General features: G+C 28.9%; 11 protein-coding genes across 12 annotated transcripts; 5 read left to right on the top strand and 6 right to left on the bottom strand.

The window, feature by feature from the left end:
- Positions 1–10,599: 10,599 nt before the first annotated feature.
- OCT59_015866 (uncharacterized protein) lies at positions 10,600–10,995 on the top strand (the record flags this gene model as incomplete). Its single annotated transcript, XM_066132097.1, has 2 exons — positions 10,600–10,660; positions 10,763–10,995. 2 exons carry the CDS (start codon positions 10,600–10,602, stop codon positions 10,993–10,995), a joined length of 294 nt encoding a protein of 97 aa, XP_066003122.1.
- A 4,170-nt stretch (positions 10,996–15,165) lies between these two features.
- OCT59_015865 (uncharacterized protein) lies at positions 15,166–15,718 on the bottom strand (the record flags this gene model as incomplete). Its single annotated transcript, XM_066132096.1, has 4 exons — positions 15,166–15,198; positions 15,264–15,292; positions 15,363–15,436; positions 15,591–15,718. The coding sequence occupies 4 exons, from the start codon at positions 15,716–15,718 to the stop codon at positions 15,166–15,168; spliced, it is 264 nt and encodes an 87-aa protein (XP_066003121.1).
- A 355-nt stretch (positions 15,719–16,073) lies between these two features.
- Positions 16,074–16,612, bottom strand: OCT59_015864 (uncharacterized protein; the record flags this gene model as incomplete). The annotated part of the gene is made up of 4 exons (XM_066132095.1): positions 16,074–16,209; positions 16,273–16,370; positions 16,462–16,468; positions 16,593–16,612. 4 exons carry the CDS (start codon positions 16,610–16,612, stop codon positions 16,074–16,076), a joined length of 261 nt encoding a protein of 86 aa, XP_066003120.1.
- Positions 16,613–18,823: 2,211 nt separating this feature from the next.
- Positions 18,824–19,624, top strand: OCT59_015863 (uncharacterized protein). Its single transcript, XM_066132094.1, has one exon. It carries the CDS (start codon positions 18,938–18,940, stop codon positions 19,238–19,240), a length of 303 nt encoding a protein of 100 aa, XP_066003119.1. The 5' UTR covers positions 18,824–18,937; the 3' UTR covers positions 19,241–19,624.
- Positions 19,625–29,584: 9,960 nt separating this feature from the next.
- OCT59_015862 (uncharacterized protein) lies at positions 29,585–32,578 on the top strand (the record flags this gene model as incomplete). The annotated part of the gene is made up of 14 exons (XM_066132093.1): positions 29,585–29,636; positions 29,875–29,908; positions 29,997–30,151; positions 30,225–30,322; positions 30,394–30,516; positions 30,603–30,935; positions 31,004–31,132; positions 31,202–31,465; positions 31,537–31,604; positions 31,681–31,723; positions 31,812–32,089; positions 32,160–32,186; positions 32,278–32,488; positions 32,561–32,578. The coding sequence occupies 14 exons, from the start codon at positions 29,585–29,587 to the stop codon at positions 32,576–32,578; spliced, it is 1,833 nt and encodes a 610-aa protein (XP_066003118.1).
- On the bottom strand, positions 32,180–34,215 carry OCT59_015861 (uncharacterized protein; the record flags this gene model as incomplete). 2 transcript variants are annotated; one of them, XM_066132092.1, is made up of 7 exons in its annotated part: positions 32,180–32,594; positions 32,796–32,894; positions 32,977–33,374; positions 33,445–33,620; positions 33,697–33,837; positions 33,914–33,995; positions 34,064–34,215. In XM_066132092.1, the coding sequence occupies 5 exons, from the start codon at positions 34,213–34,215 to the stop codon at positions 33,083–33,085; spliced, it is 843 nt and encodes a 280-aa protein (XP_066003117.1). In that variant the 3' UTR covers positions 32,180–32,594; positions 32,796–32,894; positions 32,977–33,082. The 2 variants fall into 2 exon arrangements, with proteins under 2 accessions (XP_066003117.1, XP_025181757.2); XM_025323448.2 differs by lacking the exon at positions 32,180–32,594 and having other exon boundaries at positions 32,677–32,894; positions 32,977–33,158; positions 33,238–33,374.
- Positions 34,216–34,634: 419 nt separating this feature from the next.
- OCT59_015860 (uncharacterized protein) lies at positions 34,635–38,219 on the bottom strand (the record flags this gene model as incomplete). The annotated part of the gene is made up of 13 exons (XM_025315955.2): positions 34,635–35,231; positions 35,308–35,513; positions 35,579–35,793; positions 35,878–36,043; positions 36,117–36,466; positions 36,541–36,748; positions 36,880–36,907; positions 36,989–37,046; positions 37,122–37,190; positions 37,268–37,323; positions 37,412–37,638; positions 37,715–37,791; positions 37,862–38,219. The coding sequence occupies 13 exons, from the start codon at positions 38,217–38,219 to the stop codon at positions 34,790–34,792; spliced, it is 2,460 nt and encodes an 819-aa protein (XP_025181756.2). The 3' UTR covers positions 34,635–34,789.
- A 982-nt stretch (positions 38,220–39,201) lies between these two features.
- OCT59_015859 (uncharacterized protein) lies at positions 39,202–40,821 on the bottom strand (the record flags this gene model as incomplete). The annotated part of the gene is made up of 8 exons (XM_025315954.2): positions 39,202–39,413; positions 39,480–39,536; positions 39,601–39,703; positions 39,783–39,834; positions 39,912–39,985; positions 40,058–40,345; positions 40,418–40,600; positions 40,672–40,821. The coding sequence occupies 8 exons, from the start codon at positions 40,819–40,821 to the stop codon at positions 39,202–39,204; spliced, it is 1,119 nt and encodes a 372-aa protein (XP_025181755.1).
- Positions 40,822–43,726: 2,905 nt separating this feature from the next.
- Positions 43,727–45,630, top strand: OCT59_015858 (uncharacterized protein; the record flags this gene model as incomplete). The annotated part of the gene is made up of 7 exons (XM_025308295.2): positions 43,727–43,844; positions 43,940–44,011; positions 44,093–44,230; positions 44,342–44,406; positions 44,493–44,525; positions 44,616–44,841; positions 44,912–45,630. The coding sequence occupies 7 exons, from the start codon at positions 43,727–43,729 to the stop codon at positions 45,628–45,630; spliced, it is 1,371 nt and encodes a 456-aa protein (XP_025181753.1).
- A 739-nt stretch (positions 45,631–46,369) lies between these two features.
- On the top strand, positions 46,370–47,669 carry OCT59_015857 (uncharacterized protein). The gene is made up of 5 exons (XM_025315952.2): positions 46,370–46,489; positions 46,549–46,638; positions 46,712–46,875; positions 46,966–46,981; positions 47,069–47,669. Exons 1-5 carry the CDS (start codon positions 46,451–46,453, stop codon positions 47,267–47,269), a joined length of 510 nt encoding a protein of 169 aa, XP_025181752.1. The 5' UTR covers positions 46,370–46,450; the 3' UTR covers positions 47,270–47,669.
- Positions 47,670–49,858: 2,189 nt separating this feature from the next.
- On the bottom strand, positions 49,859–50,495 carry OCT59_015856 (uncharacterized protein; the record flags this gene model as incomplete). Its single annotated transcript, XM_025315951.2, has 4 exons — positions 49,859–49,950; positions 50,041–50,076; positions 50,153–50,389; positions 50,477–50,495. 4 exons carry the CDS (start codon positions 50,493–50,495, stop codon positions 49,859–49,861), a joined length of 384 nt encoding a protein of 127 aa, XP_025181751.2.
- Positions 50,496–54,341: the final 3,846 nt, after the last annotated feature.

The raw sequence follows: 54,341 nt of genomic DNA, 5'->3' as shown, positions 1-54,341 counted from the left end.
TTATTTTTATTTATATAATAATTAAATGATGAAAAATTTACAAATATTTTTTGTCATTTGAAAATTCATTAGCTAATCAACAAAATCCCAAAACAATTACTAATAAATTTATTATATATTTGTCTAATTTAACTTTTAAACAATTAAACAAAATTTTATTATACATAAACATTTCACATATTAAAAAAATTCCCAAAAAAATTTCTCATAAAATTTAAATATTTTTACGTACAATAAAATAAAATTTCCCAACTGTTTCAATAAAAAAAAACTTATATAAAGGCTATAAAAAAAAACGTTTGTGTTAATTTTTTTTTATCTATAACAAAAATGCCAGCTCAACTTTCCACAATCTTATATATTTCAAATTATAAAGAATCTACTGCACCAAATTTCTTTATTGGTTCTGCAACTGGCATAACAAGATTAAATGAAAATGATTCAATACAAACGTTTAACATAACTATTTTTTATCCAATTGATCCTTCAATACCATGTTATATTCCAAAACTAACAAATGGCCAAGTTCTATCAGTAAATAATTGTAAATTTTCGTTGGGAAATAATAATGAAATTGATGTAAATATTTTTTCTTTTTTTTTTAATCCACTTTTTATTTATTAAAAAACTAAATATTTAAAATATTTGTTATACATAAAAATAAATAGCTCATTATAACTGCAGCAAGAATTCTTGATATAAAACCAACTGATTTACCTGTTCATCCTATCTATATTACAGCAGTTGGGTTAGCAGCTGATGTTCCTATAATTTCTAACCATGGAGTAAAAATTGATTGTCTTATTAGTGATTATTTATCTAAGGATAAAATTGTTGAAATACCTATTACAATTTTTCATCCCCTTGAATCCCGTCTTAAAAATCAAACCACAAACATAAGACGTGGATCTAGTCTATTTTTTTCAGGGGAAATAACTTTAGTTGACAATAAATTATATCTTGAATTACATAATTTTTCTTTTTTAAAAGGTCAATCTCAAGTACCTTCTAATAAATCAACGTCTTTACCATGGTTAAATACTACAACATCTGAATCCTCAACAACACAAACAAACAATGCACACCTTATTCATCAAGAACAGAGAATACCAGAATCAACTAAACGTAATATTCAAAAGCCATTTGAACCAAATAAAGTAATGAAATTAGCAGATATTGCTACTAATATACTTGATGATCAAAATGAAAATATTGAAAAAACTAATGATCATGATGATGACAGATCATCTGAAAATGATAGTGATGTTACTAATGTTACACATGATGACAAAACGGTAATAAAAAATTTTAACTTTATTTAACATATATTTCAAAATTAATTACTAATGATTATACCATTTTCAGCCAACTCGAGGAAAAAAAGAGGCAGAAAACCTTCCCATTCAAAACGTAAATCCAAATAAAAATAATTTAATAATATATTATAACATTTTAAAAAACATTATATTACTTTATATTCTATTATTTTTTATTCATCTATTCATAAAGAAATTTACTATTTTTCTATTAACTATAATACTTTTTTTTAATATTTTGTATATCTCTTATTATTGTTTTACGTTCAAATAAATAAAATTTCTATTTTATATAATAATTGTTAAATCATCTATTATTTACTATGTGTACGACAATCATTAAATCATTTATTTTTTATGTGTGACAATCATTAAATCATTTATTATGTAACACTGATTAACAATATACATCTGTTACTTTATACAAATTATAACACTAACCTATTTTAGTTAATATATTTGATAAACCAAAATTTGAAAAATATTATCGCGAGATTATTAAAAAAATGTAGTCATAATAAAAGTGATAAATTATAAAACAATCAATTATTATTAAATTGTATAAAGAATTATCAAAAATACGTAGCAGTATGGAAAAAAATTAGTCAAAATAAAGTAAATAAATAAAATGTTATAAATATTTAAATAAATCACTTTTTCATAAATTTTCTTTTACGAACAATTTATCATTATTTTACAATAAAAAAATAAAAAAACCAACTTTTAATTATGTCTTATCATATTTTTCAACATTATATTTTTGATATTAATCTATCATCTCAACCACAATTAAATTATCAAGATAATTCTGAGAATATGCTAAGACAATTACAAAATCAATTACAAGCTCTTCAAAATGGTAATATATTAAATACTTCATACACTTCAAGATTTTCTACCATTGATAACCAAAGGTACATACCAACCAATCCTTGGATACCAAGTCAAAAGTTTAATAAACTATTAAATACATTTGAAACAAATATATTAAATCAATTTATTTGTGCTCCTTGTGCATTTTGTGGACGCCTCATGTATCCTGAAAAATGTGAATGGCTCCCTTATAATGAAAATTTTCCTTATCCCCTTTTACAAGCATATCCTGAAAAACCATTTGATTCACTATTAACATTTCATACTAGACCTCCAAATCGTATTGCTGTATGTTTATCTTGTAAAAAACCTTCAACTAGATATGCATTTCCTTTCCTTTACCCTGTTCCTAATGAAATAAAAGCTGTACCTTTAGGCAGAAGAATGTATTTATCTCCAGTATTTATGCATTGTTCTTTAGGTAGAAATTCTGCAAACAGTGCTATATATTCAGAATATAGAACCTTAACTGGTACAATGAATTTTTCAAAAAATACACGTTCTTTAATATTATATTCTGGAATGGTTGGCGCATATCTTGAAGATAACATGGATTTAAATTCAAATAATACTTGGTTAGATAACACATTGGTTACAGCAGCAAACTGGTTAAAATTGCATAACCCCTTTTTAAGACCTTATTCACGTCTCTTAGATTTACCTGGCACAGATATGGCAAATCCTTTCCCTAAAGCATTTCACATACCAAATGATGATTCAGCTCCACCATTTTTACATAATGATATTATAGTCCCAAATACTAATTTTAATAATGAAGTTCATAATGAGGACTTTCATTATACACATTTAATGGCAGGTTTTGTAAGAACACCTGAAAATACATTACTTCCTCTATCTGTGAAGGATTCAAATTTAGAACCATTGTTATTTCCTGACCTTTTTCCTGATGGCAAAGGACATTATCATGATATTATATCTAATAACAATACAGTACGTGAAGAAACATATTCTAAATACATTAAACAAAGAGTACTTAATATTGATTCCCGATTCAGACTTCATCATAAATGGTTAGCTTGGTCATACTTACAACTTGAAAAGATTCGAAATCACCAAAATAACCAAAGACTATGGAAACAAAAACAAACTGATAGAATACATCGCCCACCAACTGCTGCTGAACTTATTCAAAGATCCTCCTATACAAATGGACATATCATTAATGAATCTATAACTACAACATTACCTACTTTCATTCGTACTGGTGACACATACTTTCATGAAAAAGAATTACATGTAAATACAATGATATCAGAATATGGATTACCATCGCTATTTGTTACTCTTACCATGGCAGAAAGCCATTGGACGCACTTACATAAAATCCTAAGAGTAACAGACAATCATGATACAATCCCAACCAACAGACCATTGCACACTACATTACATTTTATTCATCGTTTACAACAATTAAAAAAACATGTTTGGAAAAGTCCTGAACATTCAAGATGGGCTGAATTGATTCACTTTTTTGAAAGAATTGAATTCCAAAATCGGGGTGCTGCACATATGCATGGCATATATTGGGTTTCAAAAACTATACAACAAATGATTTCTGAAAATCTCATAAGATCTGATTTGCCAGATCCAAATACTGAATTTGATTTATATACAAAAGTAAAAAAACATCAAATCCATGTCTGTAGTGCAAAATGTGGAGGTCAAGCTGCGCCTGGACATACTTGTAAAAAGGGATTTTCCCGCCCTTTCTCTTTGACTACATATTATGATGAAAATACTCACAGGTATATATATAAATGTATTAAGCCTGAAGATCAATGGGTTGTTCCATATCATCCTGAAACTTTAATGATATGGGATGCCCATATGAACATTCAGTATGTAAGTTCACGTGGATTAGCTAGATATTTATCAAAATATATATCTAAATCTGAGCCAACTCACGTTTTTAATATAAAAGAAGGTGATAAATTCAGGGAACATATAATAGCTAGAAGGCTAGGTTCAATGGAATTAATGTTTCTGATATTAGGTGAAGTGATATGTAATTCTTCATGTGCTGTTGAATATCTCACAACTGATCCACCTACAAGTAGGCAAAAAGCAATTCGTTCAATTTATTTAATTGATAATAATGATGATCCTTATTGGAAGGATCATATAGAAAAATATTTTAATCGACCATTGGGAGATGAATTTAATAATTTAACATATCCAAATTATTTTAAACATTATGAAATAACAAAATCCCGACCAAAGACAACAATACGTCAAATTCACTCAGATTTATTAAATAATTTTGTTGTTAAAAGAACTACTCCCAGATTAGTTAGATTTCGTTATTTAAAATTACAAGATGGTGAATACTATTTTTATCAAAAATTATTGCTTGAACTTTCTTGTAGAAGTGAGGAAGAATTACTTAGCACATTTCAAACATATAGAGAACATTGGTTATTTCTCCATCCTGAATTACATGAAACAATTCAAGAAATCACACAAGAGTATTTACGAACACAACAATTAAAATTAGATGCTCAATTCAGTCAAACATTAGACACATTATTAAATAATTTACAAGATATCATTCCACCTTCAACTTCAGAACTAATTAATATACAACTTACTTCTTTACGAATCAATCCACCAATTCTTCCACAATGCTCTACTCTTAATCTTCCTAATGATCAACTACATGTACTTTCTACTATTAAAAACATTCTAGGTCCTAAAACACAAAGAAATAAATACCCATACTTTTTTATTACAGGACCTGGTGGAACAGGAAAGTCTTTTATTATTAATTTAATTGTTAATGATCTTAAAAATAAAAGATCAAAATACTTATTATTAGCCCCAACTGGTGTGGCGTCACAGAATATTGGAGGTCAGACAATCCATTCAGCATTGAGAATTCGTGAAATGCAAAATGGATTTCAAACCTTAGCATTTCATGATTATGAATTTTTCAAAAATTTGCAACAGATTGACACTTTAATCATAGATGAAATTTCAATGGTATCTGCCGCACTTCTTAGTTTTATTTCAGAAATGTTTTCTGTTATACAACAAACAACAATTGCATTTGGAGGATTAAATGTAATTATAGTTGGAGATTTGGCACAATTACCTCCAGTAACTGGATTGCCTGTATACAAGTCATCAGAATGGAAATTGTTCTATCCATTATTCTTGAAAGAGCCACAACGTCAAGGTCAAGATCCACGATATTTCAATGCATTACAAGAGATTAGAATGGGCAAAATGACTCTAAACACTTGGAATTTCTTATATCAAAAAGCTGCAGAGTTTGACCAGAAATCACTTCACACAACACTTGATATAACAAATATTGTAGGATACAAAGAAACAGCAAACCGAATTAATAATATGATTTGCAACATGCTTCCAATTAACCAAAATAAGTTTTTAATTAATTCCGCAGTTGACTTTATTAATGGTGAATCATATAATCCTGATGAATCAAAAAAATTATTTAAAAGCAAAACCAATTATCCTAATTATGTACGTTTACAACAAGGAATTCGAGTAATGTACCTCAAAAATGATTTAGCAGAGCATAAAATTTGTAATGGTACAATAGGTATAATAACTGATGTTGACTTGGAAAAATTAGAAGTTAGAGTAGCATTTAGTGTAGTAGGTGGTATTGTGGATATAATCATTAAAAGAGATACTGCAACATTTTTTGTTGATGGTAAACCTTCAAGTAGATGCCAATTTCCCCTACAAAATTCATATGCTCTTACCGTTCACAAAACACAGGGTTTAACCTTATATAAAGTATCCTTATTCTTAGATAATCAAATATTCTCAGCAGGTCAAGCATATGTCGCATTAAGTAGGTGTCCAAACTGGTCAAATGTTTATATTGCAGCTTTAAATCCTTCTGCATTTATTACAGATCAATCAATGATTGAAGAATATGAGCGACTAGAACAAATAGCATCAACTCCATTACCTTTGTAAATGAATTCAATCATTGTTTTAATAAAAATTGATAGCACCAAATTAAAACTAATATATAATTAATGCCCCATGTTATTTTTGTACCAAAATATATACAAATCCTATCTCTCAAAAATTCCTCTTTTATAAAGGTTAAAATCGCTAAAAATACATAAAAAATTTTTTTTTGGGGTGACCGAGTCACCCCCAGACCCCCTTCTTAGCCTTTTTTTTTTTTTTTTTATCATTTTTTATTTTTCACTTTTTATTTTATTTATTTCATTTTTATTTAATTTTCTTTCACTTCACTTTTGATTTTATTATCATTATATCATATTTCAATTAAACAAATGATAATTGCACATTAAATTATCAGTAGATTATCAGCATTACTGGCAAGGTTGTCCAGGGACGGAGTCCCTGGTGTTAGACGCATTTCTAGTTACAATATAAATTATAAATACCTGTGTCATCACCACCTTATGTGATCGGAAACAATAACAAAACGGCAATATTTACAATAATTAAAAATAGTCACTATTTCCATTATAAAAACGTGTTAATGTAGAGCCATTATACTCACAAATACACAAACAGTTTTGAAAGTAAAAATCTTTTATATATTTTCTGAATACCATATACTTAAAAAACTCATTTATTACGTGTTAAATATACTGTATAGTTAAAATTATAAATTTTAAACGTTATAATAAACCAATAATAATAAAAAATATTTAATAACAAACTTTTCGTCAATTTGAAACTTCTTAATTGCACAGTTTTTTTCATCCATATGGGACGCGCCGAAATCGTCTTACCGATAATCTTTTCACCATTTGATTTTACTGAAGATCATTTCACCGGATCATTTCACTCGATATATGGTATATATTATTCAATTCTTTCCATATACTCTTGACAAAACAATGCATCTCTAATCACACCCTTACGGATTACATGAAAAGTAATAGCTGGTGTATCTATATACTCTGTGGAGAGATTTCTTCTGTAAATGTTCCCCGTACAATATAAATGATCTGAATCTCTCCGATCACTTGTAATTTCATGCCAGAGTGTTATTCACCATGATATACAGTTTTTTGACATTATAGTGTGGAAATTCGATACCAAAGAAAATATCTCGCACGTTCAGATCTTTTAGAATAGATTGTAGGGCATTCTTAATGGACATTGCAGATTCTATAAATATTACCTTTTCACAAAAATCTTTCCAAGATACATGATTAATTTTCAATTTCGAATATTGGTTTCATCCGGTACCGGTAAGGATGGGTCCGCAAATGATTTTCAAATTCCGCAATATTGCGGAATTTAGTGTTGAATTGCGGTTAGTAATCCGTAATTCCGCAATTCTGATTGGCTGCCCGGAACTGTGTTTTTTTGCAATCTTATATAATATATAAAAACGCCGGAACTATTAGTTTCAGTGGTTTTATTTTTATTTTTTATATAAGATATGCCGGAACTATTAGTTCCGGCGTTTTTTTTTAATTTTTATATAAAATATGCCGGAACTATTAGTTCCGGCGTTTTTTTTTTGATTTTTTATATAAAGTATGCCGGAACTATTAGTTCCGGCGTTTTTTTTTGATTTTTTATATAAAATATGCCGGAACTATTAGTTCCGGCGTTTTTTTTTTAATTTTTTATATAAAATATGCCGGAACTATTAGTTCCGGCGTTTTTTTTTGATTTTTTATATAAAATATGCCGGAACTATTAGTTCCGGCGTTTTTTTTTTGATTTTTTATATAAAGTATGCCGGAACTATTAGTTCCGGCGTTTTTTTTTTGATTTTTTATATAAAATATGCCGGAACTATTAGTTCCGGCGTTTTTTTTTGATTTTTTATATAAAATATGCCGGAACTATTAGTTCCGGCGTTTTTTTTTTGATTTTTTATATAAAATATGCCGGAACCATTAGTTCCGGCGTTTTTTTTTTGATTTTTTATATAAAATATGCCGGAACCATTAGTTCCGGCGTTTTTTTTTTGATTTTTTATATAAAATATGCCGGAACTATTAGTTCCGGCGTTTTTTTTTTGATTTTTTTTATATAAAATATGCCGGAACCATTAGTTCCGGCGTTTTTTTTAAATTTTTTTTTTATAAAATGTGCCGGAACTATTAGTTCCGACATTTTTTTTTAAATTTTTTTAATAAAATGTGCCGGAACTATTAGTTCTGGCATTTTTTTTTAATTTTTTTAATTTTTTTATATAAAATATGCCGGAACTATTAGTTCCGGCATTTTTTTTTAATTTTTTTTTAATTTTTTTATATAAAATATGCCGGAACTATTAGTTCCGGCATTTTTTTTAATTTTTTATATATAATATGCCGGAACTATTAGTTCTGGCATTTTCTTTTTATTTTTTTTATATAAAATATGCCGGAACTAATAGTTCCGGCGTTTTCTTTTTATTTTTCCTATATAAATATGCCAGAACTAATTGTTCCGGCGTTTTCTTTTTTGTTTTTTCTATATAAATATGCCGGAACTAATAGTTCCAGCGTTTTCTTTTTGTTTTTATAAATTTAATAACCATATCGGCCGGTTAATTTAACGGTGTTGATAAACCGTAATATAATCCGGCCGATCCAATTTTTTTTAAAAAAATAAATCATTTTTTTTTAATATTATATTAACGAAAAAATGATTTTTTTTTAAATATTTTTATTAATAACGAACTTATTTTTTAGACTAGTAAGTTTAAAAAAATAGTTAGTTATAAAAAAAAATATTTTTTTCCGCAATTTTTCCGCAATTCCGCAATTTTCCGCAATTCCGCAATTAATTACGGAATTGCGGATTATTTGCGGAATTGCGGAAAAATTGCGGAATTGCGGATAATTACTGATTGCGGAATTGCGGATATGTAGACTTCAAAATCCGCAATGTTCCGCAATGTCGCAAATCGCAATTATTCCGCAATTGCCTATTTGCGGCACCATCTTTAGGTACCGGTTTTGTATAATCTGTCACTTTTCGAATAAACTCAGCAAAGGATATACACGCATGATCAACATAAACTAAATGTAATTTATTGTTGATGGTTTTAAACACTGCATTATAGTTCCTTGCCTTTATGCTTTATCTCCTATTTGTCTCCTATAATCAAACCCTGTTTTGTACGCTGATAAGTTAAAACATATAAAAAATTATAAAAAATATTGTGAATATCTAAGAGAATGTTGAATACAAAACCTGAATAATTTTTATCTCCCGATTCAGTTTCGCTTAATTTATGTGCAATTTCTCCCTCAAACTTTATAAAATAAAACATATATATTAAGGATAAGTAAATAAATAGCGATATAAAAATATCATCCAAGTCTTACCAGATGTATACAGGAGAATATGAATACGATTCTTTGATAATTCCATATTTTGATAATATTTAGAGAAGTGAAAATATCAGCTTTTTGAAGTAAAAGATTGTTCTCATCTAAATAAAGCTTGATGACTTTTTTCAGTTCTTTTACTGATTTATTTTTGTCAATATCGATACCAAAGTTCTATCAATGATATCGTTTTGAAAACGGTAATTCAGTGTAATCATAAGAGACACAGAGTTAAGTACTATATGGAGAGAAGCACGAATGTACAGGTTTGGAAAAGTAGGAAAATTTTCTCTGATGATATATATTTGACTCGAGTTAATCATGATCAACTATATTTCAATAAATTATAGATTAATCCTTTAATAAGTTTTATAAGTTTTACAGCTTAATTATACTTTTTACATACTCTTCTGCTTCATATGCATATCATTATATCGGAGTTTGCTGTACTTAACACACATGATAATTCAAATAGTTTGTAATTTATCAATATAATCATAATGAGTCACGTTTTCATGTGTATTAAAGATTTTTCGGCGTTTCATGTGTAAACCGTGGGAAACTGGGAGACTAGACTATCTGAGTTAATTTTATATAATAGACGCGAAAAACTGATTATTTTTCGCGTTTTTGTGTGTTTATTTATAAAAAGTTTGTACAACAAAAAAATATATAAAAAGGCCTTAAATATCCAAATAATTTTTTCAATACGAAAAATACGAAAAAATTTTATGAAATAAATTTTTATGATACGAAAAATTTTACGAAATAAATTTTTATTATACAAAAATCCAACTTCACCCAAATGCCACGACATAAAAAATCGTCTAAAGGACATTCCCAGAATAATCTGATAGCTATTTACAATAGAGGTCTAGCTTATCAAAACTTTAGGGCATTATGTGGTACGTATAAATTAACTAGTTTGCCGGATGAACGTATGAGTAGGTGCGCACTGCAGGGTTCACGCCTCGCATGAGACATGCTTGGTGCATCCAAGGTTACAGCCAAAAGTCTTCCGGATGGTAAACTGTTTGCTGGATGGACGTATGAGTAGGTGCGCACTGCAGGGTTCACGCCTCGCATGAGACATGCTTGGTGCATCCAAGGTTACAGCCGAAAGTCTTCCGGATAGTAAACTGTTATGGTCAGGTTGATAGTTTGCCACTCCAGTTGTATAGGTTTGGTGAACTCTCAATGATGACATATGTATACTAGTGGCTGCAGACACTTATGAATATTTGTTAATTATAGGTAATGCGAATAATGACAGTGAGGGTGTACCAGATGCACTACCACCTACATACGAGCAGACCATAGAAGATATAGAATGGAGGGCTAGTTTTGGGGTCTCAAATGGGAAGAGTTATTTTTGTAATAACCTAAGGTATTGTGGTGCGGCGTTTTATAGTAAGGATTCTATAAAGTATCATGTGTGTGGGGATAAATATACACTTACTAAGAATAGAAAATATTATAATAGATAGTATTATTTGTTATTTCTTATTCCTTTCCCTTTCATTTTCCCCTTTCCTTTCGTTTCCCTTCCTCCCTGATCAATGTTGCTGCACCGCAACGTGGTGATCAGGTGACAACAAGATTTTATTTTAAAGACTTTGCTAAGTCAGCAACAAATATTACATAAGTCATAAATCGATTTGTTCACTTTATCAATTTATTAATTGATTTCATATAAACATAACTAAATAAATAATTTAAATTATTGTGCAAAGCTTTTCCATAATAACATTCTTAGGAGTAGCACGTTGAAGAAATTTTTAACATTCAAATTTAAACAATGATTTTCTAAAATCCTTTCAATCATATTCCTTTTTTTTTGTAACACTGAATTTGCTATTTTTCGTGAATAAATAAACGCGACAGGCTTTAACGGTTACCGTTTTCCAAGTTTCGAGATTTTCACGTGTCTACTGCGCCACAGCATAGGTAATAGTGACGTATCCTATTTTCAATAACAACTTTTGATGTGATATAATATTTTTTTTATATTGAATATATATAGCTGAAACATTTATATACAAGTAAAATTTTATATGACTATTGTGCATTGCATAGTAATTGTAAGCTTTGTTTTTAATTAGTATATGAAGAGACATGAGTTAATAGAGTGAGCACTTTAATCAGAATTCAAGTCAAAGTACAGGATAAAAAAATATCTGTAATTTTTACTAAAAGCACACAAAGCAATTAGTATAATCACGTAACCTCAATTTTGACTTGATTACACGAGTGCAAATCCAAATTGCAAATATCCATGGCATAAAAATTATAATAATCAAAATTAATGATCAAATCATATAAATTATGCTATAGCTAAGATAAATATAAGAAATTTAATTATGTTTTGTTTTAGTGACCATTTTATTAATTTGATATTTGATTTAAACAATCCAAAAAGTACAAAATGATTGAATACTTTTACAGTGTCAGTTTATAATTGATCAAATTTATTCTATTAAAATGTTAAAATGATTTATTTATATTATGTTAATTCTAATTGAGAAATCCATGAGCAATATTTAAGGGTAGGATGTTCGACATGGTCCTATTGTTAAAGCTTTTTATATGTTAAAAACATGTGATGGTGAATTTTATCTTTTAAATTTTGCGCTTGTGCATGATAATTTTGTTACTTGATGTACAGTACTTTTTCTTTGTTAGTAACATGTATCTCTTTATTAGTATTCATAAAAAAATATATACATTCATAGAAATACAGTACGTTATACGAGGACCTCAGAACAATGCATCAATACAGAGTTTGCTGCGTAGAATGAACCAAACTAATGTCAGATTTTAGTGCAAGCGCTATTATGTAATTTTGACCCTGAATAGCTAATAAGCTAATAATAAAAGAATTTGAATTATTCTTTTTTTTAATGTACAATGTATTTTATTATATGACGTCTGAGTAAAATTCAAACAATTATGTTTTTCTTAATAAATCTATTGCTATAAGAGCAAAAAAAAAAATTGTGAAATGTATAAACGTGAAGATTAAAAAGCCTAACAAAACTTGAAGAAAGTAAAAAGAAAGCTACTGAAAGTTGATTACTTTATTATAAACAGTTTAAGATTTATCTGTTATTTGTTAAAAAACATAGATGACGATATACCGTAAATAATTTTATGGAATACTCATAATTTTAAGTTTAAAAATTAAAATATTAAATTATCCGAGGGTTATAAATTGAGTGTTTAAAATGGAATAAATTCATGATTGTATTTACATTTTTTTCTGTACAACGTTGAAATTTTTACGCAAAAATAAATGAATTTTTGTAATATAATACAAACATTTTCTACTATACTATTCTATTTTTGGTATTTATAATAGAATTTATACTTAAAAAAAACAGAAATTAAGAAAGAAGTTTACGAATGTAAATCTTCGCAATTTTCGCAGCAATTATAGTTGGGACGAAATATGTAAACCGAAAGGATTCGAAGCAATAAGAACCGATTTAATTTCTTGACGTGGAATTTTCTTTGTTGCATTTCTTTCCGCTCGTGCCATTCCACAGATACCTATAAATTAATGTTGAAAGCTTATGTTAGTTCTAGCTCATTCACTTTCAGGCCATAATAGTGAATACCAAAATGGTATGTAAACAGTAACCATTTTGACAAGTGGTCGTACACCATAACCCAACTACCTTAGGGATAAGCATACATTTAGGGAGTGACTATATATACGGTATCCTTCACTACTATCTATGTCCTCCATTATGACAGGTCATAATATTGGACACCAAAATGGTATTGCAAAAAAATGACCATTTTGACAAGTAGCCATACACCATAACCCAGTTACCTTAGGGATAAGCATACACTTCAGGAGTGACTATATATATGGTATCCTTCACCACCATCTATATTCTCTATTATGGCCATCAGATCCTTTGCAAGAGTGACTCCAGAGCACTTGGCAGACCAACTACTATATCTTTAAGACGGTGAATTTGAACCTGATGACTTATATTCAGGTACCTTAACCAAGGCTCCACTTTCAAAGATATAACCTTGGGGTGGGTTCTCGTATGATGGGCCCCAGTCATCTGTTTGCAACCCTTTAAAGCCGTCCTGTCAGCCCTCATAAACCTTCGCACGTTGCTTTCGCGGTGTGCAGTCAAGGATTATGGCCAGTGGGTGATAGAATACTATTTACCCACCTCTTTAAAAATTCCAGTTAGGTCGGAGGCAGCGTTATTATCCATAAAAGCCTTTTGTTGTTCGTATGGACCGTCCCGTTATCTTTTTTTGTTAGGAGAGTTCATAAAAGCCTTTTGTTGTTCTCATGGACCGTCCTGTCATCTTTTTCTTTGTTAAAAGAGTTTAGATCTCGGAATAGATTTTTTTTTGTTAGGAGAGTTTTTTATTAGGTAGTGGCTTTTTTTGTTAGGAAGGTGTCCTCTTTTATACTATTTTCTTATCGCGTGATATAAGTCTACAATGACAACAATATTTATAGTCTATTGTGAATGAATATTGTTATCAAATCATGACTAATAGTTTGTTTGATATATATATGAGTCATCTTTACTAACTCTGATTTAGCATCAAGCCGTTTGAACTAATTAAATTCAGTTGGAGTATATAGTAAATCAGATAATACAAATTAGTACAAAAAAAAATTTTTCTATACTCGGACGGACCTTTAAAAATAAATGTTGATTTCCCGTACTAATAATTTACATCGTATCATCATTGTGATCAAATTTACAATAAAAAAAATAATCAGTCGGCATTTTTTTGACTATTGTCTTTTCAACCAATTAAAAGTATATAATCAAAAAAGGAAATGCAGGGGTGGATAAAGTTGACGTAGGCGAAGGAAGGAATATTACATGGGTTAACTATCAAATCGTCAAATCGAGAATGTCCTTCGCTACGCTCCGGACAATTATTCTTAAAAGAATTATTGGTGTGAGTCAGTTTTTGTCTAACCGGTGGATAAAATCTTAAATACTTTGTAAAGACAGAATAAAATTTTCAAAAAAAATTATAAATAATACAAATACTAATCCTAAAAGAATGGAGTAACTTTAATCATTTTACAAAAAAAAAAAAAAAATAATTAAAATTATTTTGATAATTCGATCTTGTCATTTCAATAAAAAGAAAATAATTTCATTCTCAAAATATATTTACTATAAATAGATAATTAAAATAGTTTGATCTATTTATTTTTTTCATAATTAAAACGTCCAAAAGTAATTTTTAATCCGGTATGGTTAATTTAGGGCGGAACTACAGAATAATAATATTAATTCCGGTCGAATTTATAGTCCATTCAGAACTGAGGCTTATAATATTTTTTTTTTCAGACCATAATTACCGAAATGGCAAATCCTATATAATTTCTCATCATCGGCCGTTTCATGTTTAAGGAAAAAATTTTATTTTATTTGGTCGTGTGAGACGAACGAGTTTGTCCGATCATAATAGTTAAGAAATAAATTTATTCATTTATTAATGTTCATATTTAGATAATAAACTATGGAAATTAGTATAATTTATATAAATTATAAAGCCACATGAAAGAATAGAAATAATAGTACTAAATATATATCAGAAAATGTATGTTGTCTCGGATAAAAAGGAAATTATAGGTAGATGAAAATCAACGGAGATATTTAGAACTTCAAATCAATCGTCATTTTCATCACCTGCAATTTAAATGTAAATATTAATATTTAATAATAAATATAATAGCAGCGAGCTAGAAACTTACAAGTTTAAATAATTGAGAATCTTTACAATCTATTAAGAATGTAACAAAATTAGTAATAATGGGATTAATTATTCTAATAAAAGCCTTTAAACAAAATACCTTTGTTATTTTCTTCATCATTTAAGTATAAAGAAGCAATAATAGGTGAATTAGTAATAGGGTTTGACAAGTTTCTAAATGTAAATACTCCTACTAGTAGTATATATAGCATCAGGGTTTATCTCATATGAAGTTGAAATATTTTGTATTTCTTTATCAGCTTCTTTAAACACAAATTTAATCTCTTTTCCTTTATAACCAAATTTTTCTTTTTCTTGATAATTTTACTTTTGATCCCAAAAATCAATTATTTCATATAATTCAATTGCCGTTGGTCTTTGATCAGGATTAGCATCCATACATTTATAAGCTAGTAATTCAGGAGTTCCTTTTCCAAATTCTGGTCTAAAATCCATTACATCGGGATTTGTGGTGCAGCACTGGTTCGAAATGGCATAATTATTGAGTTTTCATAATCCTCATTTATACAGAAGTGAATTGTTGCGAATGATCTGAATTGTTTATTCTTATAGATGGATTGCCTGCTGTGGGAGTTTCCCTGGATCCAACAGTGTAATGCACACAATATGAGATTAATTTTATTTTCGTAATAAATGTCACCATCTAAATATAGGACATCCATCTCAATCCATCCATGAGCATTCCATTAATAGGTTTCCGTTTAAAAAAAAAAAACATTAGAATTATGATGAAATAACATCCAATTAAAGATTTAAGACCATACTTATCTCTTTTATGTAGAGCCTTCATTTATCCAATAAGTTCGCTCCCATCTTGAGCAAATGATTCATCTTTCTTTGCTTCAACAGCACAGATCACATAACGACTTGGTTCACTAATCCTGACTTGCAACTTGCCATGGTCTTTTTTTGTTCTTTCAGTAGAACTTTAGTCAATCGAACCCTTTAAAGTCAAATCTCTTCCAACAATTCGGGATTAGATATAACACTCTGAGTATGTTGCTAATGTCGTAAGTTTTCGGATCATACTTATAGTTAACCGCTCCAATAAATATGTATCGATTATCGTTTTTCTTACACTTTCAAGCTAAAAGAAAATGCGAAATACAGTTAAATTGAAATTACAGTTAAATTAGTTAAATTGGAAAAAATACTCCGATGAACCAATATAAACTTACGCTTAAACTCCAACGTCAAATTATCCTTCCATTACATCTTCAAAAAGTTTTGAAGCTTCGATGCTATATTGCTTATATTGTCCTTTAGAATTAAAATTTACTCATCTCAAAATACAGTAATGAAGATAAACCATTCACATATTGTAAGCATATGTTTGCACTCCTTCAAAGGCCACATATGACACTTAATTATCCATTAATACTCAAAATTACTTTTTGAACCAGGTCGTAGAAATGAAAAAACAAATATTTGTGAGAAAATTTTTATGAAAAATAATAAAAAAAAAAATTCCACTATTAAATAAAATTATTATTTATCTCCAGTAGATAAGTATGATTACGATAATTTGAAAATTTTATTATTAATAAGGGTGACATTTAGAATTTGATTTCACAAAATTTTAGGATCTACCTACACAAGTACCATTAACTTATATCTCACGTCGGCAACATCCTTGTTCAAGTCGTGAAAATGTGCTTAGTCTATACATATCGCCAAAATTCAACAAATCACAAACCAAATCCCAAATTAACGTAGGTTCACTATGAAAAGAGATTGTAATATTACATTATTTACATTATTTTCAACCACCTTCAAAATTATTTGGAAACACTCAGACATTGATAAACGAATGAATTTATCTATAGATGGTAAATGGGTTGGATCTTACAGTCTCACAATAATCCAGAGTCAATTTATCATATCCAATGATAAACCGTTATATATCGGAAAATTTCGATTTCTTGTTACATTTGTTACATTGAAGATCATATCATTGTTCTTATGGTAATCCCAAGATCAGCGTCCAAATAACTCACGAGTCTTCATTTTTCATCTTCTAGTTTTCAACACTCAATTTCTTCTCTTGTCACTAAATATTCCTAAAATTGTTAAATAAAACGAAAAGTTGGTGCTCGATTTTAGTATTTTGTGCTTTGAATCACACGATATGCAAGATTCGGATCTGTTTAACCGAAAAAGTCAAAGGTTTATCGTTGTCTTCCTTAATCCAATCAAAAATAATCGTAAATTCTTACAAGAAATACAATATTAACAGCCTTAAAAACTAATCATTATTAAACCCCTAAAGAAATCACCATCCCGGTAAAAAGATTTGAACACAAAATAAGAAGAAATAGCGAGAAATCTGCCAACATTATAACTTACTAAGTTACTTTACATGTTATATTGTCTATAGGAAACCTTACTCTAAATTATATTGAGCCATACAGTACTACTTAATCTTCCCTTTACATCATGACGAATAATTTTACTTTGTAAAAGAGGTTGTATGGAAAAATCATATAGCGCAGTTGAAGAACATTTTTCATATTATAAAAATCGTCAAAACCATATACTACAAATACTCCTGTAGTAAATAATATAGAAATTACAAGTAGTGCTTTCTTGCCCCTGACGTTTGAATTGTCATCATTAATTAAATTACGTTACTTTGTTTGTCAACATATTGTTCAAATTACTGAATCTATTTTTATTTACGTTTAAATAAAGAACGAAATTATTAGATAAGAATAAAATGCAAACATTTTACAGAGTTATTAAATGATAAAAAAGTTTACCAGTGTATATAAAGTTCAAAAATTCTGTATTATAAAAGTCCAAAATTATGACGAAAATCAAGTTCCTCACAAAAAAAATGAGGGAAAAAAAAATGCAAGAAAATTGATAAGAAATGAAAAATTAGGTTGAACAATTTATGATCTAAAACTGGTTAGATTAAAAACTTTTTATAATAAAAATGGATATATTCAACCAATTTCTTGAAAAGAAAATTCGTTGCCAATTTCATTGTCAGCCTGCTGATCATTAAATCGCAAGTCAAAAAAGTCAGGTCATAATATGTATTGTAATATAAATATTACGTACGACAAAGAAAAATAAGGATTTTATATGTCTAGAACTTACTGTTAGAACATTTTTGCCAAAGATATCAATTTTGGAAGTATATAATTATAAATTGTGACACATGTTTTTTAAAAAAAGGAGATTATAAAATCTAAATATATTTACATATAAATACATATAATTATTATATTAAGGGGGATATCCTCGTACTACTATTGCATTATTATTTATAATTTTATAAAGTTTAATATATGTTTATTAACTATCCAAAATTATGAATAATTTGTTCTTTCGAACGTCAATAATTATATATATATATATATATATTATCCATACCATCCCTGTTTATTATTAGACTCTTTTCTGTTTAATTTAACGCAATTCAAGGAGTTTAAACTCCGAACTGCATGATAATCAAATGACGTAGATCAATTATTATTTTTTTTTGTACTACGATGGTTTTTTTATAAATTAACCGGTTTTTTTTTTAATATCGTAGCTGTTTCTACTGTTTCTTCACGACTGAATCTTCAAATAATTTTTATCACAATTACAACGTTATTAATTTTAATAATCATCAAGTTAATTTATTTGATTGAAAAAGAAAACATGATTTTAATAACAACAACAAATTTATTAAACGATTCTTTACAAAGAATTATTACAAAATATTCAATAATTTTATTATTGTTGTTAAATATTTTAATTAACAATAACTCATCAGGATTTGGGGTTTTAGGAGATACTGGCAACGAAGAAAATGATAACAATAATATGAAAGGTGTTCAACTTAAGTATCAAATACCAATAGGATTAGGAATAGGATGTGCCGCTGTTATTATTATTATAGTGATAATAACTGTCTGCTATTGCAAAAGAGATAGAAGGCCAAGAAATAATGGACAAGTTTGAATGCTTAAAATTAATACAACAATATTTATTGTATATATTGAATATTTAGAAGTAGGGTGTAAAATTTATATAAATGTTTTTTCTTCTTAATAATTATTTTTATTTTACTGTATTTGTAATATTTTATATTATAATAATTAAGTTTATACTATATATTCGTTATTTAGTAGTTAGCACATATCGTAAGTTACAATCTACGTTCGTTGCAATTTTACGATTTAATAGTTTTAAAGATCGATATAAAAAAAAACATTCTTAATTAGGCTTTCAATACTTTAATACGATAGGTTAATATGCATTTATTAATTTTTTTGTAACGATCACGTGTAACTAAATAATAAATAAAACGATCATTTTACATTTCCGAACGGAATATACTACCATAATTTTTTTTCCATTCATGATCATTAAAGGAATCAAAAAATCAAAAAATCTTAAATTCTTGGATTCTAAGATATCATTAAATGAAATCATATAAGTAATTTCATTTGCATATTTTAGGAAGTAACATTACACAGCATTCTATCAATGATATCGACCATTGTACAATTATTAAATAGTATGCATTAAAAAAAATTAAAATAAAAAAAATAAAAAAATAAAAAAAACAATATTAATAATAATAGAATATTTGACAATGGATGAATTAAATTGTATTATTTAATCACGAATTTCCAAAATAAATTCAAATGAACTTTATTATCTATTTCTTTATATAGAAAATATATTCCAAAAAAATGTCCGAATATGTCCGGTATTATGCATCGAAATGTGAAACATCCGGATATAATAAATATCCGGGATATTTTCAGAAAAACAAGTGGAGATTCGATCATCCAGACGCAGGACATTATCTCAATCATATTTATTGCGTTATTTAAAAATATCGGTACCAATTACCGAAATGATTCAGAATTATTAATGGTTGTTTTTGAATACTTTCCTTGTCTTTGTCTCTTGCATACACTCCTGCATACTGTATGTATGATACGATGTCCTACACATCATATATATTAATATATATTAATATTAGTCTTATTTGTCCCGTTCTTCAGAAAAATTATTATTTGCTCACTTCGACGTATTGTTTACCAGCAGCATATGAATTTCATATTCTCAGCTGAAATTGTTCTTTATTCAATTATGATAATTGAAGTTATTATTAAATAAAAAACGGTCAATTCCGTATTATAATTCTATTTTCATTAACCGATATTTTTCTCTCAAAATAAACCAATATAATTGTTGAATTAAACAGCAGAATATTTGTACCTGAATTAATAACGTCAGCCACAGATAGTGCAAGAAAAATATTTTTTTTTTTTTTTTTTTTTGTCATCATGTCATTATCGTATTCAGCATCATTTAGAAATAGAAAATACAGTATCTATTATATGCTAACTGTGTTATATTTAAGCTGAAATTAACAATTACTTTCGACTCTTGTTTTTAAGAATGCAGCTTTCGTATTTTTTTTCTGTACCATAATTTATTACATTTATATTTAAAATGAACGTAAAAAATTTGGCGCACTTGAAGTGGTAGCTAATTTTTTGTGAACGAAGTTTAATACTTTAATAAGATTTAAACTAGAGGTATTTATACTTAGGATTAAATTCTTCAGGTTACGCAGAATTGAATGTGTGATCACTACATTTGCTAAATATAATTTTCATTCATTATTTAAAAAGTATAAAAAGTATGTACTTATAAGGAAATTTCAAATGGAAACCGTTTATTGACTTTATCTTTGTCGGACAAAATTCCGATAAGACGTCATAGACGTCCTTCCGACGGGAAGTTGGTCCGACAATCGGAGAATCATCTGTCGGGCAAGTCGGGTAATCAAACTGAATAGGAAATTAAATGATTGGTCGCTATTTATCCGAATCTAGTCTATACTTAAATCAGTCAAGACCTTATTAGGAAAAGTTTTATCTGAAACTAGCAAATAAATACCTGAAAGTATTTGTTTTGCAATAACCGGAGAAAAAAGACAAATCTATTGAATGATAGTTTTAGTTATTATAAATTTCAAAATGTAAAAATCAGACTTTACTTGATATTGTATTCCGTCAGGAAAATTTTTCTTTAAAGAAAAATTAGTTTCTTTAACATCTAGGAACGTATAACTCTGAGCTACAATTTGTAATCCTAATTATAATATCGGACGTGCGTATATTAAATATTTAATATATATAATGTGTCCCATGAACAAACATTTTCTATTCACACTAGGATTGGTTACTAATTAGAAGCACCATTAACATCTCTTGAAATACTATTACCAAGAAATTATACCTATAAATAATAAAATATAATTAATTAATTAATTAGTCCAAAAAATTATTCGCATTAGAAATATATCTTACCGCTTAAATAAAACCTGGGATACATAGCGTAAAACATAAGATAATATAGCTATCGCCTATTGTTTAAACTTGAGACGATGAATCTGAAGTAGCAGCATCTTACGCTATTATTTTGAAACTAGCTTGTTGATTACCTGCATCTAGTATATCCTCGTGATCCTAAGGCCACATAAATTCACTTTTTCGGTTCACGTAACATTGAAATTTAAAATTGACTCGGGGACCCGGGGTTTATTGTTTATTAATAAAAAGTTTTATATATATAAAATCGTGACATCTGATTGGTTGACTTTTAAAGGAGAGGGTAATTAAAGAATTTATTTTCGCTCCAGAAGTTCTCGGCCACGTGATAAACTTACCGCCAATAAAATTACGTATCGATCACGTGATAAACTAAACTTTTTTAAAAAGTGACTCGGCCGGGACTACGTGATTAATTATAAGTAAAAAAAATTTAAAATTTAAGGAACATCGGTACAACATGATTAAAAATCTATAATCTGTGAAACCCTCAAAAACAAATTTACATAAATGTGGAAAATCTAAATACAGTCGTACCTCCACATAGTCCTCCACATAGTCATTCCTATATAAGAATATATATAACGATAAGCACATAGTTCGGAGCTCTAGGTTGGACGAGCATTCCATGAAGTGGTTTCAAAGTAACACTATAAGCCTCAGTAAAAGAAACTGAAAGGAACGACTTAATGTTGCTAAAGTAAATCCAATCCTCTATATTTAGATGAAATTTATGATCAGTAACGGGACATTTTTTTTACCTTGTTCGTTAACCAACTTTTCGGGAATATGAATCTTTGTTAGAATAGTATCATAATATTTCCTAACTTTCTATATAAAGAGAATTATGATTAAATTGGTTATTGAAAAAGAATAAACCTATTAAACAGATTAAACCCATTTAACTGATTAAAACGATTAAAACTATTAACTGATTAAAACAATTAACACGATTAAGATGATTAAAATATACCTCAATATTTCCATATACGACATTAACCAAGTAAGTCTAAAAAGTTTATTAGAATTAAATTCTATACATTCTAAAGAAAGAAATAGATTACCATCGGTTACTCAAGAAAATAGATATAGTTTCAATACCGTCTTCCATAATAGATACATCAGTATAGTTTCTTTAATTTCTTTGAAGGTTATCAAAATAAATAGCCATTTTTCTTTTTTTTGATAACAAATAAAAATAAATAAATAAAAAGTTTATATTTTTTCTAATATATACAGTATATTATATATAAATAATATATTGAATTGTGATACTTAAAAAAAAGTATGAACGGAGTTCCCGTTATACTGGTATAATAACAATTAGTAACGGATTTTAAAAATTGCATGAGACAGTATACTTGCATGGTATAACTAATATTACTATTTCAATTAATAATCTTGAATTGCATCTAAATTAAATTGATAAAATCGGAATGATTATGCGATATTGATAATCGCGAATCACGTAACAGCTGTAAACACCGCATCTGAGTCACAGTTAGTAAAAGTGCGATAGCGTAATACATTTCTAAGCCTCATATTTTTTTTATATATATATAGGGGCATTTTGTTTCTTATGGTTCTGCAGTTTTATTACTGTTATCATTCTTCTTTTAGTTTACGCACCACGAACGAATATTCACTTGTTTTCCCTTCTCAATAGAGCTTGTATTGACGCCACCAGAAACAATCTGACGACTATAAGACTGGTTTGTTCCATATACAAGGAAGTAATGAATACTCAAAACACTATTCCCACCGAACTTACACTTTTCTCTTGAAGTCTTTATTCACGCTCCAGCTTCTAGTTCCGTTTCTTCTCGTTCTTATGCGGATCCCTCTTTTACTACTAGAGCTCCTTGACTCTACAAATTTTTTGCAGCTGCCAATAGAAGGTTTGTTTTTTCCAGATAAAATTGTTATGAATAAATAAATAATAACAAATATATTATTTATCATTATAAGAATTGCGTAGATCATATTAACTGTAAGATTCTTCGAAGACTACGGCTCGGGTGTGGACTCGTGCGTCGGCGGTGTGTATGTCTATGTATTTTTTGCTCCCTTTCGTTTACCCCTTCCTTTTGTTCCCTTTCGTTCTCCCTTTTCCCTTCGTTTTCCCCTCTCCCTTCTTTCCCTTCGTTATTTCCTTTTCCCTTTCGTTCTCCCCTTTCCCTTTCGTTATCCCCTTTCCCTTTCGTTCTCCCCTTTCCCTTTCGTTCTCCCCTTTCCCTTTCGTTCTCCCCTTTCCCTTTCGTTCTCCCCTTTCCCTTTCGTTCTCCCCTTTCCCCTTCCCCTTCGTTTTCCCCTTTCCCTTTCGTTCTCCCCCTTCCCTTTCGTTCTCCCCCTTCCCTTTCGTTCTCCCCCTTCCCTTTCGTTCTCCCCCTTCCCTTTCGTTCTCCCCCTTCCCTTTCGTTCTCCCCCTTCCCTTTCGTTCTCCCCTTTCCCTTTCGTTCTCCCCTTTCCCTTTCGTTATCCCTTTCCCTTCGTTATCCCTTTTCCCCTTCCCCTTCGTTTTCCCCTTTCCCTTTCGTTATCCCATTTCCCCTTCGTTATCCCTTTTCCCCTTTCCCTTTCGTTTTCCCCTTTCCCTTTCGTTATCCCTTTCCCTTCGTTATCCCTTTTCCCCTTCCCCTTCGTTTTCCCCTTTCCCTTTCGTTATCCCATTTCCCCTTCGTTATCCCTTTTCCCCTTTCCCTTTCGTTTTCCCCTTTCCCTTTCGTTTTCCCCTTTCCCTTTCGTTTTCCCCTTTCCCTTTCGTTATCCCTTTCCCTTCGTTATCCCTTTTCCCCTTCCCCTTCGTTTTCCCCTTTCCCTTTCGTTATCCCTTTCCCCTTCGTTATCCCTTTTCCCCTTCCCCTTCGTTTTCCCCTTTCCCTTCGTGATCCCCTTTCCCCTTCGTTCTCCCCTTTCCCTTTCGTTATCCCCTTTCCCTTTCGCTATCCCTTTTCCCTTTCGTTCTCCCCTTTCCCTTTCGTTATTCCCTTTTCCCTTTCGTTCTCCCTTTTCCCTTTCGTTATCCCTTTCCCTTTCGTTCTCCCCTTTTCCCTTCGTTCTCCCCTTTCCCTTTCGTTTTCCCCTTTCCCTTCTTTCCCTTCGTTATTCCCTTTTCCTTTCGTTCTCCCCTTCCCCTTCGTTTTTCCTTTCCCTTCGTTATTCCCTTTTCCCTTTCGTTCTCCCTTTTCCCTTTCGTTATTCCCTTTCCCTTTCGTTCCCCTTTTCCCTTCGTTATCCCCTTTCCCTTTCGTTCTCCCTTTTCCCTTCGTTCTCCCCTTTCCCTTTCGTTATTCCCCTTTCCCTTTCGTTATCCCCTTTCCCTTTCGTCCCCCTTTTCCCTTCGTTCTCCCCTTTCCCCTTCGTTTTTCCCTTTTCCTTTCGTTTTCCCCTTCCCCCCTGATCAATGTTGCTGCACCTCAACGTGGTGATCAGGTGACAACAAGTTTTTTAAAAAGACTTGGCTAAGTCAGCAACAAATAGTAATTACATATTACATAAGTCACTTGAAAATGATTTGACTTTCCATTGTTTATTTGTTTTTAGGAAGCACTTGCGGTTTTTCTCTAATTTTTTGTCTTTCTTGTCTTTCAGTTAAAAGCATTTTAGACTTATTTTTGTCGATTGTGTGATAATAGAAAACCTAAACAAACATCTAGCAATGGATGGATCTCTATTTACTAAAGAATTGCCATATTCAAAGAATACATCTTTATTTTTAGATTCTTCAATTTTTCAAAGTACTGAAATGCAAGCTTGAGTATCCTTATTAAACTCATACGATGCATTTCCTTTATCAAGTTCTTTATTAATGATCAATTTCACAAACATAAAAAGCTATTATGCTTACTGTTCAGTGATTAAATCGATTTGTTCACTTTATTAATTTATTAAGATTGATTTCATATAAATAAATAATTTGCTAATTTTTTAAGACTATTTGATTTTGCAAGTTTTTCCATAATAACATTCTTAGAACTAGCACATTGAAGAAATCAAATTTAAACAATGATTTTCTATGTTTTAAACTACGGAAAAAAAAAATTATCATAATTAAATATTGGTTTATAAAAGCCATAGGATCATTAAACTTTGTTTACAAAATTTAAACGTCATAGTGTTTCAATTAAGCCTGTGAAAATTATACAATTAATATGGGATGTTTATTTTTTTATCAAATTGATAGAAACTTTTATCGCTAGAAACGGAATCTGTAATAACTATATGTAAACTTAAATATTAAAAAGTTATTAAGCAACTCAATTTTGTCATGAGCGTACTAAAAAATTTTAAAAATAGATAAGATGTTATAAATAATTCGCCCAATTGAACATTTTATATCTTTAACAATCTCGCTCTTATAACTTGTACTATAGATCACATGACATTTTAGTTGCTGCGTTACAAATTAAATAATAATATATCCAAAAATTTTTTATATGATTTATTATTACTTTGTATCATAAACCCAATGTTTCACTATAAAAGATTTTAAATATATATTATATCACAATCACAATTGGATTTTATATTTTTTCTCAATTACACATTTCTCTTTCTATAGAAAAATTTTCATATATTTCAGAAAAAGAAAAGATAAAGGCACGATTTGTTTTGTGCAATGTAAACAAAGTTTTCTATCTTTTATAAAAAATTTTAATAATCATTTATGTACTGATAATAAATCGAAACTATAGTGCCGGCCAGAATTACGAAATTATAATCACGTGACAAAGTTTTAATTCTGGCCGGAATTATAAGCTTAAGGCAGAGTTACCATCGATCACTGATATTCAATAAACGTTTTATTTTAAATGCAAAATCATAAAATTTAATAATCAAATGATTTATATGGTAAATTTGTGATTATTGGAAAATTTCCACAAATTTAATGATGCAAAACGATTAATCGAAATCGAAAATCGAATTTTAGAATCGAAATTTGAGAAACGATTAATCGCGATTAGTCGATTCTAAATCGATTCTAACTATGGGAATCGATTCCAATCCCTACCTTCCAAAGCAAAGTACAAGTGTTTTATTAATTACTCAATTTTTCGACGGATTTTCTTTTTATTAACTCTAACAAATTATAGCCAATTAAAGAAATGAATAAATTTGACAAGTAAGCAGAATTTTTTTATTTACAATATAATATTTGGAATCTATAAAAATATCGTATTCTGTATTGTATGTAAAATGTTTGGTATTTCTTTATCGCTTCTTTAAACGCTGTTCTAATTTCTTCCCTTTTACAAACAATCTTTAATTCACCAGCTGCTGGTCCTTCATTTGGATTGGCATTCATACTTTTATAAGCTAATTTCTTATAAAATTTAGGAGTTCCTTTTTTTTATTGTAAAAGGTGGTTTTCAAACGATAATCTGTCATAATTACAAAAGCTATAAATATCAGATGATGATGTATATGATTCTCCATTTAAGACTTCTGGTGCAATATATGGTACTGCGTATACTTAATCGTCTGGTTTCATTTCCACTATAATTCTACTGATGAATCACTTAATATTCAATTTTTTTTTCTCTTAAAATATTGCTAAAATTATTTGAAAGATTATTTCTCAAATTTCCTTTGTCAGCAAATTCTAGTTAATCCATAAAATAGTAATCCATAACCTTCAATGTATTTTAAGCTATATTCGCAACAAATTAATAATTTAATGATTTTTAATATTAAATAATAAAAATAAAATTAATTAAATTAGGAAATAAAATAGTATAAAACGTACTTCATTTAAATATTTGTGTGTCATATTCTGTGATCCATTTAACCTTATCAAAGCAACTTTCATCATTGGGTTTAGGGTTTTCTTTTTTATAGCTTCCGTCATCATCTTTATAATTGATATACCACTAATCCATGTTACAGAATACACTTTGGCAAATCCTCCTTCCCCCAATTTCTTTTATATCTGTAAATCTATCAAATGTTATTCAAGAAATTCATCAATATAATCTTCATCAACTTTACTTATTATTACATCATACATCGTATCTCATGGTTCATCCTTTAATTATCCTATATTTGACATTCTATACACTAATTCTTCAGTAAAAGGTTTTATCTGATGAGATATTTAATTTGTTAAACTCGATTTTCATTGGTTAATTTTGAAATTTAATTTCACTGTAGAATAAATTTATTTTTAGGAAATTTTTATTATTATTATTATTATTATTTTATTTATTATTTATGTTACCATGAATTCAAAAGTTTATTTTCTTTCGGGGAATATTTTTCCGACGCAATGATCTGCGTTGAGTGAAATTCTTAGTTTTTGCAAGGATTCCTCAAATAAACCATGTCAATAAATAAATAGTAAATAAATAAATAGTAATGAAAATAAATGAGAGAGATTGGTCTTACAGAAATTTAAGATTGTAAGAAGCAGGTTTACTATGATACTTAAAATGTACTTTAAATTAGACTTAAAATATAATTCTTAAAATATAATTAAAATTTTAACATCTGCAGAATGCATTTTACCAATTTTACCAATCCAGCAACGCCAAATGCATTCTCTTAAATTATAATAATTTAATTACATTTTAGATGTAAAAAAAATGCAATTTTAAGTATATTTTAAGTATACTTTAAAATTTAGATATATTTTTAGTAAATTTTTTTTTCATAAGGTTATCAGCGGTTTGATCCAGAAATAAATTAGTACGCAAATGTGACAAACTGAAATAATTTACACCGACTCAGCCAAACATCGCCGTAAAACCATGTACTTGGAACTTTTTTGGCTCGACAATTTCGTGGTACGTTTGTTGACAAGTCACGTTTATCGCGCTTAAACGATCCTAAAAAACCCTTTATCTCAGAAATTATTTATTAAAAATTTTCTTATTTAATTATTTCATCATTTGATTACTTTTTGTATAAATAAATTATAATTTACAAAGTTGAAATTTATTTTAGGATATGGAAATATAGATAAATTCAAGTATATTTTCACCAAACCTTCAAAAAATGACTGATTTAACAATCGCCCAAAAGTTCCGGAATACTGTATATGTAAAAATGTATGACATTAGTATGACGGTAATTCAAAGGACTAAATTAATTCAGAGATGAAAAAATGCAGTAATATAATATACAATATTTGTCAATAACAAATTTGCTAGTATAAAAAAACTTTCTAATATTAACTCATTAATACAGAAAGATTAATAAGCACTTACTGCATACGACAGTGCATACGACTAAGTCTCATTATTACTTTAATGTAGTAATATGCTTGAACTTTCATCTGTATTTCATCCGATGGAGTTATAAATGATTTAATATACCTACTTCTTAGTGTTAACATAAATGCAGATTTAATTTCAGGAAAGATATTGATATAGATACTCATCAAAGTATTGGTTGCAATACGCGTTGCAACGTTGTATTGGATATATGTATTTATTTTGTTTAATAATTATGAAATTGATAGAGTAGTGAGTTTGAATTTCTTTCCATAAAATGGAGCTTTTTTGAAGTATTTCTCAATCTCTACACTTCCAGCTTTCCTTTAACAAACTAATAATAACTTTCATGCTTCTTTGCAATTCCTAAATCCTCTATCAAAGTAAACTCGGTAAACTTGGTATCTATTCTACGATGCAAATAAGCTTTTAGAGAATCTTTGATTATATAATTGACACATTCAGTAATCTCTTTGCCAGTAACTTCAAAATCGGAAAACATAAGCTAGCTCTTTCTTTGATAATAAAGTATAAAGCGAAGCGGGAATGTCAAAAATATATAATATTTTCTAACCTTTACTTTATTTCACTGCATTATAAAAAGATAAATGTAGCTAGAAGCATCTCTTGTCAAATATTGTATAGATGGGTTACATAAAAAATTATAATACTTGTAAAGAGAATAAAAGAGTTAATATTTGCGGGATATTCAAGACTATACAGTAGTAGTAAGAAACTTAATGATTTATGGAGTCGTTACTATTGCCATCAATGTTATTAATTTTATAAAATGTAATGGCCAATTTTTAATTCTCGGATTCTGTTCCTAAGAAAGTGATTTTCTTTGTTTAATTAAATTTTTTATTAACAATAATTGGTTCAATAGCAAACTTCTCATTACCTTTTAAAAGTTTCGGTCAGGAATAGATCACGCGATACTACAACAAGTCGTACTGCGGATCCTCATTTAGTAATTAAGCGCGTTAACGCCATTATAAAATTATCGTAAAAAAAATTTTGATCTCAAAAGTCGAACCGAAAAACTCAAAAACAACAAATAAAATGTAAGAATGCAGTCAAATATTTTTTAGAATTATAACAATGAAAAAATGAAAAATTTATTAACAAGCAATTTTTTTACGTGAAACTTAGCATGCGTAGTAAAATAAATATTCTAGGTTCACCGGTCAATAATTGCGAAGATAGTATTGTTTCTCAACTAAAAGAGGATAAGAAAAATGTAAAAAGACTTAAGAAAGACGACAATAGAAGTGATAATAAAACAAATATTAATCATGTTATAATAGGTATAAAAGTATATATGGATAACGATGAATTGAAATATATTAAAGATTTAATTTTTTTTTTTTTTACTTAAAGAAAAAATAGGTCCGCAGTTTCTGGATGGTGTCACGAAGCTTACATATGTTCCGGGATATAATGGTGATTATATTCGATTCGATGAAATAATTCAAAAGGTATTTTTTAGACTGATTATCTTTTCGATGTACTGCGATTTTATCTAACTTTATTTTTCTTTCTCCGGAAGAATCAATTGAAAAGCGCGTTTTTTTGCGCGATGACTATAGAATTTTCGTGGCTACTTGAAAATTTACCAAAAAACATAAGTATAGTCGTAGCTAAACATTGGGATCCTGAAAATGGTGATTCGGTAACTAATTTTTTTTTTTAAAAAAAAAAAATTTTAGTATAATTTTTTTTTAAATAATTTAAATGATTTCCTTTTGTCACATTCAGCAAGGAGTATTCTGTATACCCAATACAAATATATTATTAGTTCATCCTCCAATGTCAAGTATGGGACATGGATGTTTTCATGCTAAATTAATGATATTAATTTATGATGAGTGGATACGTGTCGTCATTTCTTCTGCTAATTTAATTTCTCATGATTGGGAAATTTCTGAAAATATTGTCTTCATACAAGATTTCCCAAGATATAATGAAAATAATATAATTAATAATGATCTTCACTTGTTTGCGAAAGAATTAAAAGATTATTTATTAGCTATGGGATTAAAATCTCATATTATAGATAAGCTTCCTCAATATGATTACTCAAAAGCAAAGGTAAAATTTAACGGTTGTTATTTCTTATTATAGTTATTTATATTTCGATAAAAAATTTTATCATTCAGGCGATTATTATACCTTCCATACCTGGAGCCTATAAGGGTATTGATGATGTAAAGAAATATGGTCATGGAAGATTATCTCAGATCGTAAAGAATATTTGTGAATACGAAGATGTTGAATTAGAATGTCAGGTATTAAAGTATATCATTATTGATTTTTTTTATTTTAATTATTAACTAATTTTTTGGGGAATAAATTAGTCTTCATCACTTGGTTCGATTACTCCAGAATTTTTAAATGAATTTTATAGGTCAGCTAAGGGTCTTGATCCGTATATTATCCCAAAACAACGTAAATCAAAAAGAGATAAAGAACAATTTGAAGAGAATGAATCTCCAGGACCATCGCAACCATCGCAACCGTCACAATCACCACAAGCGTTACAACAACCACAACCGTTACCTCCTATCACTATTGTTTTTCCAACTAATAAGACGGTTTTGAATTCAAAATATACATTTGCGGTATATATTATTTTGTAGATTTTTATTAAAAGTAAAATAGTTTTATTTATTGACGCGTTATGTGTATATAGGGAGCTGGACCTTTGTGTTTTTCTAAGAAATGTTATGAACAAATAACATTTCCTAAAGAAATTTTAAGGTGAGTTATAATATTAATTGTTTATAACAGGTTAATCTGAAAATAGAAACTATTTATATGTTTATTTGCTGGTTAGGAAATGTGAATCGAATAGAAATGGAATATTAATGCATACAAAAGTAAAAAAAAAATAAACTATTTTTTTTCTTACAATTTATATTTTTGACTTCACATATTCACAATTAACATATAATATATCAAATTTAGTTCTTATTAGCTAGATTTATTCGGCCATCACCAGATCAATTAGAGGAGAAGCGATTGTTGGAACAAGAACAAAACCGACAAATTAAGATTAACAAAAGAAAGATTATCAAAAATAAATATGATAGTGATGAATCTGCAACTGATTCTGATGTAGCAGATGTAGACATACAAGAAACTATTACGGAAGAAAATATTTTAGATTTATCACAAGATACTGTAACTGATGATGTACATGATGTACAAGGAGATAATAACATCGTAGGATGGTATTATTGTGGGTATGTATCATGTTTAAATGCATGCATTTAGTAATATTTATGTTAACTAATTCAATTACTATTATTATAGAAGTCATAATTTTACAGAATCCGCTTGGTAAGTTGAACCAATTTATTATTATTATTATTAATTTTTTTTTTGAACTCAATAATAAATACAATAAATAAATTAACATCCCTTTAATTAGGGGAAAACTCAATGTATCAAGAGATACAAAGGAAATTCAGCTAAAAATTTATAATTGGGAATTAGGAATATTTCTTCCGATAACTAAGTTACGTGATGATGATGATAAAGAAAATAATATAGGTGAACAAAGAGATTGGTTTAGAGATCATGGGGTACCTGTGTCATACAAAAGACCTCCAAACCCTTATGAAGAAAGTGATATCCCTTGGGTGAGTTTATTAATTAAGTCTTTTATTATTAAAAGTAACTTATATATTAATAGTATTTTTTATGGTCTCTAGTTTTCTCTTGGGTGGTAATAGATGTCTAGAATGTCTAGAGTTATAAAATAGAATATAAAGTAATGGCAAGAATATTAAAATGATAATTATAGAATAAATATATATTCGCTAGATTTAATATTTTCAGAATACTCCAATTATTATTAACTCTAAGATAATAATCTAAAATTTATTAACATATACAATAAGAATATTTTATTTTATTTTTTTTTTCTGATAAGAAAATATAACTTACCATTATTACATGTAAAAATTACATAGAATGGGTGCTGTACATCGGTATAAGAAATATCTTCAAAACATTATTAATACATTAAATTTTTCAATCTTCAACCTAAAATTATATATAACTCGACTATTTAATAATTCACATCAAATAAACAATTTCCTCTTCGATTAAATGATTACATAGTTACCATAGGAGCTGGACCCAAATCATCTTTATTATCATTAATTTCATTAATTTCATTAATTCCAGATTTTCTTCTATCTTCATAATTCTTCAAGTAATCTTCTAATTCATCAAGTGAAAGAGGTAAATTTGAAGGTAGCCTTATAGCATACAATCTCATGATATGCCTGGATATATTTTCCATATGTATTCACAAGATTGTCAAAGACAAATTCAAATAAAAGATGAGCAAATAAAAAACTCAGTTCAATAAAATAAAGGATATCTTCTAACTCAGCTTCAAATAATTCCCACCATGGAGGTGACGTTGGTAATTTGACTTGAGCTATCCTTGCAGCTAACCATATAACAGCACAAGCAATTGTTGCAGGCTGATAACATACGTAAACATTTGTTCTTAACCTGTAGTGATTATAAAAGTTAGTTAATTGACATAATTCAAGTAAATAGGAGAATTAAAAATTTTACTCACGAATCATTAAGATATCCCCACGCTTTTTGAGGAATTGTTTCATGATCAGTTAATTCTAATACTTTTAAGTAATTAACCATTAATCCATATGGTAATTGTACATGAACATTAAATCCCAATTTCTTTAGTATTTGCATTTCAGCTATTACTAACGCATCTTTCATTTCGTAAAATACCTTTAAAATTCAAAAGATTGTTTTTAATAAGAGTAATAAGAAAAAAAATTGAAAAACAATAACAATAATATCTTACTTGTCCTAAATATTCTAATGGTTCATTTGGTTCATTACGATAACGTCTTATCAAATAGTTATAAACATTTATTAAATCGCGAATTTTACATGGCGATTCTGAAACCTTTGAAGCCAAGAATAAAGCCCCCATACCTATGTCCTTTCAAAAAGAAGTTTCTTTCAAAAATTCTATTTTTTTAAAAAAAAAATTGTTTCAAAATATTTCGAATACAAACCCTAACGGAGAATTTTTTTAATGACGCGACATAAAAAAATCGTTGAAAAAGTACTTGTGCAGTAGCCATAGCTACCTGCGGTCTAAATAATAATATTACTATATGAGTTTAATCCTCAATAAAAAAAAGAAAATTTCAATAATTAGTTACAATCGCAAGACAATTCCAGCAGATTGAATGAAATCGCATCCTAATCTACGAAGTTCATCTTCTAATTCTTCGGGTATATTATCCTTTTTTGAAGGTGTGGTTTCTAATTGTTCATAAGTTAATATAGCATTTTGTAAAGAAAGTTTTGACATTTTTAAAGTTCGAGAATTTGATGCACAAACAAAAATATATAATTGCATTGTATCTATTATAGTCACGTGACTAAAGTTATTAAGGAATGATAATTTTATGTTTGTAATTTTTAGTAACTTTTTTATTTAACAATTATACAAAAAAATTATAATAAATGGTATATTTCTAGCAATTAATATATATTGAAAAATATTAATTCAAAGAATTTATCCTCTATTTATAATAATTCATTATTCATTTTTCTTAAAAAGCTATTAATCAAAGAATTTTTCTTGAATTTTAATAGTTTAACACCTCAAGGATATATTAAAATTAACTTTAATTTTAAGTAAAATTACATGCAAATTTACCTGCAAAACATTCATAGGGATAGTGGGGAAACAATATATATTAAATAGATTTATCGTCTCAATTTATTCCTGTAAATAACTCTCGAATTACTTTATGTATTATTATTATAAAAAATTACCAGTTAATACAAAAGAAATATAAAGGATTGTAAATTATCTATTATTATAAAATGATAACATTAAAAAAAAAAATCTAATCTCAATTTTTCCAGACGAATTATGGTTACTTTTCTACTTTTCGCATCATTTTTGAATCACCATTATTTACTACAAATACAACTCCATTTACACCATTTAAATGATCGTTTGATCGACTATTTTCGTTCGATGTACTTGGATGTTTAATCTTAATTGTTTCGTATTCTTCATAATCAGCTTTATCTCTCAGCAATCTAACAATTTCTCTCAACTGTTTTTCTGTTTCATTATCCCTTCCCCACATTCTGCCAAGATTCATTTCGGCATCATCAATAGGTCTCCTTCCCCATCTATCCTTAGTCTCTGTATTTATTTCAGGTAATGACAAAAGATACTGAACAGTCTCAAGACAACCTTCAGCTACTGCATGATGTAATGCTGTACGATGATCAAATCCAGTACGGTTTATATCTATTCCAGCATCAACAAAATGTTTAAGTAATTCTACATCGCCATTCGCAGAGGCACTTTTTTTTCCAAAATATACATAATTTGTTAGTATTTAATTATTATCAAAATTTATTTCATTAGTAAGTTACTTACGATATTGCCTGAAACATTACATCATTAATTTCTGCATCATTAAAATGAGCTCCTGTTTCGCGCAATGTATGAACCACATGTTTGTGTTTGTTTCGTGCTGCTTCATACAAAGGTGTATGACCAAATCTATCTCTCATATGAACAGACGCTCCGTTTTGCAACAAAAATTTTACTATTCGATGATGTCCTCCTGTACATGCAATGTGCTATAAAAAAAATTATTTAACTTTATATTGGATAAAATTAAAGATATTGTAATTTATATACTTACTAGAGGAGTTCTTCCATCATAATCCATACAATTCAACATTAACATCATCCCTTCATAATTCTCTGATAATAGCAGCATCCCGTCAAGATCATCTGTTCCGGCCGCGGAACATAGCAAAATTGGATATAAAGATTTTTCCATTAAAACCTTCTCTTGCACATCCATCATTAATGATGTATCTTTCACAGCCGCTTTGTTTGCATCCGCAGCAGCATCTGTTCAAATATCAGGAATCGTTATTAACAACAAGCCACGGATAATAGATAACAATGTTATTATTATTCTTTAAAAAAACTTACTTATCATATTTTGTATTATTTTATGAGTGCGATTATGAAATGTGAATCTAGGTTTTGGAGCTACAACTGTCAGCTCCCCACGAAGGTTCCTTGTCATTAACTCGCGTACTACTGTAGGCGAAAACCGATTTTCACTAAGTAAATATGCAAGTTTAACCAGCGCACACTAATAACAAAGAATAATAAATTAATAAATATGATCTTTTAAAAAATTATTTCTATGGAAACTAAGTAAATACCTCTGGAGTCATATCATTTCCAGATACAACACCAACTTTACGAAGGGCTTTCCCAGTCGCATACATGTCGGTTACGATTCCTTTTTTGCATTGCGTGCAATTTACAATAACAACACCTCTATCACTAGCAGATGCTAAAGCCCTCATTATATCATCTCGAGTATTAGGCGCGTTTCCAGCTCCGTAAGTCTCTAAAATTAAACCTTCTATCGGTTCTGCTAATAATGCTTTCACAGTTGTTTCTGTTATACCGGGAAACAATCGCAAAGTGCCCACATTTCGATTAAGTTTTTTATGCACCTTAAATTTAGCAATCGAAGACGTCCTTACAACCTCTGCCCAATTAACATCTAAAAGAAGAATTTTTTTTTGAGCATGTGATAAAATAGGTAATTAATAAACCATAACAGATCGAATTTCTTACTTATATTTATCCCAACTGTAGCTAATGGAGCTAGATTTGGTGAATCGAATGCATCGAAGTCGACTGTATTCATTTTCAAACACCTATTTCCACGGAAAAGTTTGTTGTTGAAAAATAAACATACTTCTGGTATGACATAATGACCAGCAATTGTAAGTGCACCCAAAAGATTTTCAATGCCATCATTACGAACTTCGGATATAGGAACCTAATAAAAAAGAATTAATATCTTTATTTCTATATCAATTACAAGAAAAAATAAATTATACGTTTTGGGTCCTCCTTGTTTGTTGTTCTCTTATTGATCTTATTGATAGTGAAATAGCGGCTCTTTCATACCTGTGAACCTGTTAATATAACGGTTTTACTGTTTTTTTTTTTTAAAAAAAAAAAAATCATCAATCAGATATGTATAATAATAAAAAAAATTAATTGATATGATATTTACCCTAAATCCTCCAAAAGAAAACTGAGTGCACTAGCAGTATACGCCATTGTATCCGTGCCTATTCGACAAATGTAAAGAAAATCGTTAATCGTTAATTATGATTCAGAAATTAATTGCAAGGAAGGTAACTAACCGTGCAAAATTATAAAGGCATCGAATGACTCATAATTCGATTCAATATCAGTTGCTATGCGTATCCAATCTTAATTGAAAAAATTTTTTAATAAAAAATTTAAGCTGATTATAAAATATATTAAAAAAATTTTTATTAAAAAGTACCATCACTAGAAATATTACAAGAATCCAGTAGAGGTACATATTCGATTATGGAATACCTAAAATTGTAGAAATATTTAAATAACGAATTCATTCGTCAGTTCGGTTTTATATCATTATTACTTTTATTAAAAAATTAACACTTACCTTATTCTCTTTCCTACCAAAGAAGGGGGTGATATTAAACAACGTTGAGAAATTTCAATATAATCTTCTTTGTTTGGATCTTTGACAGTAATTTTGACTGTGGGATAAGCCTCCTCTTCAGTTTGATCTTCCGAGTTCGATGATGAAAAACGACGAAAATTCAGATCATATGTACGATCATGAAATCGAGACATTCCCGCGAGAGTTTCTGTAAGATAATCTGGCACCTAAAACATAAAATCACGTAAACAAAAAAGACTTCGAAAATTAAACCCGATGGATCTAATTCTTTAGATGACTTACCGGGACATATCCATGTTTCCTTGTATTTTTCATACCGATAGTACCACCCGTGTAAATAATCAAAACTTGTGATACGTCTATATATATGATAATAAATTTACTGCTGATTTTTTTTTATTTTTTACAACATATAGTATAAATACTAACCTCCTGTTGCCATATCACCTCTTGGCTGATGAAGTTGTATCGAAACGGCATCATTGTATATAAGAGGTTGGTTAGCGGAAGGTCCGTATTCATCTTCAGAAGACGAATATCCAGACATTGGCGAATTTGACCGCACAAATCCAGAATCAGGTAGTTCTAAGTTATCTATTTTCCTTTTCTGAATACTCATTTTCTTATTTTGGTTAACGACTGCGGATTTTCCAAATGAAATTTTTTTCGTTATTTTATGAGCAATTTTTGAAAAAATTTGGGTTTGAGAATCTTGAGGGTATTTATTTAAAAATTCAAAATCATTATTACTAACGGGAAAATTCTTTTTTGAAGGCTTTGTTTCCATTTGCCTGAATTGAATATTTTATATTTACTAATATATTATTGGTAAGTTCAAACAAAAATGACGCGCTATTGTCGTGGGAAATGTGGAAAATACAGGTGAATTTGCAGATTTGTTTGTGGTCAAAAAAAATAAATTAAAAAAAGTGGTAATAGATAACGAGCATAAAAGCCCAAATGTGGTAGGTTATTCAGGTTAGACAGGAAAGTTGACAAGCTGATTGCTGCAAAAATTGCGAATTCACCCGATCTATTTATATTTATATGTGACTAGAGTGCAAAATAATAAACATTTAAGTTGTAACTTGCAAACAATAACGAGGCTACATACAAGAAAGCAAATTTTGGACATAGCGTAGCCTACATGCTGAATATATAAACTAAATATTCGAACTGCTGACCTTTTACAATAAAGGGGAATGGATTCAATTATAAACTAATTTTTAAAATGGTTTTAATATTAAGTTGAGATTGGCTCAAAACTCTGAGTCAAAAGATTAATTCCGGGGAACCAGTACTAACAAACAGGTATTATAACCGAGAATAGACATTAATATAAATTATTTGTTTGGTCACATGATTTAAAATGAAACTTTAACAATGATATTTTTACCAATTTAATTGGATCAGTTAAAAAGTTGTTTTTTAATGCATATGTTTAGTCAACAAAGATCTATGCAAGTGAACAAGATCCGAGGTTTCTAATTGTAAACATTACAAATTAGGCTCTCTACATAAAATCAGAGTTAAAAACTTGTTAAAAGCTTTAAAAGTAAATCGCAGCAATTTTAATTGTAAATCTGCGGATGCATTTACGTAATAATTAATAATTTAGAATATCTCCGTCATTCAAATGCAAATTGACGATCGTCTGTATTTTTTTTTTGTCGATTCCAAACGTTATATACGTGATAAATAAGTACTTGATTTTCAGTAAAGTTCATTTATGGTTAATCATATCAGATAAGTCCATCTAATCTTCATTTTCATATGAGTGTATAAAGTAAATTTTCATTATCTCCTCCACTAATCAATAATTTCGAATGAGGATGATAATCAATAGAATTAATAGGAAGTTCATTAGATTTGAACCCAATCTTTCTTATGGTTACGTTCTGTCCCTTCACAGCATTCATTGAATCTTGAGAAGAAAATGTCGGTGTAAAATCTGCAAAGTTAACAGCTCCGATAGTTCCGTCTATAACGATTTAAATAATTAGCGATAATTTACAATTTAGTTATCGTCTATATATTTTAAAAATACCTTCGGAACAGCTAAATAATAATTCTTGGTAATATGGGTGATAAAATACTTCCCACACTGATGAAAGAAAAATGATATTTAATACGGTAAAATAATTTAAACAAAAAAATATTATTTTTACCTCGAGAATTATGTGGTTGAGCATGTTTTTCCGGTTCTGTCAATTTTCTTGTATCCCATATTGTCACACCACCTTTGTTATTTCCTGACGCAACTTTGTGTACCTAAAGGAAAAGTAATCAAATTAATTATTTAGCATTCCATAATCAAACTTCTCTTTATTCCTTGTACTTTATTATTTACCTTGGAAGGATGAAATGCTAAACAGTTAATTGGTACTCTGATATTAATAGGACTATAGCAACAACTAAAGTATTACCAAAAGAAAATCATATTTTTTAAGTACAATATTATATAATAATAATTATTTACTCATGACATATTGTTGTAGGTTTGTTTTCTCTCGGATCGAATATTCTCAATTGTCCACAACCATTCGCTAAGATCTTTAAAATATTAAAGTACTTCATCAACTAATTATATATTTTTTTTCGCAAATTAAAAATATAAAAACTTACAATTTCATTTGATCTTGGCCATAAAATTGCTTTGATTGAAGAGGCATCAGCATCTTCTATGACGTGATCTTTAACTGAGTCTTCAATTCTTACAATCACAATTCTACCATCTTCTCCAACGGTTGCAACTAATGGATCATTTATACTATGTGGTTTAATTGCGAAACTATTAAGTGATGCATTTTTGGTGTCGGTGAAACTGTGTAATCGACGATTCATAATCATTTGTAATTGATAGTTAGAAGTTCCAACGGACTGGTCCATAAAATCAGATGTATTTGTATTTATCTATTAATTAAAATATAGGAATTAACATTGAATTAATTAAATTTATAATCAAAACTGAATAACGAATTTTACTATTTGAAAGGCATTTAATGATCCATTTGAAGATGATGTAAGTAAGATATTATCTCCAATAAATCGCATATCAGTAACATCTCCTTCATGAGTTGTTTTACCGAGAACTGAAAATGTTAAACTTGGTTGTTCGCCCAAACCAAAAGAAACTTGTTCAACATTCCATAATAGCAATGTATTTTCCTATAAAACGCGTGAAATATGTTTATTATGAAATAATAATAGATTGGTTTGCTAAGAAATAAGAAAGAAACCTTTGGAGTATCCCAAGAACCTGTAGCAAATAATACTTCATTACTTTCAAATTCCTGTTTTGTATTGTCGAAGCGAACTTTTGAGATCTTTCCACCTGTACTTTTGGTGGATAAACCCAAGAGATCATATGTAGAAGAAAGGTTGTCCATAATAACAAAATGTCAAAGTCACGCACATGATTAATTTATTGCATATATCACTTGACATATCACTTAATGATTTGATTGGTCAAGAATTTTTTTTTTATTACAAATATTACCATAATAATTTTCTAATAGGTAAAATACTAATTAATTAATATCTATAGTGTTATAAAAATACATAAAAAATGTTTTTACATCATAAAAATACCAAAACTTGCATATAGAAGAACTAATTAAATTAAAAAATTTTGTAAATTAAAGCAAAGCCAATATGTATATACTATATAATAGGTATACAAATAGTGTCTCGCATAAAAATTAGCCACTAGAACACAGTAAAAATGAAGAATCCAAATCTAGCCCCCTAATTAAATAAAATAAATTATATTACAATTTAAATCGCGGATCAATTTCGATTTGAGATGATGTGCCAGCAACAGCAGAAGACCTATGACTGCTTCCATTATCATCGAGGAATGCAACACTACTCGCACGACTCTCAAGAACTTTTTTTCCCTCAGCATAAGATTGAACTTCTTGAATGAACTGATTTAGTGCACTTTGTTCTACATTACCAAAAAGAAACCCGTGCAATCCCATTATAGTACCAAAAGCTGTAATTGGAGCAATAGCTACAATAATAATTATATTAACCCAAAGGTATGTCAATATAACTCCTGTAGAGAACAGAACTTCCAAGACAATCAAGCCAATTATCACAAGTAAAGAGAGATAAAAAAAAAATAAATGAATGTGCGAAGATGCTTGTGATCTGTTCAAATCTTTCTTAAAAAGATCTCCTATATCTTTGAGAGTACGGGTATCCAACTCATGTAAATGCTCATATGCACCTAGCTCCCACACTGAAAGTGGGATTACAGCATTTTTATCTCGTCCAACGAGTGTAAATGTAGCTTCCACTCCAAAATGATCCGAATAACTGATACCAAATTCGGGTATTTTTTCCGTAAAAACAACACGAGAACCGCTACACCAAAATCTAGATGTTTTTCGATAAAAGACGAAGTCGATGCGCTGACCTGCATAGCGATCACGTACTGCTTGTTTGACACTTCTCTTTGACCATGTGTTTAATGGAGAATTGCTAGTGTAACCTTTCTGAATTATAGCATTATTTGGGTCGAATGTAGTTGATGTATTATGGTTAATTGAAGTAGTAGATATACTAGCTGGAGTAGATGGATGTTGAGATTGCCAAGCATCTGTCATTTGTCCGTGCGTAGTAATTAATTTATGTACCAAGGTTTCTGGATCACTGTTGAAATCGCCCATCTAATATAAAAAGATATATTTCTTAATCTAAATAATATTAGATGAGATAACACCAAATCACTTACAGCAATTACATTACGCCCTCTTGATGCTGAAGATTTTAATAAGTTTGATATTTCCCAACCTTGCGAAACTCTATGGCCCAAATATGCATCATTTTTTTTTGAACCATATCCTGCATGGGTCTAAAATATAAAATTGAATAAATCTTTAAACCATGAAATAAAAATCACACTCGTCAAATAACAATGGCTTACATGAGTATTAAAAACTTCAATTAATCCGGCCACAGGATGGTCAACAACAGCGCTGGCTACTCCTTTACTAACATACCAATCGCCATGCGTAAATTTAATAGGCATACCGTTTAAACGATATGGATAAAAAGATACATCAACTATTGGATATCGTGAAAGGATGACAAGACCTGTACCAAAAACACCACTTTAAAAATGGAAACGTATGACTTTTAATTTATAATCCTAACCAAATTTGACTAAATTCTGACGAGATACCAAATGGTATTCTCCCTTATGTTCTGGGCGTTAAATTAATTAAATATCCATTATTTTATATTACCTACGTAATTTGGAGAATTTTGTTAGTACGTTAATTGATAATGTATTATTACACAAGTACGCAGCAGACATGCTAAAAAAACTTGTTTACCTGTTATAAAACCTAGCGTAAGGAAATCGTTTTTTTGCTTTACTTTTAATGCCTTCAAAATTTTTATATACCCAAACTTCTTGTAAACAAACGATTTCATAGTCCGAATGAGCCAAGTTATCTGCAATAGCTTCCATACGTTGATCAACTTTCTTGGAGATATATTTCAGACCCCTAATATAAGTTACAAAAATTAGGACGAATATATAAAACGTACAAAAACACTTTAACCTAAATAAATACCAGCAATTTAAGGTTAACACTGTAAGTGTCGTCGTACTAGAACCGCTCATAATTTTTTTTCTTTTTTCAAGATTAAAATATTAGATAAAATTTTATCTGAAGATAATTTTAATTTATTTATGATGTAATGAGCCTAAAAATGACACGTAATTAAATTAATAAAATCCTAATACAAAATATTATGTAAGTGTAAAGTACAAAGCCTAATATGAAAGTTTCAGTTTAGTTTCGAGAAGAAAAACGAGAGAAAACCGATGTCGAATAATTAGGCTAAAAAAAGCTCTAATGTAGTACGGGAGGCCATTGTTGATATCGTTTTCGGTCAATTTATTGGTGAAAATTTGTACCACACAGTACAACTAATATAAATATAATATCACTTGATGATAGAATTACTATGTGTCATTGTTGAATGAACGTAGTCCGCAGTAAAGCTACAAATTAGCTAAATTGAGGAAGAACAATTTAAAAATATGCACTCAAATTAAATATTTGATATATTTAATAAAAAAAAAAATTATTACCTACCAATTTTTAATTTCACTCATTAGATCTTTTTGTCAAGCTTTTAATTTTAAACGTTTAGAAAGAGGAGTTTCTCTCGTTTATACATATTTTAAAATATTTTTTGGATATTTAAGCTAAGAAAGAAAGAAACGTATCTTATTTCTGATAGAAGAGTTCAAGTTTAATAGTTATTGATTGAATGTCGAAAATCTTAAGATTTGTAAAAGAAGATAAACAGCAAATGTCCTCACCACAACTAAATGTAGAATTTGAAGTTGGTAGGACATTGACATTACGGCCCTCTCAGGTAGTTCGAGGTATGTGTTGACATCTTTTATTCCTATATTTATGTTAAAAATTTATTCAAATGTTATTGAATTTTTGATAATCAAAATCGTAAATTTTAAAAAAGGTTCGGTATCTTTAACAATCTCGGATACTAGCAAGACGTTGTTTGCATCATCGATCAAAATTAAATTTCGAGGTATTCTTTCAAATATGGATTAAACGTTGCGAATTTTCTTATAATTATCAACCTCTAATTAATTCTTAATATGTTATGAAGGTGAAGAAACTGCATCTGCTAAGATAAAGGATTCTGGGCCAGTTCCCAGAACAACAAGACGTGTCGAGACTGCGCGAACCATTTATTTTGAATGCAATTATACGGTCTGGAGCGGTGGAAGTAATGGCCAAACGCGAGGTAACTAGGATAGTTCTTAATAAAAAATATAGTTATATTTACCAATACTAGTTTTGAAAGTCGAAAAAAATGATGATTTAATGTGAATTTGTCTTTATTTATTAAACAAAGCCAATGAATATCGTCCTTGGAAAGAACTTGCCCCAGGAACATATAAATTTGAATTTGCTCTAAAGGTATAAAATGTATAAAATGTTTCCTTTCTTTTAATTTAATTGTCATGTCAAATATCTATAAATACAATTGCATATTTATTTTGTAGCTTCCGCCGGTCAATTTTCCGCCTTCTGTTGAGGTTTTTATACATTAATTATTCTAATCTTTAAAGTTATAATAATTAGATTTATTATATATTTATTAAGTCGATTTAATATAATATTATCAGGGACCGAAAGGTTTCTCAATTCGTTATATATGGCAACCAGTAATAGAAGGAGCTGGTGGATCCCTAATCGAAGGTCCTGAAGTAGTTACACCATTTATTCCTGTATCTTTTGCTCCACCAGATCAAGAATGGAGTTTTAGGGATATATTACATAATGAAAACAAATCACCAAGGAAGATGTTGGTAGAGGTCGAAGCAATCTTACCCAAACACGTGTTTTCACCCGGTAATTAATTATTCTGTTAAATACGCTATAACTATATAGTTTATATATCTAATTATTTACTACTTATTAGGTGAAGACCTAAAATTCACGCTGAGACTAACCAACCATTCTAGTGGACGTATTACTTGCGTTCAATGTTCTTTGCGTAAACATTATGAGGGTCCCCTTGATAGGGAGTTTGTTTGCGAAAAGCATGAACGTTCACTTGTTTCTACAGATAGGCGATGTGATATTGGAGCAACAACAAATCAGAAAGGAGAGTTGGAATTCTCTCTTACTGTGCCCAAAAAATTTCATCATATACCCCCAACATTTACTGGTCGCCATTTAAGAGTATATTATACTCTTCGATGTGTAATACAAGCTGAGATGGGATCTTTACTTACCAAAATGCAATATCATGAAGTAATCATCCCTATAGCTATTTCATCTTTCCCTCACATATCTCAAGAGGATCTTCCAGAGAATATTTCTTACCCATCTTACACTGAATCGCGCTTGGGACCTTTCTTTTTTGATCCGAAGGAAGATTTTCCTCCCCTGCAAGTTGATACATTAAATCATTCCCCGTATTCTCCCGCATTGAGCGCTATATCCAGCCTACAGCTCAATAATTTTTATAATAGCGACCACGATTCATCGACTACACAGTCACCGTATTTTAGTGAGAATGATTCCAGTATAATCAACGATAATATTATGGAGACAAATCAACGTGTTGTTGTTACTGATTCGACGGCACGTGACAGGACAGAAAGGACAACTTTTACAACTACTAGATTAAGTTGAAAGAATTTGATTCAATTAATAAACAATTTAGGATGATTCGTAATAATTATTAATATTATATAATTGTTGTCATCAATTTTTTTAAAAAATGATGATAAAAATGTTCCTGATTCTGATTATTATTTTTATTATAATTATAATTGTATCATATTAGCCTTGAATCCAAGGTTTTACTCATTCTCTCCTTAACCTTTTAATTCGTTGTGAACATTTACTAATTGTTAATAGTCAAAGGATATGAATTATTCATTTTTTGTGTATTCCTTATTCCTTTTGCTTAATATACTTACAACCTCACCAAATTGTAAATTTTTTAATTTATTTTAAAATCATTATTCCCTTATAAATCATTAATTTATATTATTGATGATATAAATTTGTTAATAGGTTATTCATATTTCACACAAAATGTATTTCAATTCATTATTTTGTTTTATTTTATTTTGTAATATAAATTAATATCCAAATAATCTCTTTTAATAGTCAAAATTATAAATTTACAATTTAATTAAATTAACTTCTTTCTTTCTTTCACATTGCAAAAATTTTTATTTCGGTACAGAATAAATAAAACTCTAAATTCTGACAATATGCAGTATATAATTTGTAAAAGTTGTATTTTACTGTATATCAAATATTTAAATATCATTCCAATCACATTTATTATTAAATTTTTCATGTAATATACATGAACTATATTACTCATAAAAATATGTATTGCATACGAAAATCACGGCTTGCGAAAATCACGGCTTTTTAAATTTTCTAATCATTGAAAATCATTGAAAATCATTTAATTCAATTCTACGTTTATTACAAAATGCCAGATGTTGGAGAAGATCCTTCTACTAGCAACAATGTAGTAGGTTTATTCTTGGCTCTTTATCAAAAATTTTTATCTAACTTTCTTTTTTATAGACTCCCGCTGTAACAAGACAGAAATTGGAAGAAGTAGAAGCAGAACTTAAAGATTTGTTAGTTAGAAAAAAACAAGTTGATAAAAGTCTGGTAAATAGATAAATATTTAGTTTAAATTGCCTGTATTTAATAAAGAAATTTATTCCTAACTATACCGATATAGAAAACTATAGAAAATAATATTTGGAACTTTGAAGGTTCTTATCTAGAAGAGACCCATTCTGGTGGAAATCTTATCCGTGGGTTTGATTCGTATTTGAGACCTTCTACTGAGAAAAAGAAACGAACAGAAATTACTCCTGAAGAACGATTGTTTTCAAGATCAAGGTAAGATTAGGATCAAAGATAAATGTAAGGCAGTTATTGGTATTTATTTTTATAAAGTAATAGTAATCATTGAAATATTTTTACTTATAGCGTAACCTCTGAAAAGGTACATTATATTTTATATTTTAATTATTATATTTGTAATTATTTTATTTTGTGTAATTTATATTGATTATATATATATTTTTCATAGGCTGTAAGTATAAATGATGAATCATCATCGAGTTCAGATGATTACATAAAGAATGGTTATAAACAAATGAGTAGTAATAGAAAGAAGAAAAGGCAAAGGCATAGTTTTACTTTTACTCAAGAGGTTAAACAGGAAGTTAAACGAATCAAATTTACTTATCATCGTGAAGGTAAAGATACAGAGGAAGAATTGGATATTTGATACTTTTATAATTTTAAAGTCAACCCTATCATTATGGAGTATTGCAAATTATATTAATTAGGTGCAGAAAATATCTGAAAAGAATCACCTCTTTATCATCTAATTTTAGTTCATAAAAATATTGAACGTGAAGGTTTAAAGTACAAGGTTGGTCCAATGGCTAATGGATCTCCATATTTCATTTAAAATTAATATAATTAGTACAAATTCTACATTCATTTTACTTCAATAATAATATATTTAAAAGATTGACAATTTATTCTTTTTTTTTTTGATTAACTCATTTTATGTAAATTTTAGATTTAATAGATTTTACAACACTTTCACTCCCATATGATTGTGGTTTAAACTTTAAATCATTTAATATTAAAAATTTTTAATTTTTTTTGTACAATATTAAATGCATTATAATAAGTGAGATCATCACAGTCTCGTTATATCATCATCACGTATGCGCATTATGCGTTACGTTACAATTTAAGATAAAATACAGTGAGAGGGTAACGTCGTTAATATATGACTACTATTATTCTCTCTCATAAAATACATGCAAACCAAATTAAATTATAAGTGAATTTAGTGAATTTAATAGTGTTAGGACTTTATCCATTAATTCAATATATCGATGATCGTCTTTTTGATGCTCCAAGTGGTGACTCCTTTGTACTATTAGCTTAAGTTTTTTTGTATTTCTGTATAATAATCCATGGTTCGGCTCTATAGTACAAAAGAAGTACAAAAGATGAAATAAGATTACGAGTAACAAAGATGAACATGTTGAATACCTTGAACATGTAGACTTTCTTGAAAACCTCTTCTAGTGTATATAGTTGGCTTCTGGAATTTGAAAATTCCATTAATCTGTCCACAACATAGAGATTCCTACACGTATAATGCGTAACATAATAGTAAGAAGGTTCATTCTAAGATCAATAAAATAAAACGTAAAGATTTTGCAGAACCTTTTGATATCAATAACTCAATTCTCATCACTTACAATAGACTATAATCTCATATAAGTTAATTTTCTTTATCCCCAACGTTGAGTGTGTTGAGTGTGATGATGTTGTTTGTTCAGATGATATTTTATAGGATAACTTCATAAAAGTATTAAAAAAAAGACCATCTATCAAGATCATCATTCAACTTTTTTAGTGTCAACAGTAAGAGCACAATTTCAAATGTGGTTGCATTGATAATTTCAAAATACCATCTCGATGAAATCCAATACTAATTTTTTGAAAGTATTATTGAATTTTGTTTCGTTGTCAACATCAATAGCTGCTATTTACGAAAGCAGTAAGACTTGGGGTTTATAAAGGAATCGTAAATGAGAATCAATGGTTTATGATATTTTTATCTTATCTTGACCAAAGAAAACTTACGAAGTTGTGGCATAAAGGGTGGTGAGACAAAAAAATTAAGACATTTTCGTTCAATGTCATGTATTTTCCGAGCTAAGTCCCAAATTTATGTGTTGGTACATCTAGTAATAAAAATTTTATTGGTGGAATAACCACAAATTTTCACCATTTTAAGTCCACGTTTTCAGACTAACCTGAACTACTCCACTGTTGATTATCCCCAGCTAGTAAAGCATTTTTGACCCGCCCTTCGAATTTATCTAGATTCAACACAATAAATTCTCATTTATCCATCTTAAGAGGAACTACCGCCACTACCACCATCTAAATGGGATAAAACATTACTTGGGCATGTGAGTTATAAATGGGATTTGTATAGCATGGAAGAAACTAGAATTTAATTATTATGGCAGAGTGCAAGCAAATGATCTTATAAATAATCTGCAAATGAATATAAATTAATAAGTGCAATGTTTAAAAAACGCTATTCGTTGCAATGGCTTTTTGCACAAGTTCTTTAACAAATTCAATGTCACGTTACTATGCTTCAAAAACTTCATAGGAAGATTAATTGAGATCAAATCAAATGGATCTAATTTCAACGATAAAAGTGCAAAAGGATTCTCCTGCTCTGTGTCTTTGAAATTTCCTCACAATATCCCTAATGAAAAACTTAGTAAAAAAGAAATTTCCCTTTACTTTCTTCTTGAAGGAACGCCTCTTTCTAAGGGATCGGCTTTGATTTACACTCATAATATGAAACTCCGATTTTCATCTGGTAACCAAACAGGGTCGTACTTCGTTATTGCATATGGCAAAAGAAAATTATGAAAAGTTAATAAGAGGTTTAAGCTGGCAGTGTGTACTCTTAAAGCCTCTTAGGGGATCATTGAGCTGATTTTTCTTTTATGATTATTTAGATGGTGTAGGAAACTTTTGAATGGTTGAGCTGTACTGGCTTATGGAAATCTATCTGCATATACCATGGACCATCTTCACAGTAATAATATGATTTTATTTTCGTGAAGTAAATTCGATCGACCTGTATCGAAGAGTCCTCACCTAACTTTGCAATTTGACTAGATATTATCTGATATAAATAAACAATATGAAAAAAATTAACTTTCGTAAAAGTCTTTTATTTATCTTCTACAATAGTTTTGATCCTTTCGAAAACAATAATCGGAAGACTAAGAAAATCCTTAAAAGGATAAATGTTATTCAATTACAACGAAATATGTTCCAAAATATTTTCGACCACTCCAAGGATTTTCTTCAAGTAATCAATTTCTGTAATATCAGTGACTGACTCTGATACTGAAAAATGCAAAATAATAATAATAAAAAAATCTTACTAAAATCACATAACAAAAGTAACACAAATAATCAATTTTATTATTATAATACCGTTCGTCCTATTCGATAAAGAAATGTAGTATTCGTCTAATAAACACCAAAAAAAAAGGTTTATTAAAGTTCCAAATTCAAAAAAAGAAATAATTAATAAATAAAAGCATACTCTTCAATAAATTAATCTCGACCATAATATTCATTGAAGAACCAATAGTGAATCCAGCTAATCTAAGAATATGTATTGTGATTTCAATTAAATGTTTTCCTGTAATACGTTCGTCAATAAAAATGTTTAGTTCTTTATCAAGAATTGATAATGCGATGGCCTTGCTTTTGAAATATCTGAAAACATCAAAACTTGTCCATTTGTCTAACTGAGAAGGAAGGGGTAAAGCAAGCGTTGCTAAAAGTTTTTTTAAAAAAAAAAATTAAATAACTGAAAAACTTAATATCAAAAATTACGTTTAGAAGTAAATATATATATATATACCATCTTTAGACTCCATCATTTTTCCTCGTAATGGCAATAAGATTAAATCGTGAATTATATATAGTATGATTTATAAACAAAACTACTGCATGTTGCGCGAATCGCGTATCAAATTTAGTTTCAAATTAGGATTAATAAAATTTCATGTTATCTCACTCCTTACCCACTCTTTCTCAGAATATACTCGTGAAATGTAAGCTAGTATATTGCACGAAAATTTTTTAAGCCACAAACTAATTATTTTTATTGTAAACAGGTTCTTTAAAAAAAAAAATAGAATGTATGAATATTTATAGCGAAATAACTATATCAGTCTTCGATCAAAAAACTAATTTTAAAAATAAAAAGTTCTTGTGAGCTATTAGTGTATATATCATGTGAGAAAAGTCGCATAAAATCATACACCTGAATTTTTTTTTTGTTTCTCACGCTATATAGTATGGCGATAGTATGGCGCTGTTGGTAAGGAGGCAAAGAGGAATGAATCCTTACTGTGAAGATTTTTCGCAAAATCAGAATCACATCAGCTTCGAATAATGTATACAACTTCTTAACTTCTTAAATGCAATAATTAATTTAAAATCAAATTACATTATTTTAAAATTGAGAAATGAAACAGTAAATCAAAAGATTTATATAATATATCTAAACTCATACAAATAAAGTTTACAAAGATTTTAAAAATGGCTCATAATAAAGTGTAACTACCATTATTTACCTCTCGGATTTGCCTAAATCTTCACCATACTTTCTTTCCTCCATACAAAAGTTCAAAGTATCCTTTTGCACATATTTTATATGATGGAAGAAGTCTATGAATCTAGTTTCCGCGAAGTTCACTAAATGAGAATCCGATTCCTTCGAACATACGAGTAATACCAAATTTTTAGTGAAGTGCTTAGATATTTGAGATAATCCTTCAATTGATTAAGGTGAATATATTTCTCTATCTCTCTTCCGTATTGGGATTGTGAAAACCCGTTATATATATTAAGTTCCTTTATTTTAGGTACGATTTTAGACTTCAATTATTTAGGCTAAATCCTGTATACGTCCCATACCATTTTAATCACATTCTATTTATATATCTAATGCTTCCAGTCTGTCATCCGGTATTGATACTTTAGAAGAAAGCTTAATGGTATTTGAATTTTACAAAGAATCTTATGACAAATCCGTTTCTAAATTCGTATTATAAAGACAAAATCAATCATAACAATTAATATAAATAACCAAATTTTCCTTATTTAAAAAAGGAATGCGTAATAGATTGAAGTTGAAGCAGCTCATGTTATAGACTGCAACAAATGATATTCACACATGAATCGCATTGACAAACAATCTTTCAAGATCTTATTCAGCACAAGTCTCGTGCTTACACAGTGTTTTCTGCCCTCATTCGTATGAGCGCTAAATTCCTGCATTACATGTACAAATGACTGGTGCTAAAGCTTCTGCACAAAAATTAATTCTTTAAATTTTTTTTTAAGACTTTTTAAATATAAAAGTTATAGTCTATTTACTGCATATCAGATATACTGTATATTACAATATACCCTTCCTTATTTCCTTATAAAAGATTTATTTTTAAACATTACTCGCTATACCAGATAATTTCAATATTCCGGTGTATCAAGAATAAGATTCAAAAAGGAAAACTCCTATATTTACAACATATACAAGCTTATAATATTGCTCTTGGTTTTGGCTGGAATGGACATGTATTCAGTTTCATAGCCTTACATTAATTATTACGATTAAAAAGATGATTTCCACAACTTAAACCAATCGAATCCTTTAAACTATCTTTTTTTCAAGTTCCTTAATCCTCCAAAAAATGAGATTTGTTTATGAATGAATGTAATATACAGTATGTAGTATATAAAAGAAAAAGTATTTAAAATCCATAACACAACAATTTCTACACGCTAAACACCAGTAATTACTTCTCGGACTAAATTATCTGGCATATGTGCGAACAGCCCATATTACAAGTTTCAAGCCGGAGGTGAAGCTTTAATTTCGAAAGAAATTAGCGTAGCGAGTGTAGGTATCAGCTACGGGCTATATTTTATTTGTACATTTTAGTTTTTTGGGCGAACCGTCACCGATTTTAATACCGGAGAGTCTATAATTTAATAAAGAAAAAAAATAAAATAATTAATTTAACCGACAATAACAATACAACAATATTTCTTCGATCTGCATTATACTTAGTACTAGCCCAAGAGATTGATGATTGACTTACTGGATGGTTTAGGACTAGATTCGTATGTTTTTGCCTATATATAAAACGCAATACGTACGCAACGAACTTAACGAACTATCTAATTTATGTTGAATAATTAAATTACTTAGATCTTTTTGACACAAAACGGGAAAAAAGACATTAAATTCAAAATGCCTATTTAAATTTTTTTTTTTGTATGTTTCAATCAAAAAAACGCAATCGTCCCTTGGCAAAAATGTCATAAAAAAGAGTATTTGTATAAATGAGAAAGTAAATTAAATATGTGCTGATAATTTACGATAATTTACGATAAATAATTATTTGAATTTCTTTTCCGACTTCACGTTCATTGAAATTTGGTCAAAATCAATTGGAGCATTAAACATGATGATAAGCGTCGTCACTTTTGAAGTGTCTACAGGACTCAAGACTTTAGAAAAGAGGAGACGTTGAAATATAATCGATTTGAAAATTAATATGAATTTAGGATAGTTTAGGTTGTCTAGAAAACTTCTGTAGATTAGCTGTAGCATTGAAGCAAACTATGATTTTCTTCCAAAAATCGGCAATTCGATTATTGAAAAGACCGTCACAATATTCGTACGTACGCGTTATAAAAAATATTTACCGTTAGACAATAAATCTTCATCGATTATCATGACCTATTTTATTAGTATCTTCATTTTCATCGATAGTAACTAAATTCATCGCGCTTAAGATTAAAATTTGTAAAAAATTATTTATCCAAACTTGAAAATGGTTATGAGTGTTGTAATTGTTGACTAATAATGTTGTTGCTGACCTAAAGAAGGCTTACAGTCTTTAAAGAGATTTCATCTTTATAGATTCTTGATTTATCCAAGGCTTTTTTAATTATGGGACAGAATGCATGACATACCAACTAAGGCAAAGAGCAATATTATAAGTTTATATATGTTGTGAATATTGTTCAAGGAAACCTCAGATAGCTTTCCTTTTTTAATCAATATATCCTCGTAAAATATCTTTTGTTATAGGAAAATAATTTTATTGATTCACCAGAATGCAGACTTTTTATGTCACAAAACTTGTTTAAAGCTCGTATTTATCATACAAGGAGATCTTTTTTGCCACACATTCTTACCGACTAGCGATAATGATTTAGGAGACAAATTTTCAACATCGTCAATCACCAGAGGATTTATTGTTGCGAAGTAGGTGAAACGAATTTATGTTCACGAATTTGATGGTTATTAGAAAAAAATAATTGGAAAGAATGAATGAAAAGAATTTCTTTTAAGGTTTTATATAAATTGACCGAGTGTTTTAATACAGCAATAAATAAAACTTGTTTATGCATGAAAAGATTTTTTTGTATAAGTATATATTCGCGTATTAAAATTGTATTAAAAAAGAATAGTAAATATAACCAAAAAATATTTACCGTTAATTCGTCGATGGGATCACTGGTTTCTCATTTTCATTTTATCGATGGTAATTACTAAATTCATCGCGTTAAGGTCATTAAAACTATTTTTCAAAGAACTTTGAAGATGGTTGTTGGCTGTTTGCTGTAATTGTTGAGAATTTATAGACCACCAAAATGTTTCCAGTTCTTAGAGGAAGTTTCATCTTCATAAATTCTTAAATTCATCC

Source organism: Rhizophagus irregularis, chromosome 24, assembly GCF_026210795.1.
Source record: "Rhizophagus irregularis chromosome 24, complete sequence".
Classification (NCBI taxonomy): Eukaryota; Fungi; Glomeromycota; class Glomeromycetes; order Glomerales; family Glomeraceae; genus Rhizophagus; species Rhizophagus irregularis.
The sequence above is the reverse complement of the archived record's forward strand: the minus strand, read 5'-3'. Positions and strand labels throughout refer to the sequence as shown.

Coding starts and splice junctions, on each gene's coding strand:
- OCT59_015863 (XM_066132094.1), top strand. CDS start 18,938: ATGATTTTAATAACAACAACAAATTTATTAAACGATTCTTTACAAAGA.
- OCT59_015857 (XM_025315952.2), top strand. CDS start 46,451: ATGCCAGATGTTGGAGAAGATCCTTCTACTAGCAACAAT. Junction 46,490..46,548: donor ATCCTTCTACTAGCAACAAT/GTAGTAGGTTTA, acceptor TCTTTTTTATAG/ACTCCCGCTGTAACAAGACA. Junction 46,639..46,711: donor AACAAGTTGATAAAAGTCTG/GTAAATAGATAA, acceptor ATACCGATATAG/AAAACTATAGAAAATAATAT.